Source organism: Spinacia oleracea, chromosome 6 (assembly GCF_020520425.1).
Source record: "Spinacia oleracea cultivar Varoflay chromosome 6, BTI_SOV_V1, whole genome shotgun sequence".
Lineage (NCBI taxonomy): Eukaryota > Viridiplantae > Streptophyta > Magnoliopsida > Caryophyllales > Amaranthaceae > Spinacia > Spinacia oleracea.
This window is the reverse complement of record NC_079492.1, coordinates 26,771,594-26,843,682: the sequence shown is the minus strand read 5'-3', so window position 1 is coordinate 26,843,682 and position 72,089 is coordinate 26,771,594. Positions and strand designations below refer to the sequence as shown.

General features: G+C 36.5%; 3 protein-coding genes and 1 long non-coding RNA gene across 13 annotated transcripts in view; 2 read left to right on the top strand and 2 right to left on the bottom strand.

Moving 5' to 3' along the window:
* Window positions 1-38,076: 38,076 nt before the first annotated feature.
* LOC110790354 (transcription elongation factor 1 homolog) lies at window positions 38,077-45,316 on the bottom strand. Of its 3 annotated transcripts, XM_021995135.2 has the most exons (6): window positions 45,221-45,316; window positions 45,075-45,124; window positions 41,023-41,150; window positions 39,061-39,131; window positions 38,545-38,566; window positions 38,077-38,454 (listed from the first exon to the last, which is right to left on the bottom strand). In XM_021995135.2, the coding sequence occupies exons 3-6, from the start codon at window positions 41,130-41,132 to the stop codon at window positions 38,394-38,396; spliced, it is 264 nt and encodes an 87-aa protein (XP_021850827.1). In that variant the 5' UTR covers window positions 41,133-41,150; window positions 45,075-45,124; window positions 45,221-45,316; the 3' UTR covers window positions 38,077-38,393. The 3 variants fall into 3 exon arrangements, with proteins under 3 accessions (XP_021850827.1, XP_056687104.1, XP_021850828.1); XM_056831126.1 differs by lacking the exon at window positions 45,221-45,316 and having other exon boundaries at window positions 45,075-45,214; XM_021995136.2 differs by lacking the exon at window positions 45,221-45,316 and having other exon boundaries at window positions 41,023-41,141; window positions 45,075-45,214.
* A 1,819-nt stretch (window positions 45,317-47,135) lies between these two features.
* On the top strand, window positions 47,136-49,387 carry LOC130464415 (uncharacterized). Its single transcript, XR_008924817.1, has 3 exons — window positions 47,136-47,840; window positions 48,602-48,664; window positions 49,264-49,387. It is a non-coding gene; the product is annotated as an uncharacterized lncRNA (long non-coding RNA).
* Window positions 49,388-59,327: 9,940 nt separating this feature from the next.
* On the top strand, window positions 59,328-60,254 carry LOC110790347 (uncharacterized). Its single transcript, XM_021995130.1, has one exon. The coding sequence runs from the start codon at window positions 59,328-59,330 to the stop codon at window positions 60,252-60,254; it is 927 nt and encodes a 308-aa protein (XP_021850822.1).
* Window positions 60,255-64,842: 4,588 nt separating this feature from the next.
* The window catches only part of LOC110790352 (uncharacterized), a 9,571-nt gene continuing 2,324 nt past the window's right edge, over window positions 64,843-72,089 (bottom strand). Inside the window, exons 3-7 of one of the 8 annotated variants that reach the window (XM_056831798.1) lie at window positions 72,008-72,073; window positions 71,730-71,928; window positions 71,507-71,605; window positions 65,848-65,899; window positions 64,843-65,590 (exon numbers count right to left, since the gene is read on the bottom strand). In XM_056831798.1, the coding sequence (XP_056687776.1) occupies window positions 71,535-71,605; window positions 71,730-71,928; window positions 72,008-72,073 (336 nt within the window). In that variant the 3' untranslated portion in view covers window positions 64,843-65,590; window positions 65,848-65,899; window positions 71,507-71,534. Of the gene's footprint in view, window positions 65,591-65,796; window positions 69,491-71,506; window positions 71,606-71,729; window positions 71,929-72,007; window positions 72,077-72,089 lie in introns of all 8 variants that reach the window. The other 7 variants (XM_056831797.1, XM_056831795.1, XM_021995134.2 and 4 more) reach the window with 7 other exon arrangements.

Genomic DNA, 72,089 nt, shown 5'->3' with positions numbered 1-72,089 from the left:
TCCTTTGCCAGTCAAGGAAGTTTTTCCCGTTCAACTTCTCCTTTTCGATAATTGATCGAATGTTGAATAAATTGTTGTTTGCCATACTAAAAACTACAATTGAAAAGAATAAACAAATAAATAACCATTCACAGTTTCTCTTAATAAACTTAAATTCTAGCATACATGCATAATTCAATGTTTATTAAGCATTTTATTCAAGTTATGTGTTCCGGCAGGTGTGAATAAAATGATTCCAAGATCCTAAAATCATTGAAGAACTAAGCACAGTTTGTCGACTTAATCCTAAAACATCTTAGGTAAGCAAAAGCCTTTTGCTAATAGTCTAGAAACTATTCTTGGTTGATAGGTACGTCTAAGAACTTATTAGGTAAACCTATCGATTTTGCCACGACATAAAAGGACTCCTTACTTATATCGTTGAGTTTCACCAAAACTAACATGTACTCACAATTATTTGTGTACCTTGCCCCTTTAGGACCAATAAGTAACACCTCGCTGAGCGAAAACTATTACTAGATTGATGTAAAGGATATCCAAGCAAGTGTATATTTTGGCATGGCACCTTTTAACTCAATTTTTAAGTTTGGAACTTAAGGCTCTTACTATGTTGGTTAGATTTTAAGTGAACTAAAATCCTTAATCATGCAACATAATCAAGCCACAATCTTATGCATAATTAAGACATATTTAAAGCAATAAATAACTTTAAAGCATGCATAAGATAAATGTGATCTAGTATGGCCCGACTTCATCTTGAAGCTTTGACTTCAAAGTCCGTCTTGAAAATCTCCGTGGGAGGCACCATTTTCTTCAAATAGGATAAGCTATAACTAATTACAACTATTTGATGGTACGCAGACCATATTTGAATTGAAAAATAACTTTGGTACTTTAGACCAATTACATTCAAATTAATGGTGCGCAGACCATATTTTCTATCCTATTTGGGCCATACTAGTCACTTTATAACCTGCAAAACAGTACATATACAATATATACCATTCACCCATTCATTATCATGAATGGCCCACATAGCTGGTTAGTATAACACATTATGCATCACGTAAACATTTGCAGCAATTAATCAAGGGCACCAATAATCTACCAATTATTCAGTCCTTTTTAATTCTAATCAAGTTGTTTTAACCTTAAGGATTTGTAGACCTAATCAAGAGTTTATGACTAAAAGGGCTCCCACTTAAACCAATAAATTCATATGCTTTACTAATTTTAAACATAAAAATGTATTTCTAGTCTAACCGGAAACATACAAATTTAATTAAAATTTAAAGCTCATATAAATTTATAATTGAATCCCAAAAATTTAATTTAATTTCAGTCGTATTTAAATTAATTCATGATTTTAATTTTAGTAAAATAATTAGAATAAATAAAATTTATTATAATTACAATATTCAAAATTAAAATCCAAGAAAATAATTTAAATTATTAATTTTAAAATTAATTAAAATTACGTGAACTGAAAATTTCAAATTAAACATTCAAAACGATCTAATCGTAACGCAAACACCCTACGCATCGCACGCCCATGGGCCACACGCACACAGCCATCGCTGGCCATGTGCGCGCAGCCCATGCGCTCGTCGCATAGCTGCTGCATTTCCCATCGCAAGCCATCGCACAAGTGGTGCTTGCTGCGCGCGCGCCAGCGCTCGATGCACGCGAGCCATCGCTCGCAGTGCGCGCTCGCCAGCGCTTGCTGCGCGCGTTCCAGCGCTTGATGCACGCGAGCCATCGCTCGCTGTGCGCGAGCAATTGCGCGCGATCAACGCTGGGCGCAGCGCTCGTGGCACGCGAGCTTGCGCTCGCTGCGCGAGAGGCTGCGCGCGCTTGCGCGAGGCAGTGCGCGTTGTGGCGCAACTCGCTTGCTGCCCACACGCGACTACCATGCCTTGCCTTCGCCCATGCCCATTCATCCATAGCTCGTGGCCCACGACACAAGGCAGGGCTGCTGCCTTGTGCTCGTGCACCATGCCCTTGCTCATTGCATTCGTGCCGCACGGGCGACGAGCTCCCTTGCTCGTCGTCGCATGCCCGCACTATACAACACCCCTTAAGGGTAACACGAAGCGTCCATTGCTTTGTGCGTGCAAGTTATATGAACGAATCGCATAAAAATTTAAAATTTATATTTAAAATTAATGACAAATTAATAAATAATATTAATTTCATAATTTTAGAGCGAAAAATCGAAAATTTATTATTCAATTGATTTCCGATTATTATGGATTCAAGCCTAGGTCATAAAAATTTAAAATTTATCATAAATTTACAATTTTTATGGTGGTTTTTAGTCATAGGTTTCTAATTAAATTATAATTAATTATGAAAATCAAATTAATTCTAAATTATTCTAATTTTCAACAAATTAATCATAATTACAAATTAGATTGCATAATTAACAAGGCTAGGCATTCAAACTTGTTAAACATATACAGTAGGTCAATCAAAAATTCAAGATTTATCAACAAGAATCGCAAATATTTAATTTAACATCTTAAATTTACGAAATTTTGCATTCGAAAAACTAAAACCTTCGAAAAGTCATAGTTAGGCTTCGAATTTGAGAATTCTGGGTTCGGCAGAAAAATACTCTTTTTGTCAAAATTTTAGAATGCCTTTTACATGCGGAATTGACACAAAAATCACTCGATTTGGATGAGTAACGAAGAAACTGCCGAAAAACTGCGTACGTATAATTAAATAAACGCAATTTGCAATTAATTAACAATTACGAAAATTAATCACCCCTTTTAATTCTTGCAAATTTGTAACATTTAACCATGTTCATGCAATTTAGATTATGAAAATAATAAGAGGCTCGTGATACCACTGTTAGGTTATGATACATATGACAATTCATAAATCATGCGGAAAAACCATTTAGCCAGGAATACATATTATTTACACATAATCATATAGCATAGTTTAGATGCATACTCTTTGTTGCGTGCCTTCCCTAGCTGCGCCCGAACCGAACAAGAACAAGTCTTTAGGACTCCAAGTGTCGTCCCTCCGTAGATAGTCCACAGCACGTCCGGATCCGCCTTAAGATTAACCAACTAGAATCGCCCTTAAGGTACTAAAGATTTTCGGCACTTATGGTCAAGAAATGTGTCTGAATTTTCTCTCAAAAACTCACTTTGAATACTTGAATAATCTATGAAAATATGTGACCCTAGGCACTTATTTATAGAGTTATGGAAAGGGTTTTGGAATCCTATTAGGATACTAATTTATTTAATTATAACCCTACTAGGACTCTAATTAAATAATCATTATCTAATAGTTTTAGGATTTAATCACACTTCGAATCCTGATTGCTTCAGGATTCCCGCACAAGCAATGCACGAGCACCGTACACCCGCGCAAGCCTTGCGGCCCACGCTAGGCGCACAGCGCTCGGCCCACTGCTGTGCTCCGCGCGCGCGCCCAAGGCCTTGGCTGGGCCTGGCCTTGCGCTGGGCCTGGTCGAGGCTTGGCGTGCGCTAGTGCGCGTTCGCTCGCTGGGCGACGGCCTGGCTTCGTGCTGGGCCTTCGTCTAGCGGGCCTCGTCCGATGCTAATTCGTACGATACGCTTCCGATTAAATTCCCGATTCCGGAATTCATTTCCGATACGAACAATATTTAATATTTCCGATTCCGGAATTAATTTCCGTTTCGAACAAATATTTAATATTTCCGTTTCCGGAATTATTTTCCGATTCCGATAATATTTCCGATTCTGACAATATTTCCGTTTCCGGCAATATTTCCGACTCTGGCAATATTTCCATTTCCGATAATATTTTCCGATACGTACCATGTTTCCGTTTCCGGCAACATCTACGACTTGGATAATATTTATATTTCCGATACGATCCATATTTCCGTTTCCGGCAATATCATCGTTTCCGGAGTATTCATTTCTTGCCTGTGACGATCTCAGCTCCCACTGAAACTAAGATCCGTCGATTCCGAATATCCATAGATGGAGTATTTAATGCCATTAAATACTTGATCCGTTTACGTACTATTTGTGTGACCCTACGGGTTCAGTCAAGAGTAAGCTGTGGATTAATATCATTAATTCCACTTGAACTGAAGCGGCCTCTAGCTAGGCATTCAGCTCACTTGATCTCACTGAATTATTAACTTGTTAATTAATACTGAACCGCATTTATTAGACTTAACATTGAATGCATACTTGGACCAAGGGCATTATTTCCTTCAAAGTGTCCTAGCAATCAAACTTCCTTGGTATCATATACCGCTTGAGGTTCTTACTTCGGTAATAACTCAAATAATGGAAGCTAGGCTACATTAATGGCCTACAAGTGGGAAATGAAGCATGGCAATGCTACATTAGTTGTAGGGTCACCTAATTTGTTTTAAGACCTTTCAAAGGCTGGAACTTAATGGCTATTTTGTTCCATAATCAGCATACCTAAATTTCTGCTTCAAACACAGAAAGGCTCACATTCAGAAGAACGAAAACAATGCTTGTTTGTTTGTTTATTTGAATGAAATGGTCATCTACGGGTTGAGTCAATATGCTTGATTAAAACAAACAACTCTTTAACAATAAGAACTTTACTAGGTTCAAATCAATCTCTTGATTTGAGTTCCACAAACCTTTAGCATTGTTGCTTAGACCATATCAACAAGTTAACATTCAAAAGCTCTATTTTGATGGACCTTTTGAAAGTTGATTGATTTCTAGATCATTGAAGACAAGCGAGTCTTACTTGTTGAAAGTAACAAAAGATATGAACTGTTGTTAGAACGGCTAGACAATAGAGTTCAAAGCTAAAGAATTATTTTATGACTTTATTATATCACCTGGATTTGAGTAAATATTGGTTTATTTACTCAATGTGATATAAGTTTGAATCTGTTTGGCTAGTTCAAAGATTCAGAAGTATAAAATCCACTTGGCAAGAGATCATAAAGATCTAGGTAAGATCATGACGATGATTACTTTAAGACCAAATATGATCATCAATGATTGTGCGTTGTAATTTCACGATCAAGCTCCATAAGATATGAAATATCTACGTTGGAATGATCGAAGTCAATTAGTACTTGATTCGATCAATGATGAATAATAAAGACTTTTCCTATAATTTCTAAAACAAAATGCTCAACTACTACCAAACTAAACCAAATTCGTCAAAGCTATTAAAAAGTAATTTCAAAATATCTTTTCATAATTATATATCTAAAGAGTTCCTAAACTCAGTGGGAGCTTAGTGTTTGTTATTCAAAAAACTAAGGCCCAAGTATAGATATATGTTTCATTGTGATTTATTCAAATGAGACACAGGGTATTGTTTCTACCACGAATTTTTGAGAACATAATGTTTGTTTGCTCGAAATAATGTCCTTTTGGAGATTCGTTTCCAAAATGACAAGTGGGAGAAAATATACCTCGAAAGTCTTCGACGCGAACAACAAACATAAACGGATATTCCGGAGGCTTTTCGATGTTCTTTAGAAAATCCGAACACGTATTCTTTAAGGACTTTAGAAGTGGCTTTAAAGAATAGACATCTCTTATAAGACTTTACAAGTACTTCAAGGAGAACAGAATATTCAAAGGGCTTTCAAGTGGCTATTGATATTCTATTGTTTGATGTTCTATACCCTAGTAGGCATAGAGTTCAAGTCACTGAAACTATGAGATTCTTCTATTAGATAGTGAAGAAACATAGAGTTCAGGTCAATGAAACTATGAGATTCTTCTATTAGATAGTGAAGAAACCTACAACTTACAGTCAAACTATTATCATGTAGATTAATAAGTTTGTGACTTGTAAGAAAGCTATGACGAAACCTAGATTCCCTAAAATGGTTAAAGGCCATATATAGACTCAATGTTTTAGACGGTTAAAGGCCATAAAACACAACCAATGTTTTGATGACAAAATTGAAATTTTGTTGATTTGCAAGAATAAATTAAACACCTATTGGTTGCAAATTGGTTTTAAGGATAAAAACCATCAAACATGGAATTGTGTTAACACACAATGCTAGATTAGCTGCTAAAGGTTACAAGCAAATTCACGGCGTGGATTGTGTTGAAACCTCATGCATAAACGTAATGCTCAAGTCTATAATTCAAGCAATGATTGCATATTGGTACATATGCCAATTGGATGACAAAACAATTCCTCAATCAAATGTTGGAATAAACTATGTACATGGTATGTCATAGGATTTGTGGATCCAAATAAATGCTTGAAAAGAAAAACTAGCTTATGAAATCTAAGTACATATTGAAGCAAGCAATTGAGAATTAAAACTGTATTTTAGTGAAGCTAATAAGTATTTTAGTTTCATAAAAAGTACATGATTCTTATAGATATATAAGAAGTTTAGTGGGAGTACATAAAACTTAATTGGTCCTATGTGTATCACACACATATCTCTCTATTGTGAAATAACATTCAAATGCTAATAACTTAGATTTGAAATTATTCTTCAATGATGGACCATGGCGAAACTTAGTACATATTGGGTATTAAGATCTATTTACAAAGATCTTATGATATTGTTTTGGATTAAGTAATGGCATTTACTAAATCAAACACGAAAGTCTCCATTGGAGATATTTGATCCATATGAATAAATCTAAGTAATGAATGTTTGAACTATGTATAAGCATTTACTAAGTTAAACATCAAAGGATCTAAGTGAGATTCTTAACCTATATTATATGTAAAATAATTTAGCTGGATTTAGTATCTACTGAAACTAGAATGAGCTAAAGTTACATGAATAGAATTCAATTGGGAATTATTCTGCAAAAGAATTTATCATGTATGATATAATATGAGGATCGCCAAAAACGTATCGTATGACTTTAGGCATGACGAACATATACCAATCTCTATTGACCTAAGTGAAGATCAAATAGATTGAGATCAAGAATACGTATGGTACTTGAAAAGGTACATAGGAATAGTTCTTGATTCAAGGAAATAAAGATATGCTAAATATTGATGCTACACGCATAAACACTGGCAAAGGATCAAGCAAGATCCCTTTGGAGTTAACCATTGGCAAGGACGAGCTATAGAGCATCGTGATTTGAAATGGCAACATGGATCGGAGACCATGAGTTGTTGCGTGGGAAATTAAATATTAATTTCTATGTTCTAAGATACAGCTGGAAAGTCTTCCACATATCTGTGAACTGCTTGGATAAGTAAATCCAAACAAAGCATCACTAGCAACCTAAACAGTTGAAGTAAAAGTACTTATTGCCTAAGAAGCAATAAAACAGAGTTGTTTATATTAATGAGTTCTTCATTGAACTTGGGAAGATCACATGTCAATTGACTTAATGGTTCTTCATTGCAAAATGCGTAGAACCACTAATGTAGCAACAAAGACTAGATCACAAAATAAACATACTCAAAAGATCTTATCATCATATCTCGAAGAACATTCGATGAAAAGGATATTAAGATTGACAAAGCATGATAACTAAACCTATGCAACAAGTGAGAAGCAACACTCACATTGTAGCACTGGAAATCAAGCATAGATTTGAATTCCATGAACTGTTTTAAAGATGGGTTCGAGGTTGAACATTTATTCCATGGGCCAATGTCCTGACGATATAGTATTAAATCTTGGTTTAGTATTAAATGATGAGTCCCTTCAATTTGACGATATATTCAAGATAGACTGTCAGGACCAGTCCTGTGACTAAGAAATGTCTATCAAGTGAACTTGAATGTCAAAAGTTGAAAATGGTCCCTGGTCAGAGTTTTCTATAAAGATGGACGCATAGAAAACGTTAGACGACTAGAATGCAAGATGACTAGTAGTTCTGTTTCTTGAACTATGTGGACATGGCAATGTCGTAATCATTTGCATAGATACTTACTTTGGGAAGACTAGTATCGGATAGACCTATGAAACTTTACTGTAAGAGATGAAAATCTGTCATAAGTAAATTTCATTGAAATTATTAGACAATAAATCCTCAATACCTGAGTGATTTGAGATTACTTGTTTGAGAACTGCTTACTTTGACGTTGACCAACCGTCGCACCGTAAAAGGAGGCTATAAAGGCAACGCTCAGGTAATCACCTATCAAACGAAGTCTAATCTCAAGATCGCAAGATTGGGATTGTCCTCCCATAAATCGGGATGAGATGCTAAAACTTGCACAAGGCCACTCGGAGAGCTAGAAACTGTAAAATGCATGGTCGTGCTCAGATGAATCATAGGCTATGATTATCTGTTTATTTGATCAGTTGAACTCTGAAACCGAGAAACACCTCTGGACGTAATAAGGATGACAACTCTTACCTTATGTTCAAGAGCAAGCATCAAGCGATAAAGGAATTAGGAAATGCACACTTGTCCCTAAGGACAAGTAGGAGACTGAAGGAAATAATGCCCTTGGTCCAAGTATGCATTTAATGATTAAATTCTAATAAATGCGGTTCAGTATTAATTAACAAGTTAATAATTCAGTGAGATCATGTGAGCTGAATGCCTAGCTAGAGGTCGCTTCAGTTTAAGTGGAATTAATGATATTAATCCACAGCTTACTCTTGACTGAACCCGTAGGGTCACACAAATAGTACGTAAACGGATCAAGTATTTAATGGCATTAAATACTCCATCTATGGATATTCGGAATCGACGGATCTTGGTTTCAGTGGGAGCTGAGATCGCCAAAGGCAAGCAAGTGAATACTCTGAAAACGATGATATTGCCGGAAACGGAAATATGGATCGTATCGGAAATATAAATATTATCCAAGTCGTAGATGTTGCCGGAAACGGAAACATGGTACGTATCGGAAAATATTATCGGAAATGGAAATATTGTCGGAATCGGAAATATTGCCGGAAACGGAAATAATTTCATAATCGGAAATATTATCGAAATCGGAAAATAATTCCGGAAACGGAAATATTAAATATTTGTTCGAAACGGAAATTAATTCCGGAATCGGAAATATTAAATATTGTTCGTATCGGAAATGAATTCCGGAATCGAGAATTTAATCGAAAGCGTATCGTACGAATTAGCTGAAGGAAATAATGCCCTTGGTCCAAGTATGCATTCAATGTTAAGTCTAATAAATGCGGTTCAGTATTAATTAACAAGTTAATAATTCAGTGAGATCAAGTGAGCTGAATGCCTAGCTAGAGGCCGCTTCAGTTCAAGTGGAATTAATGATATTAATCCACAGCTTACTCTTGACTGAACCCGTAGGGTCACACAAATAGTACGTAAACGGATCAAGTATTTAATGGCATTAAATACTCCATCTATGGATATTCGGAATCGACGGATCTTGGTTTCAGTGGGAGCTGAGATCGTCACATGCAAGAAATGAATACTCCGGAAACGATGATATTGCCGGAAACGGAAATATGGATCGTATCGGAAATATAAATATTATCCAAGTCGTAGATGTTGCCGGAAACGGAAACATGGTACGTATCGGAAAATATTATCGGAAATGGAAATATTGCCGGAATCAGAAATATTGCCGGAAACGGAAATATTGTCAGAAATGGAAATATTATCGGAATCGGAAAATAATTCCGGAAACGGAAATATTAAATAGTTGTTCGAAACGGAAATTAATTCCGGAATCGGAAATATTAAATATTGTTCGTATCGGAAATAAATTCCGGAATCGGGAATTTAATCGAAAGCGTATCGTACGAATTAGCATCGGACGAGGCTCGCTAGACGAAGGCCCAGCACGAAGCCAGGCCATCGCCCAGCAAGCCACACGCATCACCAACACACGCCAAAGCCTCGACCAGGCCCAGCGCAAGCCAGGCCCAGCCGAAGCCATGGGCGCGCGCGGACAGTAGCATGGGCCGAGCGATGTGCGCTCAGCGTGGGCCGCAAGGCCTGCGCGGGTGTACGGTGCTCGTGCGATGCTCATGTGCGAATCCTAAAGCTATCGGGATTCGATAAAAGATTAAATCCTAAACCTATTAGATAAAGTTTATTTAAATAGAGTCCTAGCAGGATTCTAATTAAATAAATTAGTATCCTAATAGGATTCCAATTCCTTTTCCATACCTCTATAAATAAGGGCATAGGGTCATTATTTATACACAAGTTTTCAAGTATTCAAAGCTAGGATTTTTAAGCAGAAAAATCAGCCATAACTCTTGCCCATTTAGCCGAAAATAAGTAGTACCTTAAGGGCGATTCTAGTTGGTCAATCTTAAGGCGGATCCGGACGTGCTGTGGACTATCTACGGAGGGACGACACTTGGAGTCCTAAAGACTTGTTCTTGTTCGGTTCGGGCGCAGCTAGGGAAGGCACGCAACAAAGTGTATGCATCTAAACTATTCTAAATGATTATGTGTAAATAATATGTTTTCCTGGCTTTATGGTTTTTCCGCATGATTTATGAATTGTCATATGTATCATAACCTAACAGTGGTATCACGAGCCTCTTATTATTTTCATAATCTAAAATTGCATGAACATGGTTAAATATTACAAATTTGCAAGAATTAAAAGGGGTGATTAATTTTCGTAATTGTTAATTAATTGCAAATTGCGTTTATTTAATTATACGTACGCAATTTTTCGGCAGTTTCTTCGTTACTCATCCAAATCGAGTGATTTTTGTGTCAATTCCGCATGTAAAAGGCATCCTAAAATTTTGACAAAAATAATATTTTTCTGCGGAACCCAGAATTCTCAAATTCGAAGCCTAACTATGACTTTTCGGAGGTTTTAGTTTTTCGAATGCAAAATTTCGTAAATTTAAGATGTTAAATTAAATATTTGCGATTCTTGTTGATAAATCTTGAATTTTTGATTGACCTACTGTATATGTTTAACAAGTTTGAATGCCTAGCCTTGTTAATTATGCAATCTAATTTGTAATTATGATTAATTTGTTGAAAATTAGAATAATTTAGAATTAATTTGATTTTCATAATTAATTATAATTTAATTAGATACCTATGATTAAAAACCACCATAAAAATTGTATATTTATGTTAAATTTTAAATTTTTATGACCTAGACTTGAATCCATGTTAATCGGAAATCAATTGAATAATAAATTTTCGATTTTTCGCCCTAAAATTATGAAATTAATATTATTTATTAATTAAAATTTTTAAAATTTTATGCGATTCGCTCATATAACTTGCACGCACAAAGCAATGGACGCTACGTGTTACCCTTAAGGGGTGTTGTATAGTGCGGGCATGTGACGACGAGCAAGGGAGCTCGTCGCCCATGCGGCACGAATGCAATGAGCAAGGCCATGGTGCACGAGCACAAGGCAGCAGCCCTGCCTTGTGTCGTGGGCTGTGAGCAATGGACGAATGGGCGAGGGCGAAAGCAAGGCACAGCAGTCGCGTGTGGGCAGCAAGCGAGCTGCGCCACAGCGCGCACTGCCTCGCGCAAGCGTGCGGAGCCTCGCGCGCAGCGAGCGCAAGCTCGCGTGCCACGAGTGCTACGCCCAGCGTCGATGCCTTGCGCAGCGAGCGAGGCTCGCAGGATCGAGCGCTGGCAAGCGCGCGCAGCGAGCAATGGCCCGCATAAAGCGAGCGCTGGCGAGCGCGCGCAGCGAGCGCTGGCTCGCATGAAGCGAGCGCTGGCGAGCGAACGCAGCGAGCGATGGCTCGCATGCAACGAGTGCTGGCGCGCGCAGCGAGCACCAGCTCGCGTGATGCCTTGCGAAGGAGAGCAGCAGCAGCGATGCGACACAGCGCATGGGCTGCGCGCACATGGCCAGCGATGGTTGTGTGCGTGTGGCCCATGGGCGTGCGTTGCGTGGGGTTGTTGCGTTGCGATTGGATCGTTTTGAAATTTTAATTTGAAATTTTCAGTTTACGTAATTTTAATTAATTTTAAAATTAATAATTTAAATTATTTTCATGGATTTTAATTTTGAATATTGTAATTATAATAAATTTTATTTATTCTAATTATTTTACTAAAATTAAAATCATGAATTAATTTAAATACGACTAAAATTAAATTAAACTTTTTGGATTCAATTATAAATTTATATGAGCTTTAAATTTTAATTAAATTTGTATGTTTCCGGTTAGACTAGAAATACATTTTTATGTTTAAAATGAGTAAAGCATATGAATTTATTGGTTTAAGTGGGAGCCCTTTTAGTCATAAACTCTTTATTGGGTCTACAAATCCTTAAGGTTAAAACAACTTGATTAGAATTAATAAGGACTGAATAATTGGTAGATTATTGGTGCCCTTGATTAATTGCTGCAAATGTTTACGTGATGCATAATGTATTTTACTAACCAGCTATGTGGGCCATTCATGATAATGAATGGGTGAATGGTATATATTGTATATGTACTGTTTTGCAGGTTATGAAGTGACTAGTATGGCCCAAATAGGATATAAAATATGGTCTGCGTACCATTAATTTGAATGTAATTGGTCTAAAGTACCAAAGTTGTTTTTCAATTCAAATATGGTCTGCGTACCATCAAATAGTTGTAATTAGTTTTAATTATAGCTTATCCTATTTGAAGAAAATGGTGCCTCCCACGGAGATTTTCAAGACGGACTTTGAAGTTAAAGCTTCAAGATGAAGTCGGGCCATACTAGATCACATTTATCTTATGCATGTTTTAAGTTATTTATTGCTTTTAAATATGTCTTAAAATGCATGAGATCAAAAGCTTGATTATGTTGCATGATTAAGGATTTTAGTTCACTTAAAATCTAACCAACATAGTAAGAGCCTTAAGTTCCAAACTTAAAAATTGAGTTAAAAGGTGCCATGCCAAAATATACACTTTCTTGGATATCCTTTACATCAATCTAGTAATAGTTTTCGCTCAGCGAGGTGTTACTTATTGGTCCTAAAGGGGCAAGGTACACAAATAATTGTGAGTACATGTTAGTTTTGCTTAAACTCAACGATATAAGTAAGGAGTCCTTTTATGTCGTGGCAAAATCGATAGGTTTACCTAATAAGTTCCTAGGCGTACCTATCAACCAAGAATAGTTTCTAGACTATTAGCAAAAGGCTTTTGCTTACCTAAGATGTTTTAGGATTAAGTCGACAAACTGTGCTTAGTTCTTCAATGATTTTAGGATCTTGGAATCATTTTATTCACACCTGCCGGAACACATAACTTGAATAAAATGCTTAATAAACATTGAATTATGCATGTATGCTAGAATTTAAGTTTATTAAGAGAAACTGTGAATGGTTATTTATTTGTTTATTCTTTTCAATTGTAGTTTTAAATATGGCAAACAACAATTCATTCAACATTCGATCAATTCTCGAAAAGGAGAAGTTGAACGGGAAGAACTTCCTTGACTGGCAAAGGAACTTGCAAATAGTTCTTATGCAGGAAGAAAAGGAGTATGTCCTAGAAGAGGCGATGCCCGAAGCCGCAGGCGACGGGGTCACTCAGGCAGCCCTCAATCGTTGGATTGATGCCAACAAGGATGTGAAATGTCTAATGCTCGCCACCATGAGTGCGGATCTGCAGAAAACGTTCATCAACTCAGATGCTTTCACAATCATCAGTGAGTTGAAGAACATGTTCCAAGATCTGGCTCGAGTCGAAAGATTCGAGACTCATAGGCAAATTCTTGAGACCAAGCTTAAGAAAGGCGAGCCCGTAAGTCCACATGTTCTCAAAATGATTGGACTCATTGAGAATATGAGTCGGCTGGATCAGCAATTTTCTCAGGAAATGGCTATAGACACCATCCTCCATTCTCTTCATAGCGGGTATGATCAGTTCAAACTGAACTACAGTATGAATAGTCTGGACAAAACGCTCACTGAGCTTCACGGTATGCTGAAGACCGCTGAAAAGACGCTCAAAAGTGATAAGCAGGATGTGCTTATGGTGCGTGGGGGCAAGTTCAAGAAATCTGGAAAGAAGAGGAATGCTAAGAAAGGTGGCAACAAGGCCAGCCCAACTAAGCAAACTGGCGCCAAATCTGTAAAGAGGAAGGTCAGTCAACCCACTTCTGAATCCGAATGCTTCTACTGCAAGAAGAAGGGGCATTGGAAGAGAGATTGCTTGAAGCTAAAGGAAGATCAGAAGAACGGAACAGTCGTTCCATCTTCAGGTATTTTCGTTATAGACTATATACTTGCTAATTCAACTTCTCGGGTATTAGATACAGGTTGTGGCTCACACTTATGTTCCAATCCACAGGGACTAAGAAGAAGTAGAAAGTTAAGCAAGGGTGAAGTCGACCTACGAGTGGGAAATGGAGCACGGATTGCTGCATTAGCTGTAGGAACTTATTATTTGTCGTTGCCCTCCGGGCTAGTTTTGGAACTGTAAGAGTGTTTTCATGTTCCAAGTCTTACTAATAACATCATTTCAGTTTCTTGCTTAGATGCTAAGGGATTTTCCTTTTTAATAAAAGACAATAGTTGTTCGTTTTATTTTAAAGAGATGTTTTATGGCTCTGCTAGATTAGTCAATGGACTTTATTTATTAGATCACGACAAACAAGTATATAACATAAATACCAAAAAGGCCAAAAAGGATGATTCAGATCTCACCTATCTGTGGCATTGTCGATTAGGCCATATAAACTTGAAACGCTTAGAAAGACTTCAAAAGGAAGGAATTCTAGAACCATTTGACTTAGAGGATTATGGTAAATGCGAATCATGTTTACTTGGCAAAATGACAAAGCAACCTTTCTCTAAAGTTGGAGAAAGAGCAAATGAACTATTGGGTTTAATCCATACAGATGTATGTGGACCAATGAGTACAAATGCTAGAGGTGGTTTCAGCTACTTTATCACTTTCACTGATGACTTCAGTAGATATGGTTATGTCTACCTAATGAAGAATAAGTCTGAATCCTTTCACAAATTCAAGGAATTTCAGAGTGAAGTAGAGAATCAATTAGGCAAGAAGATTAAGGCACTGCGGTCTGATAGAGGCGGTGAATATCTGAGCTATGAATTTGATGACCATCTGAAAGAATGTGGAATTCTATCAGAATTGACTCCTCCTGGAACACCACAATGGAACGGTGTGTCGGAACGGAGGAACAGAACCTTGCTAGACATGGTCAGGTCAATGATGGGTCAGGCCAAACTTCCATTAGAATTTTGGGGACATGCACTAAACACAGTTGCACTCACTATAAATAGAGCTCCGTCTAAAGCTGTCGAAAAGACTCCATATGAATTATGGTTTGGAAAGCCTCCAAATGTGTCTTTTCTGAAGATTTGGGGATGTGAAGTATACGTCAAACGATTGATTTCAGACAAACTTCATCCAAAATCTGACAAATGTATCCTTGTGGGCTATCCAAAGGAAACAAAGGGGTATTACTTCTACAATACATCTGGTGAGAATCATGGTCAAACTAGAAATGTTACCCCGCGTAGATCGCAAAGATATAGATCTCAACCGGAAAGGTACTTAGGTATTTTGACGAACGAGAGCTATGACGTTCTATTACTTGAAAGTGATGAACCTGCGACTTACAAACAAGCTATGACGAGCCCTAGCTCCAAGAAATGGCAAGAAGCCATGCAATCTGAATTAGACTCCATGTCTGAAAACCAAGTATGGGATTTGGTCGATTTGCCAGATGGCTACCAAGCCATTGGAAGCAAATGGGTTTTCAAACTGAAAAAGGACAAGGATGGGAAACTTGAAGTTTTCAAAGCTAGATTGGTTGCAAAAGGTTACAAGCAAGTCCACGGTGTGGATTACGATGAAACCTTTTCACCAGTTGCAATGCTAAAGTCTATTCGGATAATGTTAGCAATCGCTGCATATTACGATTACGAAATATGGCAGATGGATGTCAAAACTGCTTTCTTAAACGGTGTTTTAACAGAAACTGTGTTTATGACACAGCCTGAAGGTTTTGAGGATCCAAAGAATGCTAAAAAGGTATGCAAGCTAAAGAAGTCAATCTACGGATTGAAGCAGGCATCCAGGAGCTGGAATATACGTTTTGATGAAGCAGTCAGTGACTTTGGTTTCATCAAGAACGCAGACGAATCTTGTGTATACAAGAAGGTCAGTGGGAGCAAAATTGCTTTCCTAGTATTATATGTCAACGACATATTACTTATCGGAAATGAAATTCCTATGTTGAACTCTGTCAAGATTTGGCTTGGGAAATGTTTTTCGATGAAAGATCTAGGAGAAGCACAGTACATATTGGGCATCAAGATTTACAGAGATAGATCTAAAAGGATGATTGGACTTAGTCAAAGCACTTATATCAATAAGGTGCTTGATAGGTTCAAGATGGCGGACTCCAAGCGAGGCTACCTACCCATGTCTCATGGAATGACTCTAAGCAATAATCAGTGCCCAAAAACACTTGATGAGCGTAGACGAATGAATGGGATTCCATATGCATCATATATTGGTTCAATAATGTATGCTATGATATGTACACGCCCGGATGTTGCGTACGCACTCAGTGCTACGAGCAGATACCAGTCAGACCCAGGAGAGGCGCATTGGACTACTGCCAAGAATATTCTGAAGTACCTGAAAAGGCACAAAGATGACTTCCTGGTCTATGGTGGAGATGATGAATTAATTGTTAAAGGCTATACGGACGCAAGTTTCCAAACCGACAAAGATGATTTCAGATCACAGTCTGGGTTTGTCTTTGAAGGAAATAATGCCCTTGGTCCAAGTATGCATTCTATGTTAAATCTAATAAATGCGGTTCAGTATTAATTAACAAGTTAATAATTCAGTGAGATCAAGTGAGCTGAATGCCTAGCTAGAGGCCGCTTCAGTTCAAGTGGAATTAATGATATTAATCCACAGCTTACTCTTGACAGAACCCGTAGGGTCACACAAATAGTACGTAAACGGATCAAGTATTTAATGGCATTAAATACTCCATCTATGAATATTCGGATCCGACGGATCTTGGTTTCAGTGGGAGCTAAGATCGTCACAGGCAAGAAATGAATACTCCGGAAACGATGATATTGCCGGAAACGGAAATATGGATCGTATCGGAAATATAAATATTATCCAAGTCGTAGATGTTGCCGGAAACGGAAACATGGTACGTATCGGAAAATATTATCGGAAATGGAAATATTGCCGGAATCAGAAATATTGCCGGAAACGGAAATATTGTCAGAAATGGAAATATTATCGGAATCGGAAAATAATTCCGGAAACGGAAATATTAAATAGTTGTTCGAAACGGAAATTAATTCCGGAATCGGAAATATTAAATATTGTTCGTATCGGAAATAAATTCCGGAATCGGGAATTTAATCGAAAGCGTATCGTACGAATTAGCATCGGACGAGGCTCGCTAGACGAAGGCCCAGCACGAAGCCAGGCCATCGCCCAGCAAGCCACACGCATCACCAACACACGCCAAAGCCTCGACCAGGCCCAGCGCAAGCCAGGCCCAGCCGAAGCCATGGGCGCGCGCGGACAGTAGCATGGGCCGAGCGCTGTGCGCTCAGCGTGGGCCGCAAGGCCTGCGCGGGTGTACGGTGCTCGTGCGATGCTCGTGTGCGAATCCTAAAGCTATCGGGATTCGATAAAAGATTAAATCCTAAACCTATTAGATAAAGTTTATTTAAATAGAGTCCTGGCAGGATTCTAATTAAATAAATTAGTATCCTAATAGGATTCCAATTCCTTTTCCATACCTCTATAAATAAGGGCCTAGGGTCATTATTTATACACAAGTTTTCAAGTATTCAAAGCTAGGATTTTTAAGCAGAAAAATCAGCCATAACTCTTGCCCATTTAGCCGAAAATAAGTAGTACCTTAAGGGCGATTCTAGTTGGTCAATCTTAAGGCGGATCCGGACGTGCTGTGGACTATGTACGGAGGGACGACACTTGGAGTCCTAAAGACTTGTTCTTGTTCGGTTCGGGCGCAGCTAGGGAAGGCACGCAACAAAGTGTATGCATCTAAACTATGCTAAATGATTATGTGTAAATAATATGTTTTCCTGGCTTTATGGTTTTTCCGCATGATTTATGAATTGTCATATGTATCATAACCTAACATTAGCATCGGACGAGGCCTGCCAGATGAAGGCCCAACACGAAGCCGGGCCATCGCCCAGCAAAGCCACACGCATCACACACAGCCAAGCCTCGCCAGGCCCAGCGCAAGGTCAGGCCCAGCAAGGCCTTGGCGCGCGCGGAGCAATCAAGTGGGCTGCGACATTGGGCTGCGAGCGAGTGCAGACTCGCGTAGGCCGTAAGGCTTGCGTGGGTGGTGCTAGTGCTCGTGCTCGTGTACGGTTGTGTGCAATACAAATCCTAAGGCTATTAGAATTTGTTCTACGATTAAATTCTAATCCTAGTAGATAGATTTATTTAATAAGAGTCCTAACAGGATTCTAATTAAACTAAATTGGTATTCTAATAGGATTATAATTCCTTTCCATAAACTCTATAAATAAGGGCCTAGGGTCACATATTTATTGAGACGATTTGAATTATTCAAAGGTAAGATTTTGGAGCAAAAATCAGCCAAACACTTGTAGCCTATTAGCCGAAATTCTTAGTACCTTAAGGGAGATTCTAGTTGGTCAAGCTTAAGGCGGATCCGGACGTGTTGTGGACTATCTAGGGAGGGACGACACTTGGAGTCCTATAGACTTGTTCTTGTTCGGTTCGGGCGCAGCTAGGGAGGGCACGCTACAAAGTGTATGCATCTGAATTATGCTAAATGATTATGTGTAAATAATATGTTTCCTGGCATTAAGGTTTTCCTCATGATTTATGTTTTGTCATATGTACCATAACCTAACACACTAATCCTCAATACCTGAGTGATTGAGATTACTTGTTTGAAAACTGGTTGCTTTGACGTTGTCAAGCGTCGCACCGTAAAAGGAGACTATAACGGCAACGCTCATGTAATCACCTATCAAATGAAGTCTAACCTCAAGATCACAAGATGGGGATTGTCCTCCATAAATCGGGATGAGATGCCGAAAGTTGTACATGGCCACTCGGAGAGCTAGAAACTGTTAAATGCATGGCCGTACTCAGATGAATCATAGGCTATGATTATCTGTTTATTTGACCAGTTGAACTCTGACACTGAGAAATACCTCTGGACATAATAAGGATGACTACTCTTACCTTATGTTCATGAGCAGGCATCGAGTGACAAAGGAATTAGGAAATGCACACTTGTACCTAAAGACAAGTGGGAGACTAAATGAAATAATGTCATTGGTCCAAGTTTGCATTTAATTCTACGTCTAATAAATGCGGTTCAGTATTAATTAACAAGTTAATAATTCAGTTAGACCAAGTGATTTGAATGTCTGGCCAGAGGCCACTTCAGTTCGAGTGGAATTAATAATATTAATCCACAACTTACTCTTGACTGAACCCGTAAATTGATCAGGTACTTAAGTGAATATAATATTCATTAAGTACTCTATTTATGGTCATTTGGAAATTATGGATCTTGGTTCCAGTGGGAGCTTAAATCATCACAAGGCAAATAAAGGGTATTGCCGGAAATGAAGATGTATCCGAAAACGGAAATATGGTTCATGACAGAAATATAAATATTATCCAAGTCGAAGATATTTCCGAAAACGGAAACATAGTTCGAATTAGAAAATATTATCGGAAATATAAATATTGTCGGAATCGAAAATATTACCGGAATTAGAGATATTGTCGGAATCGGAAATATTGCCGGAATTGGAAATATTAACGGAAACGTAAATATTGTTCGAAACGGAAATAAATTCCGGAATCGGAAAACGAATCGGAAGCGCGACGAGCGACAAGCCGGCAAGCGAGTCGGCCTATTTGTAAACTTGAAACTAGAAGAGTAGAAAATTAGAAATTGAGTGATTAGGGCCTCGGAATTACCTAGGTTTCCTAAGTTGATGTCTCCAAGCTTTAGCCCCGGTTGCTAGATTATTGAACTTGAAGTTTGCATGAGATTTTTGGAAAATATTGAATTTTGGAGAATTATATTTAGTGGGAGGGTTTGTTCAGCATTACGGCACTGTTTGCGTCTATTGTCTTCCTCCATTTTGCGTAAAATGAAGGGCTATGTAATATCTGGTATTTTTAAGTAATTATAAATATATTTAATTATGTTTATTAAGCATTTTTATTATTTTAGGAATTTAAATCGCATTTAAATAGTTATTTTAATGTATTTTTATTAATTAAAAATATTTATTATTTTAATTAGTTACGAAACCAATTTAAATTCTAAGTTGGGAATTTAATTGGGTTTGGAAATTAAAATGATTTGAATTATTCTAAAGCCCAATCCAATTTTTATAAGGAGCCCAAACGAATAATTCAATAACCTTATTCTATTCTAGCCCAATCGTTGTGCAACCCAACTTCAATGTTCTTAATCTTAGCCCACCTAGGATATGAAAACTATAAATACACCCCAGTTCTCATTAAATCCCCACTTTTATTAAAGCTCACAAAAACCCTCAAATTCTCTCTCCTCTCTTTACTTCTCCCTCACGGCACCCCTCTCCCTCTTTCTTTTCTTCTCTTCGTCGAGCAGCACCGAGCAGCACAGCAGGCCCAGCCCTCGCCGCTGCTATGTGTGTTTCTCCGTTGCCTCACCCCGCGCACCAAGTGCCCAGCCCAGCGTCCCTGCCTCGTCGTCCCTCGCGATTCCCCTGCTGCTGCGTTCCTCTGCCCGCGCGCACGCACAAATCAACAGCACTCGTCGTTGATGTGCCGTGCCGCAAGACCCTCCATTCCTTTTCCCTTTTTGCACCCGATTACACCCACCAAAGTAATTGTGCCGTGCTATAGGTCATCTTGGTATAATTCCTCTTCTTCCAATTAATCTTCTCTATTTTAAATCATGTTTTAAATTATGATTAGTATTGGATTTTGATTAATTATTATGCTGGGATTGGTTATGAACACCAAAGTTGAGGATTTTGATGATTCGATTGTTGAGGACTATTTTTTTGAAGTATATGAATTTTCAGATATGGTTTATAAATAAAGCTTCAATTTTTACGGGTTTAAATGATTTTAATGTTGAATTAGGGTTAGGGTTTTAGTTTAATCCATATGATTAGTTGATTAACATAATTAGATGACAATTTTAATTATGGTAATCAATAATAATTTTCAGATTCATTCAAAAGTGTCAATTTTTAATGGTTTTAAGCATGAAATTAATTAAATTTCATGCTAGGGTTTTTAAACGATTAATTAGAATTATTATTTTAATAATTAACGATTAGTTTCTAATAAATTCAAGCGTTTTAAAACTAAATCAAGTTTCTAGAAATTTAATGAACATGGATAATAATTAAGTTTCATTATTTTAATGATAGGGAGATTTCTAAATTAGTGGATTGAATCACAAAGGGTCCCCGTACTTAGGTATTCAAGGTACCTACAAGTCTAGGGTGACCGAATTAAATTCATGTGATTACATGTTATGTTTATATGTTGTGATTCATATTACTTGAATTATTATGGATTCATGTTTGAATGTGTGAGCAAGCATGATAAGGTTCTTGAGTATGTTTGTTGAATTCAAATAACAAGCATGTTGTCCAAGTATGTTATGCATGTATGGTTTTATTCGCATGCAAGGAATTATTTATGTTGTTGTACGTAAGGTCTAGCATCTTATGAGCCAAGTTCATTTCGTGCCTCGCTCGTTGCACTATTTCAGTAACCACATATGAAGGGTATGCTCATGTAAGCCACCGCATGTGTAGGGTATACTTTTGAGTCATGTTTAGTAAGTCACATATGAAGGTATTCTCACGTAAGCCACCGCATACGTAGAAAGAGTCAAGGTGAATTGAATTAGGAATGGGTTATTCTATTGTTTTGGTGTTTGGTGGGCTCCCAACACCCGTCCAATGGACATTTATTTTATAGGCCCGTTTGAAAGTTATTCTAATTAATCTATGAGTCAAGAGTCGTGTCTTGAATCGAGTCTTGTCTTCATGATAATTGTTTACTTAGTTGGCTTTTGCATGTGTTGAAATTATTGTTGGAATGAAGCATGTTAGATGTAGGATTTCATTCTAGCTTGTTTGTACTCAGTTTTCGCAGATTACGTGCTTTGTGTTTCAGTCATGGCCTTATGATGATCCATCATTTGCATTTGCGTTGTTAGGGAGTAGTCTATCAATAACAGGTTTATAGAGGTGACTTGCAGGACAAGTAATCTTTTAAGGGTTGGTTGAGAGAGTTATAGTACTTGAATTGTTTTAAACTCTAATTATTTTATTTAGTTTAGATTATAACGTTTTCAATTAGTTAATGGATTTTGTTTTAAAGTATTTTGGTTTGGGCCGTTATAGTTCCAACTTGTATGGAGGCCATTAACTATTATTTATTGTTTGAAAGTTAGTTATTTCCGCTGCGTGATTCTGGTACTAGCCTTAACCGTTATCACGGTGGCGGTAATGCTTTAGTAATTCCTTTATTTTAAGTTGGAAAATGGTTTTATAAAAGCAAGGAATTATTAGGGTGTTACATGCTATTTATAGGAGAATTGTTGGAATGCTACCAAAAGGGGTTGCGTCTGGAACTAGAGGGCGTTGGGCGCTAGGCCAGCTTGGCCAACCCTGCTGTCAGTAGGATATTTATGGTAGTCCTTTAGGCACGTCGGAGGCCCGAAAGGACGACCGTCCTTTTTGTTTTCATTTGGCTTAAGGATTAAGGAATTTGATTTGTATTTTCGTACATGAAACCGGTATTTTGCGCCGCTTTCAGGTTTGCTGATTATACTGATTTTGCTCGATTTTGCGAGTCGGCGCCCGGGATGCTCGGTTTTGTTGGTCGGCGCCTGAATTTGAATTGCTTAATGGAATTTTGAGTGGAAACGTGCGTCATAGACTGATCGTGGCATCTGTTTCGCAAGATTTTGTTTAGATTTTGAAATTGTGTTTGGAATTGAAATTTACCAAGTTCCAAGATGGGAAAGGACTTGGGAATTGGACTTTGGATTTTTGGACTTGGAATATTCGTTCATTTTTTTGCAATTGGGGTTTTCACTCGAAGTTACACCAACTTTGAACCTAGATCGATTAGGATCGTCAACGGCCCTAAGGGGAGACACAAATCAGGGGGTTTACACCTAGACAATGAACCGGCCATCCAACATATGGCTTGTGGCCAAAGTTACTTGTCGTGCAAGTAAACTAGGCTCCTAAACCTTGTGCAAGACCTAACAGAGGCGTTGGCCCATTCGAGGCGCGCGCGTGCGTGCTAGCGCTAGCGTTGGGCTTGCGCTCTAGCGCTGGCGTGCTGGGCCTTGTGCATATGTGCCCTGGCGCCGGCCTGTGCGCTGGTGCGTTAGGTGACTGGTTGGTTCTTGTGTGCTGGCATGTCTCTCTTTCCGCGCAGGGCTTGCCTCGCACTTCGCATTTTTTATTCGTGGGCTAACCTCAAACTTTGCGTTTTCGGTTCGTTTTCCGATTCCGGTAATATTTCTGATTCTAACAATATTTTTGTTTTTGGTAATTTTTCAGATTCTAACAATATTTCCGATTCGGATAATATTTCCGTTTCCGGCCATATTTCTATTTCCAATCATTTTTCGAGTCGAACCATTTTTTTTCCGGTAATATCTTCGATTCCATTAATATATATTTCCGATATGAACCATATTTCCGTTTTCTGAAATATCTTCATTTCCGGTAACATTTATATTTCCAATACGAACAATATTTCCGTTTCCGGCAATATCTTCGTTCCAAACAATATTCTTGACTTTGCCTTTTGATGGTTTGTTTAGCTCCCACTGAAACTAACATCCATTATTTCCGAATATCCATTATTAGAGTATTTACTGAATATAATATTTGAAGGAAATAATGCCCTTGGTCCAAGTATGCATTCTATGTTAAGTCTAATAAATGCGGTTCAGTATTAATTAACAAGTTAATAATTCAGTGAGATCAAGTGAGCTGAATGCCTAGCTAGAGGCCGCTTCAGTTCAAGTGGAATTAATGATATTAATCCACAGCTTACTCTTGACTGAACCCGTAGGGTCACACAAATAGTACGTAAACGGATCAAGTATTTAATAGCATTAAATACTCCATCTATGAATATTCGGAACCGACGGATCTTGGTTTCAGTGGGAGCTAAGATCGTCACAGGCAAGGAATGAATACTCCGGAAACGATGATATTGCCGGAAACGGAAATATGGATCGTATCGGAAATATAAATATTATCCAAGTCGTAGATGTTGCCGGAAACGGAAACATGGTACGTGTCGGAAAATATTATCGGAAATGGAAATATTGCCAGAATCGGAAATATTGCCGGAAACGGAAATATTGTCAGAATCGGAAATATTACCGGAATCGGAAAATAATTCCGGAAACGGAAATATTAAATATTTGTTCGAAACGGAAATTAATTCCGGAATCGGAAATATTAAATATTGTTCGTATCGGAAATGAATTCCGGAATCGGAAAATTTAATCGGAAGCGCATCGTACGAATAAGCATCGGACGAGGCCTGCCGGACGAGGCCCAGCACGAAGCCAGGCCATCGCCCAGCAAGCCAAGCGCGCCGCACAAACAGCCACGCCAGGCCCAGCGCAAGGCCAGGCCCAGCAGGCTGCGCGCAGCGCGCAGCGCGCACAGCGCGCGCAGCGCGCGCGGGCGCTGAGTGGGCTGCTGCTCGCGCGCACGCATGGGGCCCATCGTGGCTGCCGTGCGTGTGTGTGCAAGTGTTTGTGTTCGTGCACGTTTCCTAAAACATGCAGAGTTCGGTTAATGATTAAATTCCTAATTCTATTTGATAAATTAATTAAATTAGAGTTCTTGTAGGATTCTAGGTTTGATTAATTTGTATCTGAATAGGATTTCGATTCCCTTTCCATACCGCTATAAATATGAGGCTAGGGCTCACAATTTATAACACAAGTTTCAAAGTATTCAAAGTGAGTTTTTGAGAGAAAAATTCAGTCACACATTTGCCTATAAAGTGCCGAAAATAATAGTACCTTAAGGGCGATTCTAGTTGGTCAATCTTAAGGCGGATCCGGACGTGCTGTGGACTATCTACGGAGGGACGACACTTGGAGTCCTAAAGACTTGTTCTTGTTCGGTTCGGGCGCAGCTAGGGAAGGCACGCAACAAAGAGTATGCATCTAATCTATGCTAAATGATTATGTGTAAATAATATGTTTTCCTGGGTTTATGGTTTTTCCGCATGATTTATGAATTGTCATATGTATCATAACCTAACAGTGGTATCACGAGCCCCTTATTATTTTCATAATCTAAATTGCATGAACATGGTTAAATATTACAAATTTGCAAGAATTAAAAGGGGTGATTAATTTTCGTAATTGTTAATTAATTGCAAATTGCGTTTATTTAATTATACGTACGCAGTTTTTCGGCAGTTTCTTCGTTACTCATCCGAATTGAGTGATTTTTGTGTCAATTCCGCATGTAAAAGGCATTCTAAAATTTTGACAAAAATAAGTATTTTTCTGCCGAACCCAGAATTCTCAAATTCGAAGCCTAACTATGACTTTTCGAAGGTTTTAGTTTTTCGAATGCAAAATTTCGTAAATTTAAGATGTTAAATTAAATATTTGCGATTCTTGTTGATAAATCTTGAATTTTTGATTGACCTACTGCATATGTTTAACAAGTTTGAATGCCTAGTCTTGTTAATTATGCAATCTAATTTGTAATTATGATTAATTTGTTGAAAATTAGAATAATTTAGAATTAATTTGATTTTCATAATTAATTGTAATTTAATTAGAAACCTATGATTAAAAACCACCATAAAAAATTGTAAATTTACGATAAATTTTAAATTTTTATGACCTAGACTTGAATCCATAACAATCGGAAATCAATTGGATAATAAATTTTCGATTTTTTCGCCCTAAAATTATGAAATTAATATTATTTATTAATTTGTCATTAATTTTAAATATAAATTTTAAATTTTTATGCGATTCGTTCATATAACTTGCACGCACGAAGCAATGGACGCTTCGTGTTACCCTTAAGGGGTGTTGTATAATGCGGGCATGCGACGACGAGCAAGGGAGCTCGTCGCCCATGCGGCACGAATGCAATGAGCAAGGGCGTAGTGCACGAGCACAAGGCAGCAGCCCTGCCTTGTGTCATGTGCCACGACCAATGGACGAATGGGCGTGGGCGTAGGGCGAGCCAAGGCAGTCGCGTGTGGGCAGCAAGCGAGCTGCGCCACAACGCGCGCTGCCTCGCACAAGAGCGCGCAGCCTCGCGCGCAGCGAGCGCAAGCTCGCGTGCCACGAGCGCTGCGCCTAGCATTGCTCGCGCGCACAGCGAGCGATGTCGCCCGCCCAGCGAGCGATGTCGCGCGCCCAGCGAGCGATGGCTCGCGCGCCCAGCGAGCGATGTCGCGCGCGCACTGCGAGCGATAGCCCGCGTGCGATGAGCGCTGGCGCGCGCAGCGAGCACCAATGCGTGCGGAGGCTTGCGATAGGGATGAAGCAGCTATGCGACGAGCGCATGGGCTGCGCGCACATGGCCAGCAATGGCTGTGTGCGTGCGGCCCATGGGCGTGCAACGCGTAGGGTGTTTGCGTTACGATTAGATCGTTCTGAATGTTTAATTTGAAAATTTCAGTTCACGTAATTTTAATTAATTTTAAAATTAATAATTTAAATTATTTTCTTGGATTTTAATTTTGAATATTATAATTATAATAAATGTTATTTATTCTAATTATTTTACTAAAATTAAAATCATGAATTAATTTAAATGCGACTGAAATTAAATTAAACTTTTTGGATTCAATTATAAATTTATATGAGCTTTAAATTTTAATTAAATTTGTATGTTTCCGGTTAGACTAGAAATACATTTTTATGTTTAAAATTGGTAAAGCATATGAATTTATTGGTTTAAGTGGGAGCGCTTTTTAGTCATAAACTCTTGATTAGGTCTACAAATCCTTAAGGTTAAAACAACTTGATTAGAATTAATAAGGACTGAATAATTGATAGATTATTGGTGCCCTTGATTAATTGCTGCAAATGTTTACGTGATGCATAATGTGTTTTACTAACCAGCTATGTGGGCCATTCATGATAATGAATGGGTGAATGGTATATATTGTATATGTACTGTTTTGCAGGTTATGAAGTGACTAGTATGGCCCAAATAGGATAGAAAATATGGTCTGCGTACCATTAATTTGAATGTAATTGGTCTAAAGTACCAAAGTTATTTTTCAATTCAAATATGGTCTGCGAACCATCAAATAGTTGTAATTAGTTATAGCTTATCCTATTTGAAGAAAATGGTGCCTCCCACGGAGATTTTCAAGACGGACTTTGAAGTCAAAGCTTCAAGATGAAGTCGGGCCATACTAGATCACAAATATCTTATGCATGTTTTAAGTTATTTATTGCTTTAAATATGTCTTAAAATGCATGAGATCAAAAGCTTGATTATGTTGCATGATTAAGGATTTTAGTTCACTTAAAATCTAACCAACATAGTAAGAGCCTTAAGTTCCAAACTTAAAAATTGAGTTAAAAGGTGCCATGCCAAAATATACACTTGCTTGGATATCCTTTACATCAATCTAGTAATAGTTTTCGCTCAGCGAGGTGTTACTTATTGGTCCTAAAGGGGCAAGGTACACAAATAATTGTGAGTACATGTTAGTTTTGGTGAAACTCAACGATATAAGTAAGGAGTCCTTTTATGTCGTGGCAAATTCGATAGGTTTACCTAATAAGTTCTTAGACGTACCTATCAACCAAGAATAGTTTCTAGACTATTAGCAAAAGGCTTTTGCTTACCTAAGATGTTCTAGGATTAAGTCGACAAACTGTGCTTAGTTCTTCAATGATTTTAGGATCTTGGAATCATTTTTTTCACACCTGCCGGAACACATAAATTGAATAAAATGCTTAATAAACATTGAATTATGCATGTATGCTAGAATTTAAGTTTATTAAGAGAAACTGTGAATGGTTATTTATTTGTTTATTCTTTTCAATTGTAGTTTTTTTTAATATGGCAAACAACAATTCATTCAACATTCGATCAATTCTCGAAAAGGAGAAGTTGAACGGGAAAAACTTCCTTGACTGGCAAAGGAACTTGCAAATAGTTCTAATGCAGGAAGAAAAGGAGTATGTCCTAGATGAGGCGATGCCCGAAGCTGCAGGCGACGGGGTCACTCAGGCAGCCCTCAATCGTTGGATTGATGCCAACAAGGATGTGAAATGTCTAATGCTCGCCACCATGAGTGCGGATCTGCAGAAAACGTTCATCAACTCAGATGCTTTCACAATCATCAGTGAGTTGAAGAACATGTTCCAAGATCTGGCTCGAGTCGAAAGATTCGAGACTCGTAGGCAAATTCTTGAGACCAAGCTTAAGAAAGGCGAGCCCGTAAGTCCACATGTTCTCAAAATGATTGGACTCATTGAGAATATGAGTCGGCTGGATCAGCAATTTTCTCAGGAAATGGCTATAGACACCATCCTCCATTCTCTTCATAGCGGGTATGATCAGTTCAAACTGAACTACAGTATGAATAGTCTGGACAAAACGCTCACTGAGCTTCACGGTATGCTGAAGACCGCTGAAAAGACGCTCAAAAGTGATAAGCAGGATGTGCTTATGGTGCGTGGGGGCAAGTTCAAGAAATCTGGAAAGAAGAGGAATGCTAAGAAAGGTGGCAACAAAGCCAGCCCAACTAAGCAAACTGGCGCCAAATCTGCAAAGAGAAAGGTCAGTCAACCCACTTCTGAATCCGAATGCTTCTACTGCAAGAAGAAGGGGCATTGGAAGAGAGATTGCTTGAAGCTAAAGGAAGATCAGAAGAACGGAACAGTCGTTCCATCTTCAGGTATTTTCGTTATAGACTGTATACTTGCTAATTCAACTTCTTGGGTATTAGATACAGGTTGTGGCTCACACTTATGTTCCAATCCACAGGGACTAAGAAGAAGTAGAAAGTTAAGCAAGGGTGAAGTCGACCTACGAGTGGGAAATGGAGCACGGATTGCTGCATTAGCTGTAGGAACTTACTATTTGTCGTTGCCCTCCGGGCTAGTTTTGGAACTGGAAGAATGTTTCCATGTTCCAAGTCTTACTAAAAACATCATTTCAGTTTCTTGCTTAGATGCTAAGGGATTTTCCTTTATAATAAAAGACAATAGTTGTTCGTTTTATTTTAAAGAGATGTTTTATGGATCTGCTACATTAGTCAATGGACTTTATTTATTAGATCACGACAAACAAGTATATAACATAAATACCAAAAAGGCCAAAAAGGATGATTCAGATCTCACCTATCTGTGGCATTGTCGATTAGGCCATATAAACTTGAAACGCTTAGAAAGACTTCAAAGGGAAGGAATTCTAGAACCATTTGACTTAGAGGATTATGGTAAATGCGAATCGTGTTTACTTGGCAAAATGACGAAGCAACCTTTCTCTAAAGTTGGAGAAAGAGCAAATGAACTATTGGGTTTAATCCATACAGATGTATGTGGACCAATGAGTACAAATGCTAGAGGTGGTTTCAGCTACTTCATCACTTTCACTGATGACTTCAGTAGGTATGGTTATGTCTACCTAATGAAGCATAAGTCTGAATCCTTTGACAAATTCAAGGAATTTCAGAGTGAAGTAGAGAATCAATTAGGCAAGAAGATCAAGGCACTGCGGTCTGATAGAGGCGGTGAATATCTGAGCTATGAATTTGATGACCATCTGAAAGAATGTGGAATTCTATCAGAATTGACTCCTCCTGGAACACCACAATGGAACGGTGTGTCAGAACGGAGGAACAGAACCTTGCTAGACATGGTCAGGTCAATGATGGGTCAGGCCGAACTTCCATTAGAATTTTGGGGACATGCACTAAATACAGCTGCACTCACTATAAATAGAGCTCCGTCTAAAGCTGTCGAAAAGACTCCATACGAATTATGGTTTGGAAAGCCTCCAAATGTGTCTTTTCTTAAGATTTGGGGATGTGAAGTATACGTCAAACGATTAATTTCAGACAAACTTCATCCAAAATCTGACAAATGTATCCTTGTGGGCTATCCAAAGGAAACAAAGGGGTATTACTTCTACAATACATCTAAGAACAAAGTGTTTGTTGCTCGAGATGGTGTCTTTTTGGAGAAAGATCACATTTCCAAAATGACAAGTGGGAGAAAAGTAGACCTCGAAGAAATTCGAGTCGAACAACAAACTCTAGAGAATGCTCAAGATGACATTCAGGATGAAACTCAGAGATCTTTAGAAGAATCTGGTGAGAATCATGGTCAATCTAGAAATGTTACCCCGCGTAGATCGCAAAGATATAGATCTCAACCGGAAAGGTACTTAGGTATTTTGACGAACGAGAGCTATGACGTTCTATTACTTGAAAGTGATGAACCTGCGACTTACAAGCAAGCTATGACGAGCCCTAGCTCCAAGCAATGGCAAGAAGCCATGCAATCTGAATTAGACTCCATGTCTGAAAACCAAGTATGGGATTTGGTCGATTTGCCAGATGGCTACCAAGCCATTGGAAGCAAATGGGTTTTCAAACTGAAAAAGGACAAGGATGGGAAACTTGAAGTTTTCAAAGCTAGATTGGTTGCAAAAGGTTACAGGCAAGTCCACGGTGTGGATTACGATGAAACCTTTTCACCAGTTGCAATGCTAAAGTCTATTCGAATAATGTTAGCAATCGCTGCATATTACGATTACGAAATATGGCAGATGGATGTCAAAACTGCTTTCTTAAACGGCGTTTTAACAGAAACTGTGTTTATGACACAGCCTGAAGGTTTTGAGGATCCAAAGAATGCTAAAAAGGTATGCAAGCTAAAGAAGTCAATCTACGGATTGAAGCAGGCATCCAGGAGCTGGAATATACGTTTTGATGAAGCAGTCAGTGACTTTGGTTTCATCAAGAACGCGGACGAATCTTGTGTATACAAGAAGGTCAGTGGGAGCAAAATTGCTTTCCTAGTATTATATGTCGACGACATATTGCTTATCGGAAATGACATTCCTATGTTGAACTCTGTCAAGATTTGGCTTGGGAAATGTTTTTCGATGAAGGATCTAGGAGAAGCACAGTACATATTGGGCATCAAGATTTACAGAGATAGATCTAAAAAGATGATTGGACTTAGTCAAAGCACTTATATCAATAAGGTGCTTGATAGGTTCAAGATGGCGGACTCCAAGCGAGGCTACCTACCCATGTCTCATGGAATGACTCTAAGCAAGACTCAGTGCCCAAAAACACTTGATGAGCGTAGACGAATGAATGGGATTCCATATGCATCATTGATTGGTTCAATAATGTATGCTATGATATGTACACGCCCGGATGTTGCGTACGCACTCAGTGCTACGAGCAGATACCAGTCAGACCCAGGAGAGGCGCATTGGACTGCTGCCAAGAACATTCTGAAGTACCTGAAAAGGCACAAAGATGACTTCCTGGTCTATGGTGGAGATGATGAATTAATTGTTAAAAGCTATACGGACGCAAGTTTCCAAACCGACAAAGATGATTTCAGATCACAGTCTGGGTTTGTCTTCTGCCTCAACGGAGGAGCAGTAAGCTGGAAAAGTGCTAAGCAAAGCACCATTGCGGATTCTACAACTGAAGCGGAGTACATTGCTGCACATGAAGCAGCAAAGGAAGCTATATGGCTAAGGAAGTTCATAGGAGAACTTGGTGTAGTCCCCTCCATTAAAGGACCAATAGCCCTGTATTGTGATAATAACGGAGCTATTGCACAGGCAAAAGAGCCTAGACACCACCAGAAAGTCAAGCATGTACTTCGTAGATTTCACCTTCTACGAGAGTTCGTTGAAAGAAAAGAAGTCGAGATAAGCAAAATTGGAACTGATGACAACATATCAGATCCATTAACTAAACCTCTGCCGCAGGCGAAGCACAACTCGCACACTGCAGCTATGGGAATCAAGCATATTGGAGAATGGCTTTGATGTCTCTGTTTAATGTTTTAAAGTTTTAGAGTTTAAATCTTTGTAAAACATTATTGGTTAATCATTCACAATAAATGAAAAGAATTCATTTATCCATTTAATTTGTGGTTTATTAAATGATGAGTCCCTTCAATTTGACGATATATTCAAGATAGACTGTCAGGACCAGTCCTGTGACTAAGAAATGTCTATCAAGTGAACTTGAATGTCAAAGGTTGAAAATGGTCCCTAATCGGAGTTTTCTATAAAATTGGACGCATAGAAAACGTTAGACGATTAGAATGCAAGATGACTAGTAGTTCTGTTTCTTGAACTATGTGGACATGGCAATGTCATAATCATTTGCATAGATACTTACTTTGGGAAGACTAGTATCGGACGAGACCTATGAAACTTTACTGTAAGAGATGAAAGTCTGTCATAAGTAAATTTCATTAAATTATTAGACACTAAATCCTCAATACCTGAGTGATTTGAAGATTACTTGTTTGAGAACTGGTTGCTTTGACGCTGACCAACCGTCGCACCGTAAAAGGAGGCTATAAAGGCAACGCTCAGGTAATCACCTATCAAACGAAGTCTAATCTCAAGATCGCAAGATTGGGATTGTCCTCCCATAAATCGGGATGAGATGCTTAAAAGTTGTACAAGGCCACTCGGAGAGCTAGAAACTGTGAAATGCATGGCCGTGCTCGGATGAATCATAGGCTATGATTATCTGTTTATTTGATCAGTTGAACTCTGAAACCGAGGAACACCTCTGGACATAATAAGGATGACAACTCTTACCTTATGTTCAAGAGCAAGCATCGAGCGACAAAGGAATTAGGAAATGCACACTTGTCCCTAAGGACAAGTGGGAGACTGAAGGAAATAATGCCCTTGGTCCAAGTATGCATTCTATGTTAAGTCTAATAAATGCGGTTCAGTATTAATTAACAAGTTAATAATTCAGTGAGATCAAGTGAGCTGAATGCCTAGCTAGAGGCCGCTTCAGTTCAAGTGGAATTAATGATATTAATCCACAGCTTACTCTTGACTGAACCCGTAGGGTCACACAAATAGTACGTAAACGGATCAAGTATTTAATAGCATTAAATACTCCATCTATGAATATTCGGAACCGACGGATCTTGGTTTCAGTGGGAGCTAAGATCGTCACAGGCAAGGAATGAATACTCCGGAAACGATGATATTGCCGGAAACGGAAATATGGATCGTATCGGAAATATAAATATTATCCAAGTCGTAGATGTTGCCGGAAACGGAAACATGGTACGTGTCGGAAAATATTATCGGAAATGGAAATATTGCCAGAATCGGAAATATTGCCGGAAACGGAAATATTGTCAGAATCGGAAATATTACCGGAATCGGAAAATAATTCCGGAAACGGAAATATTAAATATTTGTTCGAAACGGAAATTAATTCCGGAATCGGAAATATTAAATATTGTTCGTATCGGAAATGAATTCCGGAATCGGAAAATTTAATCGGAAGCGCATCGTACGAATAAGCATCGGACGAGGCCTGCCGGACGAGGCCCAGCACGAAGCCAGGCCATCGCCCAGCAAGCCAAGCGCGCCGCACAAACAGCCACGCCAGGCCCAGCGCAAGGCCAGGCCCAGCAGGCTGCGCGCAGCGCGCAGCGCGCACAGCGCGCGCGGGCGCTGAGTGGGCTGCTGCTCGCGCGCACGCATGGGGCCCATCGTGGCTGCCGTGCGTGTGTGTGCAAGTGTTTGTGTTCGTGCACGTTTCCTAAAACATGCAGAGTTCGGTTAATGATTAAATTCCTAATTCTATTTGATAAATTAATTAAATTAGAGTTCTTGTAGGATTCTAGGTTTGATTAATTTGTATCTGAATAGGATTTCGATTCCCTTTCCATACCGCTATAAATATGAGGCTAGGGCTCACAATTTATAACACAAGTTTCAAAGTATTCAAAGTGAGTTTTTGAGAGAAAAATTCAGTCACACATTTGCCTATAAAGTGCCGAAAATAATAGTACCTTAAGGGCGATTCTAGTTGGTCAATCTTAAGGCGGATCCGGACGTGCTGTGGACTATCTACGGAGGGACGACACTTGGAGTCCTAAAGACTTGTTCTTGTTCGGTTCGGGCGCAGTTAGGGAAGGCACGCAACAAAGAGTATGCATCTAATCTATGCTAAATGATTATGTGTAAATAATATGTTTTCCTGGGTTTATGGTTTTTCCGCATGATTTATGAATTGTCATATGTATCATAACCTAACAATATTCACCTAAATACTTGATCCGTTTACTTACTATTTGTGTGACCCTACGGGTTCAGTCAAGAGTAACATGTGGCATTAATAATATAAATTCCACTTGAACTGAAGCGGCCTCTAGCTATGAATTCAGATCACTTGATCTCACTGGATAATTAACTTGCTTAATTAATACTGCACCGCATTTATTAGAGCATTAAATGCATTAAATGCAAACTTGGACCAAGGGCATATTTCCTTCAGTCTCTCACTTGCCCTTAGGGACAAGTGTGCATTTCCTAATTCTTTTATCTCTTGATGTCTGCTCATAAACATAAGGTAAGAGTAGTCATCCTTATTATGTCCAGAGATATTTTTTGGTGTCAGAAGCTGATCAAATAAACAGATAATCATTGCCTATTATCCATTTGAGTACGGCCATGCATTTTACAGTTTCTAGCTCTCTTAGTGGCCTGTGCACAACTTTTGGCATCTCATCCCAATTTGTGGGAAGACAATCTCAATCTTGCGATCTTGAGGTTAGACTTCGTTTGATAGGTGATTACCCGAGTGTTGCTGTTACAACCTCGTTTTACGATGTTACGGTTGACAACGTCAAAGTTAGCAGTTCTCAAACAAGTAATCTCAAATCACTCAGGTATTAAGGATTAGTGTCCAATAACTTTATGAAATTTACTTATGACAAACTTTTTACATCTGTTACAGTAAAGTTTCATAGGTTTGTGCGATAATAAAGTTTTCAAATACGTATATATGCAAATGATTATGACATTGCCATGTTCACATAGTTCAAGAAACATAACTACTAGTCATCTTACATTCCAATCTTCTAATGTTTTTTATGCATCCACCTTTATAGAAAACTTTCGACCAGAGATCATTTTCAACTTTTGACATTCAAGTTCACTTGATAGACCTTTCTTAGTCACATAACTGGTCTTGAAAACTCCCATATCTCGACTTTTTTTCTTTCAACGAATTCTCGTAGAAGTTAGGTGAAATCTACGAAATACATGCTTGACTCTCTAGTGGTGTCTAGGCTCTTTGGCCTGGGCAATAGCTCCACTATTATCCCAATAGAGAGCTATTGGTCCTTTAATTGAGGGGACTACACAAAGCTCCCCAATAAACTTTCTTAACCAAATTGCTTCCTTTGATGCTTCATGTGCAGCAATGTACTCCGCTTTAGTTGTAGAATCCGCAATTGTGTTTTGCTTAGCAGTTTTCCAGCTTACTGCACCTCTGTTGAGGTAGAAGACAAACCCAGACTGTGATCAGAAATCATCTTTATCGGTTTGGAAGCTTGCGCCCGTATAACCATTTACAATCAATTCATCATCTCCACATAGACTTGGAAATCATACTTATGCCTTTTCAGGTACTTAAGGATGTTTTTGGCAGCAGTATGTGTCTCTCATGGGTCTGACTGGTATCTACTCATAGCACTGAGTGCATACGAAACATCCGTGCGAGTACATATCATAGCATACATTATTAACAAATCAATGATGCATATGGTATCTCACTCATTCTTCTTTTCTCATCAGGTGTCTTCGGACACTGGGTCTTGCTAAGAGTCATTCCATGAGACATGGGAATGTGACCTCTCTTGGAGTCAGTCATATAGATCCTTCATCGAAAAACACTTCCCAAGACAAATCTTAACAGAGTTTAACATAGGAATGTCATTTCCAATAATTAATAAGCCATCGACATATAATACTAGGAAATAAATCTTATTCCCACTGGCTTTTTTGTATACACAAGATTTGTCTGCGTTCTTGACAAAGCCAAAGTCATTGACTGTTTCGTCAAAACGTCATTGATGCTTGCTTCGATCCATAAATGGATTCCCTAAGCTTGCATACTTTTTTAGCATTCCTTGGATCCTCAAAACCCTCATGATGTGTCATAAACAAAGTTTCTGTTAAAAACACCGTTTAAGAAGGAAGTTTTGACATCCATCTGCCATATTTCATAATCGTAATGCAGCGATTGCTAACATTAGGCTCAATTTATGCTCTTCAGTAGACTGTTTATAACTCGAAGTCAAATCCCTCAGTATTGGATTTGGTTTCATTACATGTCACTAGTGAAGTATCCATATCAAGGGAATGACAAAACCCATCAAACAAACAACAACAAATGGAATGAAAACCCATCATTCCCTTTCCCTTTTCCGAAGACCCCAAACGAAATGCCCCCTTAATGAATTCGACAACCCTCGTAAGTATTTAGTAAGCGCGTTCCAAATGTTTGATAACACACCCCTCAAGTCCTCAAGGGTGCTTCGCTTGCTTTGACGAGAGGTTATGATATACTGCACCAGTTATACGTCACTGACCTGAGTAAATTTGAATGCTTGTGGAGTACTATGGTTTGGGGTTTTTTCTTTGGGATCTTGTTTTACGTTGCTTTGTTGTTTGGTAATAAAAACAAGAGAACATGAGGAATATTTTGTTGTACCCAAAATTTTCTTTTGGGAAAGAGATCTTCCGGCTTAGCTCTGATCTGTTAAACTTATTTGACTTGTTTCATATAAAAAGTTCAAAGTTCACATAATATAAGTTCAAAAAATTAAGTTTTTTACAGACATTTTAACACACTAATAAGTTTATTTCAGACAAAATAAATAAAGAAATTCAGATAAAATAAATTCAGTTAAGTTCAAACAAAATAAGTCGAATATAAACAAAGCCTTGTTCAGATAAAGTATTACCTCCGTTTCATAGTGACTTTTTACACTTTTCGTTTCGGCTAGTTTCACAGTGTTCTTTATATTGTGTTTTATACATGAAAACAGGGCCGTCCTCGGTAATTTGGAGGCCCTGTGCTAAAATACAAATATTGGGCCCTTATAAATTTTTACGGGTAATTATTTAATGTAAAACACATAATTATTATTTTAATATTTTATATTTTTTCTAAAATGTAGAGTCAATTTAATAATATGGTTTAACGTTTTATGTGTGATGGTTTGAGAAAATTGATGTAAAAGTTTGATGGACATGAAAAAAGTAAATAAAAAAAGGTCAGAGAAGAATTGAACCCTGGACGTAGCTACCACATTTATAATTCCTTACCAACTGGGATAAAGATTACATAATACATAATAAAGCAGCTGTTAAATATATAATATTTGTTCATGTGGGTTTAACCAAGATAATTTCTTTTTGAGCCCCCAAAATTTTGTGGCCCGGTGCTGGAGGTCCGCCTGGACCTCCCTTTAGCCGGCCCTGCATGAAAATATATCATTTTACCCCTCTTATCGAACAAAATTTATATATTACCACCTATTTTTTCTTACTTTATTCATTTTTTTCTTACAACCACCTAACTTTTTATATTATACTTCCTCCGTCTTTTAATACTCACAACGTTTGTTAGTTTCACGCATGCCAATGCACAACTTTGATCATTTATATCTTAAATTGTCTTTATGCAAAAATTATAAAAAGTTGATATTTTGAAAATACACATTGAGACAATTCTAACAAGATCCCACATGACTATGTTTTATCTTATATAAAAAACACTACGAATAGTCAAAGTAGATTATATGAATAGTGACAAAAGTCCAAACGTTGCGAGTATTAAAAGACGGAGGAAGTATTTTTTAGTTTATGTGTATTTTATTATACTCACCCACATTTTACTCACTTTACATCGTAGAACTAGTACAGGGGTAAAGCTCGATTGAATCAATACTGTGTGAGTATTGGAATTTAGGTGGTTTGTGATGTTCTACACCACATATTTTACCACCTCCCACGACATCACTCTTTTATTTTACATACATAAAACTCGAATTTGGAAGAGCAATTAAAATTAACTACCAAAATAGCACAGGAGAAAATAGGACTAACCAAGTTCAGATTTCAGAATAACCTTGACTGACCAGTCTTATTATGGCATTACATTAAGAAAACAAACTAACGAGACGACATATATTACAACTTACAAGAACAAACCAGTTGCGCACCTAAGATCTACCCTTGTCACTCAACAATACATAGTTACATACATATCCAGAAGTCCACCTTTGATTAGTTTGAGACAGATGGTTCAACTAGGTAGTAAGGATCGAGCACATACATCGAATAAAAGATGGGCATGAGATGATTATTTCATTTGCACAGAGCAACAACAACCTTCCTGCCCATCATTATCTTATCATTCGGCATCATCTTCCACGGTATTGACTCGCTCACACTCATCAATCCACTCGCTGTATCTGTAAATTTTAAAGTAATGTAAACAAAAGGGAACGTAATACAACAGTAGAACTCACAAGATCTTGGATAAGTCAGAGTGTCGGACTTACATGTCAATTGCTTCCGTCAGAGCTGTAGACACCACCCAAGGGAGGGGAGAAAAAGAAACATATCAGCTAAATTTCTTAACAAAACATACAAAGAAGATACTACTCCGTAGTAAACAAGAAATGAAACTGAAATTCGATATTAATAGCATTAGCAGTTTAGCACCAGCTCTTTTATGCAATTTGACAACAATAAAATCAGCCCACAAACAAAATTCACTGCTTCGGTGAAATGGATGGTAATATTCATGCATAACAGTTGGAAGAATAAAAACAATCTGATAACCTGCCAACATATACAGAAAAAGAATAGTTGAGGATTAAGACCACATGCTGATTTAATTCCTTGGTCATCATCATCAATTCATAATGAACCCAACGATAAGAAAAAATTTCCACTTCGGTTAATGGTGCATATGTAGTAGTTTATATTAAAAACTCATGTGTAACACAGTTTGTGAAGCCAGGCAAACATGCTAATACTAGTTGATGGTTCACTAGTAAGGCTAAGAAATGTACCTGTAACTGTAGTGCTGAAGTTCTCTTGGCATATCCTACATATGGCTTCACCAATCAAGTTCTTCATATCACTGGAAATCAGGTAAGGTCAGCAAAATATTTAGCCCGATGACCCTGCTTCTAAATGGCATATTCTTCATGAGAACAGTATGATCAAAGCCAAACAAAGAAAAGAGACATATAATCATGGGCCTCATGGCAATGATCACATAGCTCTGTCACGTTCATTATTTGCTCTTTCTCCGCTTTCTAGGCAAGGGCATCCAAAATTAATTATTCACTTCCCTAAAGTATACAGAACTCAAGTTTCAAACAATAGACTCGTTATTTCTTCATGGCGGAGCTTCTAGTAACTTTTAAAGTGATATCATTTCAACCTTGTTCATAAAGGATGTGCTTGTTACTTGGAAAAGAACAAAAAAAGATTGGTTTGCCAAAGTTTGAATAGTGGTTCAGGCGATTTGGTGGTGGACTTGAAAAGGAAGAAACCAATGAATTTTCAAAGTTCCAAGTTCCAATTTCTGAGGCTTCAATTTTGGAGTCAAGATTTAGCTTGTGAGCATAGCTCTCCTGTTGTATATGGTGTCACCCCGTTGGCACTTCTACATTTCTATCCTTATGTTACTTATAAAAAAAAGGTGATATCCATGGAAAAAAACGCGTTCGCAGTCGCGTTTGCGGTAACGGTCGCGTTGTCGCGGGAACGGCTTGTAACGGTTAAATAGAACGTTTCGCGGCCATCCCGGAGTGAATTTTTAAGAAATAATCACGTAAGTGGAAATTTAAGTTTGTTTTATGTTCTTAATATTGTGTACATAAGTATTATAAATACACTATTTGGACTATTTACAAATATATTTTAAATATATTTATTAATTTATTTGCAGCTTGTAGTTTTATTATTCACTCTTAGGCTCATTAATTAAATAGTTAACGTCAAAAAAAATATTTAGCAAGGGAAAACTCATATTTTTTAAAACCAACTGTTGTTTGGAGAAAAATAAATTTAAGAAATCTGGAAAGATGGACTAACGGTTAAAGAGTTGGAGAAAGCAAGGTTTTAAAAAAGTACATCGTAAAAGAGTATTAGAGATTACTCTAAAAGAAAGGTTTTATAATAATTAAAAAAAAGGGAAAAAAGAAAAGATAAAAGAAAAAGGCTCAATCACACTATTGAAAAAAAAAACAGAAGAAGAGAGAGAAGAAGAAAAGATCGACATATCAATGGCAGAAGCGAAGAACTCATCTGAGAAATTCTCACCACCACAGGACATCAGCAGATAAGAGATGGTCGAATATCTGTCGCCGGCGTTCTCTGCCTTTGAGCGGCAAAGTAGTGGCCGTCAATTACATCCCATATAGTCACATGCATATTAGGGTTTCTATGAAACTGGGATTCAATTTAGAGTTCAAAAAAAAGTATTTTAATGAAATTAATTGAGGGCTTTTGATCGAATTTGAGTTCTAAAGACAAGGTAAGATTTAAATTTTCGGTTTAAATTAGATCTAATTAATTTTGAGCCTCTTTTTCTTCCTTCTTCCTTCACCTTTTTCCAGAAATAACGGGCGTTCTTATATAAAAAGCGTTACAGAACAGCGTTCTACCGTTACGGAACGCCGTCGCGGCGAGTTTGGTGTGAATTCTAACTCCCAGCGCTATAACGGAGTTTCTCGGAACGGTGGATCTCAAACCCGTTACAAATCGGCCGTTCTGTAACGGAACGGACGAGTTTTTTTCCATGGTGATATCATTTCGAACTCAAACAAAGAATACAGTGTCATCAAGTGTAACCTAATGCAACTTATACCTCATTGAACCAAACTTAATCAGCAGATCTAACTTCCCCTTCAAGCCAGCAGTCTTGCAATAAGGACAAAAGCACATCTCAAAAGGAAAATTCATGAGCCTAGGACTCTTGACTCAAGTAGAAAAACACGTTCAAGGAAGCAGAGTATACTTACATGCGGCATTCCACACTGGTCCCGTGATTGCAGAAAGGACAGCTGAAAACAGTATCAAGTTTGAGGCTCTTCTTTGGAGGGGGCTTAGCTCTTGACTTTCTCTTCCCCATATCGCGTGGCTACCAACACTTGAACACAACCATAACAAGGTAACCATAAGGAAAAAGATAGGATAAGACAAGACAAATAACAAGAGTACATGAGCAACTGGACAACAGAAAAAGTCAGCATAACACCATTTTAACAACTCAAAACAAAATCAGAACTGAACAGCATGAGCTCGAAACTAGACATATGAGCCAAAACTCGACCATATTCTAAACAATAAATCCAACAAGTCCTGGAGAATATTCTAACACCTTCAAACCCTTTAGCTGAAAATTTTGTGCGCCTTGAATCTCATAAAGATGCTAACCATTAAACTGAGTGAATAGCAGCTCTGATAACACGTATATGAAGAATATGTACCAGGCCAATCATAAAATATAACCCTACAACAAGCCAAAAGGCAATAACTGCAAAATGCTATATGGAAACGGAACATTTATAAAACGTGGATAGGGGGAAGACTTACTCTGTAAAATACCTAATTATGTACCTAATTATACAGGAATAATAGTTCAAGTAGTTATCAGAAAAGCTTAAGACATGACATAGTATGACACTAATAGACTGGGAGTCTGGAACAGGGACCACCAGGCATGCAGAACTACAGAAATGGGATTTGCATATTGTCATTGCACAGAGGTTTGATAACCACATGCTACCAACAACAATATCAGAGACTTAATCCCAAAGGGTTGGGATTGCTATACAAACCAAGATGTCATCTCCATGAGTTTCTTACATGAATAATCATCCTCCACTAATCCTATCCAATGTAATATATTCCTGAACACCCTTGTTTTTTTCCCCTTACACCTTCCATACATGCTACCTTTGAAAGCCTGAGTGCCTGGCCTTTAATAAAATCCCCGTCTCAAATCTCCATCCGTGGGATTGGTGCATCCTGAAGTTGACATTTGACTATGTTCAAATTACCAAAGTCGACTCTTCCATTTCTCCTTCATCTTATCCTCAATAATTGCCACTATGATCCTAATGCATTTCCCTTTACTAAGAATTCTATCCCAAAATGTCATTCTTTTATAGTTGTCAGCCTATCAGCCTAAGTGTAACACTGATGTACCTTTACATCAATTACACTGATAAATGATAAGTAGTCACTGATAAACAATCATCCTTTTGTTACAATATAATCAACCTTGTTCATAAAATATATGGTACGCTTGCTCTTAAAACAGTATCAAACAGGTGGAGTTGCACAAGTTGGATCAATAAATCCCAATTCGGAATTCACCCATCAGCAAATTTCTAGCAAACCGACTATGGCCTTCAAAAAATAAAATTTAAAAAAGAAATAAAATAATAATTAAAAAAAAAGAACCTTAGTATATAGAGTATCAGAGTATGACACTTTCAAATTTGGTATTTCGTATTTCCCCTTTCAAATTGTATAGCGAACTTGCTCTTAAAACTCAATTCGGAATTCACCTATCAGCAAATTTCTAGCAAACCTAGTATGACCTTCAGAAAATAAATAAACTCCCAACACATGGAGTATGTCACTTTCACATTTTGTCCCATCTAAAGCCATTTTCCCAAAAAAAAAAAGAGATCCACCTGCTCCACTCGGCATGCCTTACTTCTATAAAGGTTGGTGCCTGAATCGCCTATGAATAACCTTGATATACGATAAGAAATTTTATGTAAGAAAGGTATACCTAAATTAAAGCACCTAACTGAAAATTAGACATTTTCAAAGCAGCGGAAAGATAATGTTGTTTTTTCACTTCAACAAAAATGTCATTCAACAACATTTCCCATAAATCACAACCATTTGGGAGGATGAGTTTCATTTTGAAATTAAAGCTCCATGAAATAGTTACATCTTACAACGGCAAAATTGGAGATTGAATGAAACACTTCGATGAGATTGTGCTAAGGTTGCGTACATAGCTGATTGATTAACATTAAAAGTTAAGGATTAGGAACAAAGTACAAAACTTTAATCAGATAAACTCATAGATCCGAGCCTAATTTCTAAGGTCTCAGTAAGTTCTCATCACAAGGCAAAAAAAAAGCAAAGCCCAATTTGAAGACCCTGTTATTAGGCAATGTGCTCCAAAAACCTAATAGACATTATAAGAGAAGCAAAACAATTATTCCAAAAAAGAAATAAGTCAATGTCCTCCAAAAGCCTAACCCAACTCCTCCTAAAATCTTTCCAGATCTACTATCACTCACAAGTCACAAAACCCATGGATTTCCCCATATTAGAGGAACACTTAGCAGTAATGTAAAAAGGTGCCAGCTTGAAGCTATACGAATTCCAACAACCTAAGAACACTCCTGTGTTGCATTTTTTCTCCAACAGCTACACATGGCTTGTCATCATCACGCTAATTGAAACATTAGACAGCCATCCAATACCAACAACTTGGCCTTTCAACGTCAATCTCCCCCACAATAGCTTACTGCTAATCAAATAACATATGCCTCGAAATCCTACTAACTAAACCAAATGTTTGTCATTCTAACTTTGGTCGTCTCATTTCATTCCTTCTCTTACTATCCTTCCTTCACTGCCTTTCTTCTCCAAATAACATATAAAACCACACAATCTGTTACAATTCGACCAAGTACAAAGTTCTTTGGATTTTTACTCATGAAATGATCCCCAAAACAAGGGAAACATAACTAACTACATCATAAGAACACTCCGAACCAAACCAAATTTCCTTTCCTACTCTAAACCAAAACAAATTACCTTTGTTACTACGACGAGTACAACAGATAACCTGTGTTCAAAAGAATCTCTTAATTTCTTCGAGACCAATGTATAAATATAGCCAAATTGCTAGGTGTCTACCAAATTTACTTACACAACAAATGACTTGCTTCTTGAAGTTATACATCAAAAAATAGAAATTAAATATATGAAAAGGAAAGGAACGAGAGGGGAGGGATGGATTGAGAGAAGGATAAATCAGAATGAAGTGAACAATGCTTAAGCGGCATTTTATCAGCAGGTAGTATTTCAAAATGAATGGGTCTTAAGTCATAACTCATAACTCAAGAGATACGTGCCAGACACTTTCCATGTACTTCAACCCGAAACAATCGAGTTAGATGAGTCACTATCCTACGAGAAAAAACCAGTCAATCGTGGATCGAAAAGTTTGAAGTATAAGATATAAAGACATTAATATCTCAAGGTCCTATGGTAAACCAGGTAATCGAAGAGGCATGTGTCACAGATTGTATGTATTCAACACTAATTAATTGGTTGATTAAATTCTTATATGCGATCTTGTATTAGGGTTTATTCCGCAGGACTATTAGATTGTTCATAATCCAACAGTGTTATAACGAGACTTCTTGTAATTAAGGGATTAAAGACAAGCACAAAAACTCACAGCCCCGGTGATCTCTTTAAAATTCCTCTATTGCTGAAGATAAAAGAACTTCTACCTACTCTACTACACGCTTGTGAGAGCTAGCACAAATTAACAAACAAAACAACATACAGTAGAAATCCGGCAACCAATCAATGCAATAAAAATTCCAATATCAGATGTAATTCCAAAAACTTCTTTCATAAGAAAGACAGAACTAGAACATTCTCGCACACCATATAGTTCTCTAAACCTTAAAGTAAGTTACTTTGTAACCAACTTAATTGAGTACAATTTTTTTACCTTTCTATGACTAGCTTTTCAATAGAAATCCCAATCCAAAAAATTACATCAATCCAAAATTCAAAACTAAAATATACCCAAAACAAAATTCCTCAAATTACATGAAGAATCAACAAATTACATAAAAAGTACCACCAAATAGAACGTATAAGTTAATTCTACCAAGATTTTAATCAAAAACTGCACCACAATTCATAGAATAGTAAACCCTAGAAATGAAATTCGACTTCAAAGCTGCAAAAACAGGTGATTAGATCCTAGAAAAAGATCATACGAGAAGGAAGAATATACCTAGAAAAGATGAAACTCGGGTTGCTTTTCGATCAAGGGTTTGTTACGGTCTGCCAGATTAGTCGATAAAAATTAAAATATTGCAGAAAGGGGAGAACAAAATTAGGGTTAGAGGAAAATATGGGAATAGAAAATTTTCCAAATACCAAATCAAGAAGTAGCGTAGGGAGAGGTGACTGGCAATCGATACTTCGTACGAACTGACCATATGGTCGTGTCGTGTCTCTCTTGTTGACCGACTTGTATTGAACCATTTTTAGCAATTTTATATCAACTTTTTTCGACAGCGGTCAAACCGGGTCTATGTACTCCCTCCGTCCCATAATTATCGTCTTGTTTGACCAAAAACACGGATTTTAAGAAAAGTGGAATATAGTACATGAAAAAGTGAAATAAAGTACAAATGATGATTGAGTTGTATGGAAAAGTGGAATAAAGTACATGTGAAAGAGAATATAATACATAAGAAAGAGGAATATAGTACATGGGTGGGGTTTTCAATTTATTTTTAATTAATACAGTACATGAGAAAGTGGGGACATTAGTAGCCAAAATTAGAAACATGACCTACAATTTTGGGACGCCCGATTTAGAAAACAGGACAATAATTTTGGGACGGAGGGAGTAGTATGTAGCATTGTGATCGGGTCGGGTCTAATCATTTCGAAACAAATAGGATAATGATTCTGTGAGGTTATTGTTGTCTACTCCCTCCGTCTCTTAATACTCGCACCACTTTCCTTTTCGGGTCATCCCTTAATACTTGCACCGCTTCTATAAATGGAAAATTTTACCAATATTATATTATTTCTCACACTTACCTACTAACCCACCTACACCTCTACTCCCTACAAAAAATCATTTAAAATTCACATCCCCACTCACCACTCCACACCCCTTACACATTTCCCACTAACTATATTAAAAAAAATACTTCACTATCAACTAACATCCGTTAAATTAATAAGTCAATTCAAGTGTCTCAAACTCCGCAATGGTCAAACCGGTGTGAGTATTAAGTGACGGAGGGAGTATATGATATGAATTACTCTATATATATGTAAAAAAATCGGTCACTTCGATTTGTACCGCTTTTATGTTTTGATTAACCTATTATTTGATGGAAAACCCTAGTTAGACGTCGTCATTAAAATTGGTTGTTCTTCAAGTTAAAGGGAGAACGGTGAATAAAGATATGTATGCTTAGTGTTTTTTTTATTCATATAATCTATGTATGCGTTGGCCTTGTTTGGTTAGGAGTTGATAGATGTTAGTTAGTTTGACTAGCTTTACCTGTTTGTATTAGCAAGTTTGACTAACTGGTTAAATTAGTTGCTTGTGTAAAAGTGTTTGGTAAATTAGTGTAATCCCCCGTAAAATTATAGATTTTATTAATATATTTTAACGTATAGTTAATTATATTTAAATAGAATTTACGAATTTTAGAAATAAATATCTAATTAATGTATATTTATTTTATTACATTTCTAAATATTTTAACGATTGATGCAATCAAAATTAATTTTAGAATTTTATTTTGAAATGAATTTGAATTACGAAAACATGTTTGAATTTGAAAAACAATCATAATCGGTTTTGGATTCAAACTCTAAATCTCAATTCTAATCCTATCCCGAATTGGCAAAGCCCAAAACAATAAACCCATAACCCCATACCCATGTTTCAACTTCACGTGAAATCTCAACCAACTCATTGCTATTCACTTGAAACCGAAAAGAAAAGAAAAAAAAAAACTACGTACTCCTGTTTCCCCTTCCTTTCACGTGGACCCTTTTACACACAAATCTGCACTCCTCTGTAATACCCCATATTTTTAAACTTGATTAATTCTACTAATTATTTTAATTAGCCTTTCTAATTAAGCTTTAATCGGATTAATGAATATTTTTTTCGAAAATTTTAAATGTTTTAATGATGAATATTATTTTCAAATTTTGTGATTAATTAAGGAATTATTTTAATTTTATTTAGATATTTGATTTTTCAGCAAAAAGGAGAATATAAAATCTGAAAATTTCCTAATTACCAAAATGCCCCTATTTGAGTCATAAGACCAATAAACACTCTCTGCTATTCTTCTTCACAGTGTCATCTCCTCCATGAGAGTCAACCATGAGCTTTTGATGTGTCTTCACCATTTTTCATTCAACTTCTTGATTCATCAACCTACCTATAGAGTTAAAGACCAAAGCTAGAGTAGCCTCTCTTAATCAGCAATTCTTATTCTCCAAATCTTCCATTTGTCAACACAATTAAGCTGAGTTGTTGAATTCATAGAGCACCAAGGCCTCTATAAATAGTTGTCAATTCATCCCCAAATGCAATACAATTCAGATTAACCTTCAATTTCTAAACCACCATTAAAACCCTCTTAAACAAAATAAATTTCTGAAAAATTACCAAAACCACCACATTAACCACCATTGCCGCCCCTTTCTACCGAAAAATCACCACTGTTGTCAAATATTGTGCAATCTCGTATATTCTCATTAATAACACACGTATATATAGTACAACTCAGTTACCTAAACCCTAGGTACACATTAGGTAACTCACCATAGTTAGGACTCTACAGAATATTCACAGAATAATATCTAATATCTTAACATATCTTAACAACTGTCAACCACCCAGCTCTGCTCACTCTTCGACTCCGGTCACAGTCGAACCGCCCAGCAGACTCACCTCCGCTTTTTTCCTTTCGAGCTCCACGGCGCTGCTTCTGTTGTTTGTGCCTTTGCTTTGGTAAGTAACAACGACCAATTATTGTGAAGCTTTGGTTATATAAGCTCTTCTAGGCCCACTTGCCTTTAGCCCATTAAAGAGTACCCAAGTATTACTACTCTCGTTTTAGGCAAATTTGCCAAATACAACCTAATAAAGTTCTCTATTTGCCAATTACAACCTCAAATTTCTAATTTTGCCAATTACAACCTTAAACTTGTACATCTATTTTAAATTACAACCCGAAACCATTTTCCGGCAAAAATCACCGGTAAATGATGTCATAACGTTATTAAAAAAAATTATGAAGTACAAAAATAATATAATTTTTCGATTTTTTTTTTGTTTTAATTCTTATTTATCGGTTTAATTTTTTTTATAGAAAATATGTAACTATTTCATCTTTCGGTGATTTTTGCCGGAAAATATTTTCGAGTTGTAATTTAAAATGGATGTATAAGTTTAAGGTTGTAATTGACAAAAATAGAAATTTAAGGTTGTAATTGGCAAATAGAAAACTTTACTAGGTTGTATTGACAAATCTTCCCTCGTTTTAATACTTTGTGAAAACAAACTTTAACTATTCTAATACTTTGTTATAATTTTTGTTCTTTCACCAACTGTCTACATATTTTCGTTGACTTAATGTCATTTTTTTTTTGATTAATAATGTTTTATAGGTAATTGATTTATGAAGTTAATAACTATATTTCTAGCAGAAATTAGTAATTTTTAAAGCATTCTTGTTTTAATGCTAAATCCGGTAATTCAATATTTTAAAGAAATCGGACTTGGAGCTCAGAAGGAACGAGTTGAGGAAACGGAGTAACGAACTACAAATTAAGGTAACGGCTATTGCTAGTACCCGCAAATCCCTTCTAAATGAGATTATAAAATTACGACGTTACATTTTATCATTTTTATCGTGTTTTATGATTTGCGGGAAAGAGCATGCTTTGATTAAACTATTTCATATTTATATGATATTTATGAGAATCATGAAACAGTTATGTTTTATTGATCACCTGATCTCAAGAGTTATTTTACTTCAACTGAAGTATAGAGATTGAGAATTATAAAACTCATTAAAACATGATAAATAAAAGTGAAAGACCTAGTTTTGTTGGCAGTATCAGTTCACAGGTTACAGTTCACAGTTTACAGTTTCGGTCATGCATGTACCCAGGGGCACAGGCCCACAGTTGAGCACAGGCTCTTATGGACACCGGTCCATCGTGGAAGACGTTCCACCAGTTTATACTTGCCAACAACTAGTATGTTAATAAAGAAAAGGTTACAAATAAACTAATACGATGTTTTATTAAATGTTTTTATGATATTCTATTCTCCCTGTTTTAGTAACTAAAATGAGTTGAAATGATTTTACGTTACTAGAATAGTACGTTACTGAGTCTTCGGCTCACCGTTTTGTTTTATGTTTTAGGTGCCGACCGGGACGGCGGATGCGATTAGTGGCAAGGATTTCGTCGTATTAGGGCTCACTTAGTTTAAGCTTAATTTGTACTAAGTTCAAGTAAGAATTTTCTACTAAGTTGTGTAAGTTACTTTTGAATATTAATATAGAACATAGTTATATTAGTTTCATAAAAGTATTATGAGGATAATAGCCTTGTAATTCCCAAGAGGGAGTTACGGCGGTAATGTCCCGACCGAATTAGGGTAATTCCGCTGCTTAATTACTTGAGTTAGAGGTCGGGGCGTTACATCCTCCCTTTGTTTCAGCCACCAGCCACCACCCTTGATGCGCCGCCGCCGTTAACCAGCCGGCGCCCTCCCTTCCTCTCTTCCTCTTTCACGTAGATTCCTTCCTCCTCTTTTTCGCGCTTCTCTCATCGCAGCAACCACTTCGACCACCTTTTCCACCAGTGCACGCCAACCACATTCACCGTCTCCACCGCATTGCGCCGCCCCACCTGCACCGTCGCCGCTGCTCCAGCCGACGCCCTTTTCCTCTCCTCTTTGTTTTCTCCTTTTGCACGCAACCAGCGAAATCACCACCCACTCGCACCACCAGTTGCGGTGTCCAGCCTCCGAGACCGCGCTGACCCGCTGCCGCGAGCGACCCTGCCGCCGACGTGCCTCTGTCCACCGACCAGCACACTCTCCCCTCCTTTATTTGGTTATTTCTTTAAACCCTAAACTAATTAATGAATTTAATTAAGTTTTAATAATTTAAATTATGTTCTTGAATTTAAATTATACGTTTTTGTGATTTAGTTAGATTTCAGATTATATATTATGTTTAAATAATATATTTAATTTTCAGATTATTTAATTGCATTGAAATAATGATTTTTAATTATTAAAGCATGAATTTTTAAGGTTTTAATGATATGGTTTAAGATGATTATGAATTATTAAAGTTATGATTTTTATGATTTTGGGCATGTTAATTTGGTTTTGATGAATTTTTAAACGATTTTATATTGCTGGAAATTTTAAAAAGAATGTTTTATTGGAGTTTAGAACGATTGGGGATCATTGATTCAATAATTATTATGCCAGGAGATTAAACATTCAAGTTTTGATATTGGGGAATGTTCTAAATATGTTTAGGATGTATTTAGAGTGCTTTATTATGGTTGCGAACGATTAGAAATTGATTGGGAATAATTGTTTGTTGTTTTAGGCGGAGAATTTTCTTTAGGCGACTTTTGAATTGTTAAAGTGGTCTCGCGGTTTGTTTACACAAGGTACATACATACCTGTGTGCTTGGAATGTGTGTTATTTGTTGAAACCATGTTGAAATCGTTGATGAACTTGGTTATGTTGAGATTGTTGTTGAACTTATGTTGATATTATTGATGAACTTGGTCATGTTGAATTTGCATGTTTAATATTCTTGGATGGACTTATTGGGCATACATTTCGTTGTGAAAATTATAACATGTTAGTGGATGGTTGATTCAAACATGTTGGGTTTGGAACACTAGATTATTTTATATTATATATTGATTCAGATCGATTGATCGTTGTTCCAATTTAGTTTTTTCACTACTTTATGAGGGCTGTGGACCTTGTTTAGTAAGTTGAAACCTTATACCCATATAGAGGGGTTGATCAGTATTAAAGGAAAGGTTGGATTAATTGGAATAAGTCTTGATTGACATCTCTGTGATCACGTACTTAATTCCAAGATAAAAACAGTGGAGAATAATTGTTGATTGTATGACTTATGTGATTGTTGAGTCATAACAGAGTTTAATTTGTAAATCATGTAAAGTGAAACTGAGTAGCAATAGCTTTAGACTGTGCACGTCTAAAGTGACGGACAATCAGGAGTTGGGGTCATGGGTAGCCTATGGCTTTTTCTGGGGCCGGATTGATCACCGGTTCTATTTTATTCAAAAGTCCCTCGATATCGCAGGTCATTGGGGTTTACGGAGTCGCGCCCGTACCTCGTCTTCCTTAGTGAAGAAGAAGAAGTTTATAGTAGCAACTCGGTCCATTGACTATTTCAATTAAAATAATGTTAAGGATACAAAAGTCTAGTCCAGTCAAGTATAGCTTTCAAGTCAATATGTTTTGGTTTTCCTTGCTTATGTTTCATTAGAATCATGTTAGGGTTGTTCGTTTATTAGTATCATGTTAGGATTGTTTTTGTTTTAGTATGTAGTACTCAGCTTTGCTGATTACGTGCTTTTGCTTGTGCATGTTGATCATGGCTATGCCTTATTGATCCTGTGATGACCCAATCTTTGGTGAGCAGTCTCTAAGGATCAATAAGCATTGTCCATTTGCAGGTTTGAAGATGTTGCATCATTGGGATCGGGATTAGAGAGCTTGTATTTAGTTTTGTTTTGCTAAGTGACTTGGTTTGTTAATTTGGACTTTAAACTTGTCGTCCTATTTATATTTCCTTATTTTCGTTGGTTGGTTTTTGGGATTAAACCTGTAATCGATTATTTATAAACCTAAAGTTAGTTTTATGTTTTCCGCTGCAAAATTCTGAATAAGCCGTTACGTTTTCACACGGGCGATAATGCCTTGATAATTCTCTACGTTTTATATAAAAAGGTTATTTTAGAAAAGAGAGAATTGTCGGGGTGTTACAATTAGTTGTTAGTTTTTTAATATGTTAAATGACAATTAAGAATGTCATGTTTTATTGTTGGATATTTTATTTTTGATAATGAAAGAAAATCATGCACATAGATTATTGTGCTTTTAGTGATTAGTGTCATACTAGTTTAGGGCCCGTGTAACGCACGACTATTACTAAAAATATTTATTATTTTAATAGTAACTAAAAGATTTGTGATATTAGAAAAACATGAAAGTAAAAATGATATATGAAAAAGTATAAATTCAAAGTTGTGTAAAAAAAATATTTAAATGAACTAAATTTGCATATTACTTTACAAAGTTAAAAATTATCGTCGTTTACTTGTATGTATAACGATCTAACAACGTTAACCAAAGCCGAATGACTCAAGACTAATTTTCGAAAAGACCCGAGCATAACCGAGTTAGTCAAATACAACATATTATGAATTAAGTAAAATCTTGATAAATAAACTTACATGTTAGTCTACTTACCACGTATTATTATTTTAATTAACATTCTTACTTACCAGTTACCATGTATTATATTATTAATAGTAGACTAACATTAGAAGTTTATTTATCAATATTTTTTATATTTCTTATCAGATTAAAAAGTTATAATAATACATAAATAAAATTATATCATAAAGGAAAAAATAATATTGATTTAGCTTTCCTCCAATAATATATTATGCAGTACACATCTATGGTAATTAAAATATATTTTTATCTTAGTTTCCTAAAAAGACGTAATGTAATTTATTTATTTTAAAGTAAAAAAATAAAAAAGCATTTTGGCGGGAAAAAATCGCACCAGGAAATGACACGTGTCATTCCTGGTGTCTCTTTTAGTATATAGTAATTAGGGGTGTGCAAAATCGGGTTCGGTTACCCGTTATGAATTTATTTCGGGTAACCGTTAGTTTCGGGTTACAAGAATGTCGACCCTAAACCGTATCCATAACTACCGGTACCCGCTTTTTCGGGTTCGGGTTTTTTTCGGTCGGTTCGGTCGGGTAATAGTTCAAATTAATATGAAATATTTTCTATAAAAATTGCAAATAAAGTAAGTACAAAAATCTAAATATCTACTAGAATAGTCTGACTAAAAAACACCACTAGCAAACAACAATAAAACATCATCCAACAGTAATAGATCGAGCAAAATCCAACATCAATCACAACATTAGCAAAACAGCAAAAACAACAGTATTACTGGAAAAATGAGGGAAGTGAAAAATTGAGAGGGAAATTTCGGAGAAAATTGAAAAATTTAATATTGTTAAAAAGTATTACTGGGAAAATGGGTAAAAGTAAAAAAAAAATTGTAATTTCGGGCGGTTCGGTTACCCGCTTTTCGGGTCGGTTACCCGCACGTTCGGTTCGATTTTTTTTAAAATTCAAAAAGACTGACCCTAACCCTATTATTTCGGTTCGGTTACCCGCTTTATCGATTCGGTTTTTTCGGTTTTCGGATTCGGTTTCGGTTTTCCGGATTTTTTGCACAACCCTAATAGTAATAGATATTTACGGAGAATATAACTTGGAATATCATGCACTAGATTAGCACGTACATATTAAAGCATAATTGTAAATTAAAAATAAAATATAGCTTGGTTTATGTAGTAGACAAATGCTAATTATTTTGGCTAGCTTCTTGAGAGGTGATTGACGTGAATTACGAGCTAATTAATGTTATCTTAAATTTAGTTTAGCCATAAATTATGATTGCAATAACCATAAAGTTGATTGAATTTATCTAATTCGTTTTTTAATTGGAAATTATGATTGCTTTAGTTCAGGGCAAGATTAGTTTTTTTTTTTTTAATCGGATTTTTCATGAAATGACCCCGAGGTTTGCGTTAATGCACCAAATACCCCTAATGTTTCCAGAATGCACCAAATACCCCCGAGGTTTAAAACAATAACACCAAATACCCTTAATGAGCATCTTCCGTCCATTCCGTTAACTCTCCGTTAGCGTGAATTTACTTGTTCGGCCTTACTCAACCATTTTTTCTCCTAATCCTAATATTAATACTTAATTATAATAATTAAACCTCCCAAAAAATAATTAACTACTATTATTTAAAAAAAAACCAAAAGTCTTTGTTTGGGATCTTCCCTAATTAAAACCCAAATTTTACTTTTAAAAAAAAATAAAAACCAAACATTCTTCTTCTTCCTCCTACTGCGCTTCTTCTTCTTCTTCTTCTTCTTCTTCTTCTTCTTCTTCTTCTACTGCGCTTCTTCTTCTTCACCATTAAAACGCATCTCTCATATTCCTCACCATCATATTAATTTAATCCAGTGTACACTTAATTATATTAGTTATACCTCAAAAAATTAATTGCCTCAAAATTTAAAAAAAAACCCAAATTTTTTTTGGGGATTTCTTTCATAGATATGAATTTTGAGGAGATGCGAAAATCGCAGGCTAAGACAAACACATTTGGAAGGCTCGGGAGCTCGTGCGAGATGGGATTATCTGCAGAACCGGTGCAGCAGCGGAGCAAATCAGAGACAGAGAGAGATTAGGGAGGAGGTGGTGGAGGAGAGAGAGGGAGGAGCCTGCGATGTGATTGCCTCAATTGCGGTGGTGGAGCTTGCGACGGTGGTGGAGCCTGCGACGGTGGCGGAGCTTCTTCACCCTCGATCTTCGATTGAGATGATCCACCATATCTGATTTATTGGATGAATTTTTTGGGTTAAAGAAAGAAAAGAAGAAGAAGAGGGTGGTTGCAGGTTTGAGGAATATAGATTGAAATCTCCCAATAATGCTGATTTGGGGATCAATTTTTTTGTTAAGGTTTGTGAATTTTGAGGAGGTGCGAAAATCGAATGTGTTTGTCTTAATTTGAGTTGATCTGAATCTTTGAAAGGGGAGGCAATGGGGGTGGGGATTTTCAAAAAGCTCAAGGAATGTGAAGGTGAAATAATGGGTTAACAATGGAGATTGAAAAAGGAAAGAGAAAGAGACGGAAAGATAAAGGGAAAAAAAGGAAAACAAAATTAATTCACGCTAACGGAATGGACGGAAAATGCTCAATAAGGGCATTTGGTGTTATTGTTTTAAACCTCGTGGGTATTTGGTGCATTCTGAAAACATTAGGGGTATTTGGTGCATTAATGCAAACCTCGGGGTCATTTCATAAAAAATCCGTTTTCTAATTTACAATTATGCTTTAATATATGTTTGCAACAATTACCTTACGTGTAACCAAATTTGACGTAATAGTAGTTTGAGTTAGTATTAATGTTTGCTTGATTTGCATCATTTTCCAATCAAATTTATGTCAAATTATTATTTTAGTAAAATTTGAGCTAAATTATTTTTGTTGATTGTATTGTTTTTAATTGATTGTATTTTGTTTATTCAATTATTTAATTAATGATGAAAAAATGGTATTTTAGACTACGATCACTTTTGTGTAAGATCGCCTTATCGGAAAAACCACTTTGATTGCTTAATTAATTGGTTTAATTTCTTAACTAATTAGTTTGAATGCTTAACTAATTAGGTTCGTTGTTTAACTAATTGGTTTTAATGCTTAACTAATTGATTTAATTCTTTAACTTAAATGACACCAAAGTGGTCTTTTGTGTAAGACCATCTTATATAAAAGTTTGTATTTAGACTATCCTATAGAAGGACACCTAAATGTCATTTACTGCAATAACATCAGGAGTTCCCTTATAGAATATTGGGTGTTAAATGTATTGTTATTGATTGGCTATACTGATTATACAAATATAATATTCCCTCTGTTCTCGAATATTAGTCCCATTTGGAATCTTGACACTATTCACAATTGAAGAGAATCTTCTAATTTGTTTCCAATACGTATTTCAAAACATATTCATGTGAGATCTTATTTTGTTCGTTTTATTGTTTATTTTAACAATATCAAACTTTTATATTATTTTAACATGCGTATTTGGAGATATTTACTTTTAAATATTGAGTTGAAACGAGTTGAAAATTCATATCAAGACTAATATTTAAGAACGGAGGGAGTATTACTTTTTTTTACAAATATACAAATAGTACATTCCTAAATAGTACGGAGGGAGTATTACTTTTTTTTTTACTTTTATATTTTCCCCTTTGGCACACTTGTCATTGCACATTTTTCATCGTTAATATCACTAATGACGTATTATTTAAAAAAATTAATTCTTTATATTGTTAAAATACTCATTGCACAAATCAAACAAGACTCACATGACTATGTTTTTTTCTTATTATATTGAACATAATTCAAAAGATTCTTCCTCATTGTGAATAGTGTCAAGATTCCAAATGGGAAGAAGGGGGGGGGGAGTATCATACTTTTGGTGGATCTCAATCTATCGTTTCATTTTTTAAGTTTTCACCCTATCCTTTTTATTGCTTAATCTTTTCAAATATAATTTTTTACTCCATTATAACTATTCGGATTTTTTGCGTTTTACCACCTTAAAAAAACCCAACTTTATGTTTTACCACCTTAAAATCTCAAAGTTTTAAATAACCACCTGAAAATATTCCTTTTTTTTTCACCACCTGTTAACGGTTCTGTTAATAGTCCCGTTAAGTGGGCCCCCTTCCAACGGGCTTCTTCTTCAACTGCTTCTTAACCTGCTTCTTCAACTGATGTGTTCATCAAATTTTCATGTAATTTACAGCAAATGGAAACAACAACGACAACAGAATGTAGACATCCACCCACTCAAAATCTTTGCATCCCTTTTTTTTGTTGTTATTGGATCATTGAGCTTGCATATTCTTCTTCTTTCTCCCTAGTCCAACCAGTTAACATCATAACATGACAAGCTTTGAATTTACTCCACATGCACATTTTTTTCTCTTTTGAAGGTGAAAAACTCAATGTAGACATGAGCTCCTACAAAATTGACATCAAAATAAAGATTTGTATTAGTTTCTAATAACGCGAATCAACATTACATGACCTCAATTTGTAAATACATTAAGCATTCAACAATCCCCAATTTGAATTTCATATGAACCCTAACTTTTTTTTTTGGAAAAATTGGGGTAAATTTCATTGATTGAATCGATAATTCAGCAAACCAAAATACAGAATTCGCATACCCAAATCATTCACACACATATATTGGCTCAATTTCTTTCAAAATCATCATCAATTTCAACATGAAAGTAACTACAAAATTTCAACAAAGGATCTAAATTCATACCTTATTGTACCTCGATTATGCTTATTTCGCCCAAAAATTGCTCAAAATAAAAACTCAATTAAAGAAATCTATGAATCAATTTCAAGTTTTTTGATGCAAATTTGTCATTTACATAAAAATTTGATGAACACAAGTTAAGAAGCAGTTGAAGAAGCAGGTTAAGACGCAATTGAAGAAGAAGCCCCTTGGCAGTGGGCCCACTTCACGGAACTTTTAATAGAACCGTTGACAGGTGGTGAAAAAGAAAAAAAGAAATATTTTTAGGTGGTTATTTAAAACTTTGAGATTTTAAGGTGGTAAAACACAAAGTTAGCTTTTTTAAGGTGGTAAAACACAAAAAATCCTAACTATTCAATTTTTTATTTTTTAAATAAATTTTTGTAGAAGCTAAAAAGATGAATATGATGTTCATATGTCATTTGAGCCACTCGGTATAACCTCTTTCACATTATAATCCACATTTCTGCTACAACTGTTGATATTTTTTTTCCACATATTTTGTTAAATAAATGATGAAATAAAGCGTGTTGTTGAGATACAAATGTGAATGCCCACAAATGTTGAATGTATGCTATTACCCCATTAAATGCTTCCCTTAGTTTTTCCTTTAAGCTATGCATAGGGTAGATGTATAGGTGTAAGTTTTTGACTAAAATGTCTAAGTGCATAGTGAATCTTGTAGTATAAATAGAGGAGATTGCAAAGAGCAATCCGGTAGAAAAACTTCCACTAGTTATTGCTTGTAATTTACTTGCAAAACTATCTGTTTTCATCTCACTTCATAACACGTTATCAGCACCAATTTTCCTCAGGTATATTTTTTACCTGTTACTCAAATTTTTTATAAAATGTAGTATATATTCTTAACAAAATATTTTGAGGAGTATGCTCTATAGTTGCCCATATTTGGGATCCTCTATATCAGAAATTCTAAACACCCGTTTTAATCATAAAAGAGAGTTCACATTGCTACCGGTATTATGATCAACTTGGTAAAAGGAGAATATGCTTGTGTACTACATTTATGACACTTGGTTGTTTTTTTTTTCTCATTCATGAATAGTTGTATATATGCACTCTTACGTACTACATGCATGCATAGTAATATGAGCCATGCATTATCATTTATATATATATATATATATATATATATATATATATATATATATATATATATATATATATACTATTCCTTTGCATGCCTACATGCATATAGCTAGACTATACTTAAAATAAAATAATTTTTTTGGTAAAAACGATGTAGCCTTTATTTTCAGCTACATCTTTATTTTTGTTTTTCGAATCCACGATCTCTTAAACAGACTAGGGTTCTCGGACCATTACGGCTTGCATCCCGGGGGATATCTTTTTACCATTTTAATTCTATATATCCATTATTTCTTTTCAAATCCACAGTGATATTTTTTTTGTAGTAAGTAATAAAACTATTAACCTCTTTAGACTATAATATACCAGTTTACTGTAACAAATTGTATAATACAATCATGATTTATCCCCTATAAAAGGGGGATTACCCGTCCCATTTTCACCACACAACATCTTATCTCCTTCTTACTTTTTATCCAAAACCACACAAAATTTTCCTCCTCCAATTTTCCGATCAAACATGTTTCCGGCCGGCAACCCCGACCCTCCACACGTCTTCACCTTCGAGGAAGATTTAAGAAAATTAAAACAATATTTTGTTTTAATGATGGCCTTAGTAGTCCTTCTTATGGCATTAATGATTTTCATAATTTTCAACAAATGAAGATCTCCATTTTTTATGTTTATTTCCGGCAAGTAAGAACAAAATGCATAATTTTTGTAGTACTTCATTCTCCATTTTGATGTATTAATTGCATTTTGTCGCATTTTTAATTTTTTTTAACCATATGTATAATATTATTATTATTATTAATGTTATCATTATTTTTTTTTCGCCTTTAATTAACGTCATTACCATGAATTATTTGATTTATTTATGTGGGATTCATAATAATAAACTAAGGGGGAGAAGAAAATATAAAATTTTAATAGTTAATTATTATGAATATGATTAATTAATTATAATCTTGATTACTAAGTTTAATGATTATTTGATTGTAGTTAAAATGGGAGATTTGATGAAAAGACAATTCAATGTGCTAGAATTGTGTGGGCACAATTTTCTGGAATGGACTGTTGATGCACAGATGAACTAAAAGGCCCAAGGACTGGATCATACCATAAAAGATATAATGGTTCCAGGCACCACAGAAATCAAAACTGCCACCGAGCAGGAAAAGGCCAAAGCCACAGTCCTCATAAGGCATTATTTACATGATAGCCTGAAAACTGAATATCTGATGGTGGAGAATCCCAAAGAGTTGTGGGATAGTCTTAAAGAAAGATATGGACACCATAAAAGGGTGCTCCTGTCAAAGGCTCAATTTGACTGGACTAATCTGAGGTTCCAGGATTTTAAATGTGTTAGTGAATATAATTCCACGTTATTCAAAATTGTATCATTGCTAAGATACTGTGATCAAGCGGTCACAGAAGATCAAATGATAGAGAAAACTCTCTCCACCTTTCATGCGAATAATATTCTATTGCAACAGCAATACCGAGAGAGGGGCTTTAAGAGATATTCTGAGCTGATTTCTCTATTGTTGGTTGCTGAACAGAATAATGATCTTCTGTTAAAGAACCATAATCTTAGACCAACTGGGTCTATGGCATTCAATGAAGCGAATGCCGTTGAAAGCTCAAACCCACCCGAGGCAAATGTTGCCCATAGAGGTGGACGTGGAAGATTTAACCACCGCGGTAGAGGACGCGGAAACCACCGTGGCCGTGGTCGTGGTCGTGGCAGGGGTTATCTGGGCCCTAGAAATAATAATCACAAAGGGCATCAACAAGGAAATCAAAAGCACAACCCCTCAAAAGAGAAAGACACATGTTTTAGATGTGGCATGACTGGCCATTGGGGGAAAACATGCCGTACTGCAAAACATTTGGTAGATCTGTACCAAGCCTCCATAAAAGGCAAAGGAAAAGTTGCTGAGGCAAATTACGTAGATGAGGAAAATCCCTCAGGGCCAAGCTTTGATGTATCTGATTTCTTCAATGATAATCCTGACAGTGGCAATGATCTGATATTTGGGGATAATAGTAACATATAAATACCCCATCTAAACTATGTCATGTATCGTTTTTATATATATTTTCTTATGTATTTTTCGATTACCTTGTTATGAATTTCTAATTTTCATGAATAAAGTATTTTATTATAATCGTTTCTCTAAACTAATTGCATATTTATTTATGAAGATATGAATCTACCTGAAGTTGATTCCAAGTACCAATGTCTTCTGGACAGTGCAGCAACACATACTATCTTAAAAGATAGGAAGTATTTTTCAAAACTAACAATGTACCAAGCAAATGTCAATACAATTTCCGGGACAGCAAAGCTAATAGAAGGATCCGGAAAAGCTTGCATTGTGCTCACAAATTAATGGAACAAAATTGACTATTAATGACGCTTTATATTCGAGTAAATCTCGAAGAAATCTCTTAAGTTTCAAAGATGTGCGTCAAAATGGATATCATCTAGAAACAATGATAGTGGATCAAAAAGAATATTTATGCCTCACGGCAGAAAAATGTGGCAAGAAACATATTTATGAGAAATTGCCAGCATACTCTTCAGGGCTATATCGTATGGATATACGGCCAATTGAAATAAATATGATATCTAACAAGAAGTTAGATAACAAGAATTTGCTTACATTATGGCATGACCGTTTCGGTCATCCTGGAACAGGAATGATGCACAAGATTGTAGCAAATTCAATCGGGCATTCAATAAGGAATGTTAAAATACCCCGATCAAATGAATTGACATGCTCTGCATGCTCGCTTGGTAAACTGATTATAAGGCCATCCAAAAACAAAATTGCCACTGAATCTCCATCATTTTTAGAAAGAATTCAGGGAGACATCTGCGGGCCAATTAATCCTGCAAGTGGACCATTCAGATATTTTATGGTATTGATCGATGCTTCAACACGATGGTCACATGTGAGTCTCTTGTCAAGTAGAAATGTTGCATTTGCAATTCTACTTGCCCAGATCACCAAATTATGAAATCAATTCCCAGACCACACAATAAAGAAAATAAGACTCGACAATGCTGGGGAATTTACATCCCAAACTTTTAACGATTATTGCATGTCGATTGGGATTGTTGTTGAACATCCAGTGGCTCATGTACATACACAAAATGGTCTCGCTGAGTCACTGATCAAGAGGCTACAATGGATTGCAAGACCATTGTTAATGCAATCAAAATTATCATCATCTGCTTGGGGCCATGCTATTTTACACGCGGAAGCATTAATAAGATTGAGACCGACAGCTTATCATGAGTTCTCACCTCTACAGTTGGTATATGGTCGAGAACCAAATGTCTCACATCTAAAAATATTTGGTTGTGCTGTGTATGTTCCCATTGCTCCACCCCAACGCACAAAAATGGGTCCACAGAGAAGGCTGGGAATTTATGTTGGGTATGAGTCCCCATCCATAATTAGACACCTTGAGCCAATGACTGGCGCTTTATTTAAGGCAAGGTTTGCTGACTGTCATTTTAATGAGTCAGTATTCCCAGCCTTAGGGGGAGAGAAAGTGGACCCACGGAAAAAGGAGATTGAAATCATAGGAACGCAACACAACTATCAATATTTGATCCACGAACAAATTCATGTGAACAAGAAGTCAAGAAAATTGTTCATTTACAAAGTGTTGCAAATCAATTGCCTAATGCATTCACGGATACAAAGAAAGTGACAAAGTCACATATTCCAGCAGAGAATGCACCTGCACGCATTGAAATTCCAACTGATAATAAGGCCATTGAAAATGAGTCTATGGCACGACGAAAACGTGGAAGGCCATTTGGTTCAAAAGATTCTAAGCCAAGAAAAGTAAAGAGGCCTGATGGAGTAACAAATGAAATCAATATTGATCCTACAAAAGAAGGTCATGAAAGACCAAATGAAGAGGAAAACATTGATAAAGATGATCCTCCTAAAGAGGAGGAAGAAAAACATAAAGAAATCGATAACGATGAAATTTCAATGAACTATGTTTCAACCAAGAAACATTACAACCGGAAAAATGTTATCGTTGATCAAATAGTTGCTTACTCCATTGCAATTGAATTGATATCTGATAATGATGACCCTGAACCAAAAACAGTGGATGAATGTCGTCGCAGACATGATTGGCCAAAATGGAAAGAGGCAATTCAGGCAGAATTGAAATCCCTTGAAAAACGAGAAGTTTTTGGGAAAATATCCACTACACCAAATGGTGTAAAACCTGTCGGACACAAATGGGTATTTGTGAGAAAAAGGAATGAGAACAATAAGGTTACAAGATACAAGGCAAGGCTAGTTTCCCAAGGCTTCTCTCAAATACCAGGGATTGATTATGAGGAGACATATTCTCCAGTAGTTGATGCAACTACACTAAGATTTCTGGTAAGCTTGACGGTTTCGAAAGAACTGCAAATGCGATTAATGGACGTTGTGACCGCATATTTATATGGGTCACTTGACGCAGACATTTATATGAAAGTCCCTGAAGGACTAAAATTACCAGAAAACCACAAACCTAAAGAAATGTTTTCCATAAAGCTGAAAAAGATCACTTTATGGGCTAAAACAATCTGGAAGAATGTGGTATAATCGTCTTAGTGAATACCTTGTGAAAGAAGGATTCAAAAACAACCAAATCAGTTCCTGCGTTTTCATTAAGCGATCCCAGTCAGGATTCGCTATCATTGCAGTATATGTGGATGATTTAAATATCATTGGAACTCCAAGAGAACTTGAACAAACTGCAAAATACTTGATGAAAGAATTTGAGATGAAAGATCTTGGAAAAACCAGATTTTGTCTTGGACTACAAATTGAGCACTTGAAAGAGGGAATTTTTGTCCATCAATCAAATTACACAGAAAGGGTCCTAAAACGCTTTTACATGGACAAATCACATCCAATGAATTCCCCTATGATCGTTCGATCTTTGAATATGAAAGATGATCCATTCAGACCTCGAGATGAAAATGAAGAAATTCTCGGTCCTGAAGTACCATATCTAAGTGCAATTGGCGCTTTAATGTATTTAGCTAATAATACTAGACCCGATATTGCTTTTTCTGTGAACTTGTTAGCCAGGTATAGCAATTCGCCAACAAAGAGACATTGGAATGGAATAAAGCATTTATTCCGTTATCTACGAGGAAAACCAGATCTTGGTCTACTCTATCAGTCAAGAAAAGAGGCTACTCTCGTTGGATATGCAGATGCTGGATACTTATCAGATCCACAGAAGGCCAAGTCACAAACCGGATATTTGTTCACTTATGGAGGTACTGCAATATCCTGGAAATCGACAAAACAAACATTGACTGCTACATCATCAAACCATGCAGAATTGATTGCTCTTTATGAAGCTGGACGAGAATGTGTATGGCTTAGGTCAATGACCAGTAATATCCAAGAAGAATGTGGAATGAACTCGGTAACAGAAAATCCAACTGTCATCTACGAAGACAATACTGCATGCATCGCACAAGTAACTGAAGGATACATCAAAGGTGATCGAACAAAACACATATCCCCAAAGTTGTTCTTCACACACGATCTCCAGAAAGAAGGAAAGATAAACGTCCAACAAATTCAATCGTGTGACAATCTTGCTGATCTGTTTACCAAATCTCTTCCTTCAAAGAGGTTTGAGCAGTTGGTACATAAAATTGGAATGCGTCGTCTTCGTGAGCTATATTAAATTGAGGGGGAGTATTATATGCACTGCACTCTTTTTCCCTTCGATCAGGTTTTTATCCCACTGGGTTTTTCCTGACAAGGTTTTTAATGAGGCAGTATACAAAGGCATATAAACTCATGAAATTATACTCTTCTTCTCAAACTATAGTTCTTATTCCACTAAGGTTTTAATAAGGCAACCAATATCCCAATGAATAGTGGACATTCAAGGGGGAGTGTTGAGATACAAATGTGAATGCCCACAAATGTTGAATGTATGCTATTACCCCATTAAATGCTTCCCTTAGTTTTTCCTTTAAGCTATGCATAGGGTAGATGTATAGGTGTAAGTTTTTGACTAAAATGTCTAAGTGCATAGTGAATCTTGTAGTATAAATAGAGGAGATTGCAAAGAGCAATCCGGTAGAAAAACTTCCACTAGTTATTGCTTGTAATTTACTTGCAAAACTATCTGTTTTCATCTCACTTCATAACACGTGTAACATTCTCGTCCATCATGCATACAACATGATTTTTTTCAAAACAAATTCTAAAACCATTAACCATGTACTCCATGTAAAACTAAAATATTTATGACTTATTACTCTAAGAAAAAATGTTAGAAAAAAAATATTGATAATCTAGCATCTTTTGTCTTTCATAGTGACAATCTAGCATCTATAAAAGAAGAAAAAAGTATGTGGCAAAAGAAATTAGATATTTCAATTCATTAATTACTATTTAAACCTCAATCATGATAAATATATGTATACCATTATACTACAGATATTTGTTATAACTTTTATTTGAAGATAACAATCACACATTGCATTGAATTGTAGATCTTTTAAACCATTTTCTTAACTTTTGATTAATCATTTACAATAAAATCTCGAAATAGGTATTAAATAACAGGTTGAAATACTTTCAGAAGAAACAAAAAAATAAATAGTCATTTACGATAATAAATATTGAATTCTTAATGTCAGCTTACATACATTATAAAAAATCACGCACACATCGCGTGCATAAAAAAAACTAGTATTATATAAGTAAACTCTTGAGTAGCTTAATGTTCACCTAAAATACCTAAATGCTCTTTATTTATTTTTCTCTTTCACAATTTGATATTTTTCATATTAATATACATTGAGTTGTGGTACATGTATGTTAGAAATGTGACGCACACATCACGTGCATTTAGATCAAGTATCACATTAAACCAGGGAATCAAAAGTGAAAACCCCTCAAAATAGTAGATAGAATTTCTACAATACCACAAAAGTATTACAAACACACACAAAAACTGAGTGGACTTTGTTCTTAACAAATCTCACTTGGTCACTTTCCCCTGTTCGCATAAGCCATAAGGACTAAGAAGTCACACAGATAACTCCCTAGACGAACAGAACCAGGTCCAAGATAAACCCTTGTCGAACGTATAACTGCTTGTTTTTAATCCATCATTGCAGCAGTTTTATGCCATGGTTTCACCTCTATGGCATGGCGCGGTGAATCATGGGCAGCCATTCGGCCTTCTTTCACCTCTTCGGGCACTGTGGAAGTGTGGATGGGGTAACGCGAGAAATAACATTTATCCAGAAAATTTGCCCATCTTCTCTGAATGCATGCCGACAATTCGTGAGCTAGTGAAAGTTATATTTACCTTTTGTTGTTATAACCTGTATTGCAGCAATTTAATCCCATTGGTGAAAACTGAATGCCACAGAAATTAAAATTCACAAGTATTCCATTCTATATACATAAATTCATCTACATAAAACACTCTCATCATTTACAAGCACTGGTCTAATATACGATTTGGATTTGGAATAAACAAAAATTACTAATCACACATCCATACAGTTGGTATTGAAGGAGTTGGTACCTAGAAATGAAATATTTGACGACTGCATATACTGTAAGAAGATGGACTCACCAATGCCTCAGAGACCCTTGCCTTTCTGTTCCTTACCTGCATAACAAGATATCTTCAACACGGTAAGTGAAATAACATCACACATACATGAATATGAAGACTCACACATTAAAGTTTGAACTCAACGATATGATGTGACTTATTCAAATTATGTAAAAAGGATCTGCATAGTGTAATTGATGGAGGATTTGGAGTGCACCTGATGATCTAAGTGAGAAGGTTACTGACTGAAAGAGCATAACACAAAATGAGCTCACCAGTTTATCACAGTGCAGAGCATTTGTTAATGAACCTAAAAACTTGGGAGAACCAAAATTTGCATCACTGTTGATGTAGAAAAAAGAAGAATGTGCAGTGCCGCAGGGGCTCAAAACGACAAACCATTGTAAATGGAACACTGTGTTTTAGACAGGGTAAATATGCCATATCTGTAAATGGGATCACAATGATGATTGCAATGAGAATAGACAAGTTAGTGATAATAAGCTGCTCTTCGCATATCCAAGTTATCAGCAGACCTGGCAGCCTTAACTCGTAACTCTTAACTCCTATAGGAATTCGATATGTTAAGTCCATCAGCAAGCTGCTGCTCTATCATATATCTTATATAGTGTCTCTCCCTCCCCTTAACTCTCTTTTTCCTATAAGTATTAACAGGGAGAAAAATATCAATCCCATGAATTCCATAGGTCCATTCAGCTGAAAAAGTTCTTGAAGTATCAGAAATCACATACAAGGTTAACCGGGTAGTATTTAAATATGTGGAAACAAAATGTCAAAACTTATAAAAGGGATTAATGCATCCCTGTGAACATAAGAAGCAACACCTACTCACATAGTAGTTCACACTTCACAGTAGCCCCCAGTCAACAATAGAGGTTGAGACACGAAATGTCAAAGCCCTCAAGTCAAAGTTTGTGGCCTCAAATGCATACTGACATCCACGAAACCACCAAATCCTGGCAGTTGACTACTGACATACAGCTATACAAATACTCAACAGGATAACACTACTCAGTCATAACACGGAATAGAATGCCGTAATTAACCAATAGTATATAGAATATAAAGTGAATGTTTAAATTGGGCTTTACTAAGGACACATACGGTAGAGATCCAGATTATTTTAGGTTTCCCTGTACTCATCGAATAATGACAAGCACTCAAGGATTTTTGGCCCATCAATGTCAAATAATGTCAAATTTTTGGCCCACCATATTTAGATAATTGCAGAACAAGTCACATAACTTGTATAATCGTAATGTGTCATATGGACTGGAAGCTCTAAAATCCAATACGGTGAAAGTTTACCATAGACATTAATCCAAGGGCAGAAGCTACATGCCTAGAAGAAATGGCTTCTGAATTGAATTTACTGAAAGGTAATATTACATGTCAGTATATTCACAAAAGTGTTGCAAACCAGCCCTTGCTTCAATACAAGTCACCGGTCTTCTACCCAATATCCAACAAAAAGGGGAAAATAAACCACTACACTTAAATGATGCAAGCATCACACAAGAAGCACGGAAACAATCCAACAACCACAAAATGAAGTTACGATATTAATTCTATAAACCTAAAGAATAAAATATAGAAGTAAAGAGTATCATGATTAAGGCTTCTTTCTTCACCCAAAATTCCTAATCTACACTTGTTATCCTTTATTTGCAGTTTCTAAACTTATTGGCCCTTATCTGAACTTATTGGATCTCATCTATACTTACTTTTAGTTGTGAATTGAACTTGGTAGTCATTAACTGAATTTAGGGGTTTTTAATTAGAGTTAAGAGTGTGTTTGGACATAAATCATACACAGGAGGGAGGAAAGGAAGGGGAAAAAGGGGAAGAGTGAGCTTGCATTTTACTTCCAAAATCCTTCCTAAATATCCTTCCGAGTTCCAACTACCTAATAGAAAAAGAATCATTCCAATTTGGCTTCTTAAAATGGGAAGGAAAATGAACTTCCAATTTGCTTCCTTTACCCTCCAAATTCCATATCTCAAGTTTCCTAGCTCTAACTTACAACCTGATAAATGATACTTTTTATAGTGTCTTCAAGTCAGTTGACGACTGGATAAAAGTATTACAGTACGAGGAGAGCATAGGGCATATTGATTTTCCAGTTACCATCGTCCATCAATACCATGGAAATCTGATGCAGGCATCCCTCCTTGTTTCCTTGCTTACTCGGTAAAATAAAGAATTCTTGACCCAATCTCGCCTACTTTTGATTGTTTTTACAGCTGCAGCATTGTCAGTTCACTCCTCTTTGCAGGCAGGTTGCTAGGACTAAGAATTCAAAGTTAAGGAAGGCTACCATGAATGCTGGTTTATATACCTGTGTGTATCTGGATGGCAAGAAATGAAGGGTTCTAGGATAAAAATATTCCCAATACCCACCTGTTTCTAGATCTAGGATCCAGGAAGCTGTGAAGGGCAGAATTAGGTCTTGTTTGCGTAAATCTGTTAGTAGTTGAGATAGAATTTGGTTTGATAAATTGTAATTTCATTTGTTTGTGGCTGGAAAGGATCCAGGAAGCTGTTAAGGGCAGAATTAGGTCTTATTTGCCTAAATTTGTTGGTAGTTGAGATAGAATTTGGTTTAAAATTTTGTAAAGTCATTTGTTAAAGATTCATTTGTTCTTTAGTTTTGGCTGTGGGATGTAATGGACTACATCAAAATGGCTCTTAATACCCCTTCTCTTCCTTTCCATGAAGTAGAAGATGGTCGTCCCGTTATCGCTTTTGGGTCAATTGGAAACAACCTCTCTACAATTGCAGCGGTAAGGTTGCGTACGTCCGACCCCCCCTTACCCCGCTTCTTACGGGAGCCTCTTTGAGGCAATGGGGTAATGATAATGATAATGATTTGTTTGTGGCTGGCCTGTATGGTCTTGTTTCTGTTTTGGTTGTAACATGTTATTTGAACTTCTCTCTTTGGGCTTCGGCCTCGTAGACATGTTTAGTTATGCGTTTCATTTTTTTAATAAATATTCCTTACCTCAAGCAAAAGAAATATAACAATTCTTCTTAAAATGACATCTCTCTACTTCCCAGGTGAGATACAGTTAACCTCTCTTCAAACAATCATGGTAGCCAGACGGCTTGCTACCTACGTATAATGGAAAAGATAAGAAAAACTAAAAACATTAATAAATGAAGAAATCCTATTTCATGGATCACCGAGCCAGCAATAAATATTTAACAAAAAAAATAACTTTCTCTTTTGACATGTTTAGGGGCATTTCGAAATATGCTCCATAGCATATTCATTTCTATATCTTTCAGAAAGTACGTAAGACCTGGAGTTCACTTTCAACGTACTTCAATTTAGAACTTGTTACCAAAATCATACGGCAAGCTCCTGTGTTACTAGCATCACAATAACCCTTGTAATAGGTTATCCAGTAAGTACGTACCATGCAAGGTATAGAGAGTAATCATCAATCAATCTATGGCATTCATGAAAATAATTAGACAATAGATAAGAACACATAGACATGCCATTAACCTCTAAAGCCAATGGAATTAATTTTGTAAGGAGAGTAAAATTTCCACATACAAGCTTTAATGGATCTATAATTTACATAGAACAACTACTCTCAGTAGTTAGTACCCTAACATTTGAAGAGCCTTGCACCTGCAAATAAATACCACATCCATACAAGAAATTACTAGTTGTACTTCGACCTTGCACACATCAGATATAAGAAAACATAGTAAGAAGTGACACTAATTCTTTATGGGTCATTTCCTACAAGTTGCATCAGAGTTAGACCTGACAACCTCTTTGAAGAGGAGTAATTGGGGGAAAAGAATGGAGGAATGAGATTCTCTTCAGATGATTGAATAAGGAGGGAAAACTACGACTTCAAGTCCCTCACAATTCACATTTTTTATCCCCCTCTACAAAGAGTACACATTAAAGAAATATAATTCTGTAGAGTACATATCCACTATTTTAATTTTTGTTCTATTTTATTTTTATTTTTTATGATGAAATAAAAAACTAGGTTAGCCCCTAACATAAGATCAACCTAACTCATCTTTTCGGATAAAAGAAGAGAACAAATTATTACAAGATGTGAAGCAATAAAGCATGGAGGGGTAGTTATGGTCATAGTTAGCCATGAAATCCGCCACTTGATTTGCCTCTCAGTAAAAATGGTGGAAGGAAATCGTCTCAAAATGAAGGATATCTCTCTCGACATCTGCAATGATGTTGTGAACTGCCCAAGGAACCTTCCATTTATGTTTTATTGCATTGATGAGATAAAGAATATCCCCTCCACTATTAAGTGTTTAACACCAAGAAAATTAGCCTTTTTAATGCCTTTATGAAGCGCCAAAGCCCGTGCAAGAAAGATGCTCGAGTTGTAACCAATGAACTTTACATCCGCCAATTTGGGTGCACTAGAGTGGTTTCTATATACAAGTCCTAAGGCTGAACTTCCGTTAGAATAATAGGATCCATGAAAATTTAATTTGAAAAAAGTAGGGACTAGAGTGAGCTTGCAAAAAAATCCATTTTAGGTATGGAATTTTCTTTCCTGTTAGGAGAAATCTCATGATTTAGGTTCACTAAATACACAAATTTTGTAAAGGACCAATCTTTATGAAATTTTTTAATTGATTCTATTCCTTGGCGAAGAGTAAAACTTTCACGTCTGAAATTGATGTTGTTTAGAATGTATCAAGCCAACCATCAAATGTAAGCTACTTTAGAGAAAGGATCTAGACCAATTGTCTCTTTACAATGATTCAAGTTTAAAACTACGTTGAACGATGAAACAAAAGATAAAGGCATCGACCAATGTTCTTCTTCCTCTAATCTAGAAAATATATTTATAGTAAAAGGCACAAGAAGAGAATGTAGAATGTACTTTCACAATGATGGTTGCAAAGAGGGCACTAAAGAGGAACAAAACATGACTCCTATTTAACCTTTTCTTAGAGGGAAGACCATAATTACATATTTTCCATAGGAAAATACTAATTTTAGGGGAACGTCAAGATTCCAAATCCACGTACAACTGACTTTAGGAGGGGAGATAGGTCGCAAACCTTAAGCTAACACCTGATTTTGTCGAACAGTTGCCATTAGAAGTCAAACTACAACATAGTTTATCTTTCATGTTGTTTGAAGGAACGGGAATAGAAGTAATCAAGTCTAAAAGATGGGGAGGAACCATCTGTTGCAACTTAGGTATGTCCCATTTCTTAAAAGAGGTAATGAACTAACCTTTATACAGAAAAGAATGATCGGGAACTAATGAAAGCGGGGAAATATCCAACTTTCATGCCAAAAGCAAATTTTGGCACCATTCCCAACTTTCCATCTTAATCCTTTTTTAAATAAATGTCTTTAACTTCATTAGATTTTTCCATTGCCAAGACAGCATAAAAAAAAGAGACCTGTGGCATAAGTACTTTTTAGTCACTAGTTGAACCCAACAATTCTTAGGTTCTGATAAAATTCTCCATAGCAATGTTTGTTCTAAAATCTTAATAAGTTCAGGCACAGTGATATATTATCATCTTATCAACTAATTACAAGTCAGACAACTTCTTAAGTTTTTATCACTTTATGTCCATCACACACAATCAACAATTAATTTAGTGAAATTTACATAAGTTTGAGTAGAGATGTGCTTACCAGTCCCTATACTGCAACTGCAAATGATTTATGAAGACTGATTCCGCTCATCCTTACCATAAATGCGCTGCAGTTCCCGGGTCGCAGCCAGGAAAGAATCTGATAAACATGAGCAAGAAAGATTAAGAGAAATTACACCTTGCATTTAGAGGAATATATAACAAAGGTCGGATGAAATTTTTTAAAGTAAAAAGTGCAGACAATTAGAATCAACTGTAGTCACCTTTCCAAAGCCTGAATGATTTTTGATTGATGGGTGAACCTGTTATTGTTTGTATAACATCAAACAGCATATTCTGTTGAGTGTTCCTAAGCTCTTGAACAATCCCATAAATGGTTTTCCCGTTCTCAAAGTAAATATGATTGTTGGGGTGTTTAGTTTTGCAACCAGCATGACGCTCAAACTCATAAGCATTAATAACCTAGACAAATAGTTAATAAATCTGCTCGTTAGATCAAATGCCTGGTTCAAACTTCCAATACGAAGTTTAGACAACTGACCTTAGAAAAGTTGCATGACTGACATCCACAAAGGTATCCAGAACCTTTTATGATACCACGGAGCTCCTTCTAGAATAAAGTA

What these genes read in the sequence shown, in the direction of transcription:
- LOC110790354 (XM_021995135.2), bottom strand. Translation starts at nt 41,132, where the DNA reads ATGGGGAAGAGAAAGTCAAGAGCTAAGCCCCCTCCAAAGAAGAGCCTC. An exon ending in ACCAGTGTGGAATGCCGCAT is followed by an intron (nt 39,132 to 41,022) that starts GTAAGTATACTC and finishes CCTGATTTCCAG; the next exon opens with TGATATGAAGAACTTGATTG. An exon ending in CTGACGGAAGCAATTGACAT is followed by an intron (nt 38,455 to 38,544) that starts GTAAGTCCGACA and finishes TAAAATTTACAG; the next exon opens with ATACAGCGAGTGGATTGATG.
- LOC110790347 (XM_021995130.1), top strand. Translation starts at nt 59,328, where the DNA reads ATGGTTCCAGGCACCACAGAAATCAAAACTGCCACCGAGCAGGAAAAG.